A 68,195-nucleotide genomic window follows, 5' to 3' on the forward strand; every position below is an offset into this window, starting at 1 on the left:
CACTTGATAAACTACTGAGTAGCTATCATTATGGAACTAAAAGACCAAAGTCTTAACTGCAAGGACCTCCGATTCCAGTGAAGGTAAAAGATGCCGCAGACCTACGATGGAGCTCAATGGGAGATGCACGCACAGGGCAGGGGAAACACGGGCGGGCAGCTAGCATGGTTTAGGATTACATAAGGGCACTTACCCTAACAGCTGACACTCAGACTGAATCCCAAAAGTTCTAACTCTGAAGCAAACAAACTCAGTGGAAAATGTGTTCAAAGTCTGGTCAGAGGACCCATTCACTTCTCTAGTCTTGAGCCTGCTGCCATCTGATAATTGATGCATTTAATAAGTCTATCCATTTTCTCTTGTATATCCTTGGCTTCTTTCGCACTAGCTCTTTCTTCTAAGCATAGAAAATTCTCATCTCTTCCATCTCTGCATCATCTTTCTTTCCCATGATCCCTTCTAATTATTGTCCTCCTCCTTTGCTTTCCTTTGTAACCGTTTTCTAAAACATGCTACATTTACTATCTCTCTTCCTCAGCTCTCATTCATTCTTGTCACCTCACCAGTAATTGCTCTTGCCTAGGTAGCCAATAATTTCTCGCCTGCCAAATTCAGTCAATATCTTACCGTATCTCTTTTCCTCCTTCCTTGGTTTCTCAAATCTTTGAATGAATGTCCATTGACTTTATTATCAGAATTCATGCTAACCACGTGATATGTGAGAACTTACCTAGTTTGAGAAGCCCATTTTTATTTCAAAAACAAATGCCTACAGAAAAATAGATTAGGATACATAATAGAGAAGTCCCTCTCCCCCGAAAAAGTCCGTCCTGTTTAATCAGACAATCAGCTAACTGACAAGTACAACTTAAAAAGCCTGTGGCAGGAGTGTTGGCCTCACTAGAGCCTTCACTCCCAAACTACAGTCATGGCAAAGAGCAGACCAAAGTTTCTGATCTCAGTAGGCAGAGTCTCATGGGGGAAAAAGCAACAACAAACAATGTCATCTGAACGAACCATTTCACTAAAGAAAACTTCGTTAAAACTTTCTTAAGCTGGACCCCCAAACAGCTCACAGAATAACAGGTCTTACTAGGCAAGATAAGTGGACAAGAACCAGGGAAGGTAAGCCTGGCTACGGCGAGGCTGCGTTTTTTCCAAAGGCATTCGCCTCTGATGGAAAAGAAACCATAAACTCATCCTCATGGTGAGTCCTCTTGAGGCTGAGGCACCAGAACTCAAAGCCGGGACACTGCCAGGGGATGCAGCTCTGAGAAATTAATTCCCACATTCCACTGGAGTTATGACAGCATGCCCTCAGGGTAGCGGCGAACAGAAACTAAATCAGCACTCCAGGGGTTTGTAATCTAGCCTTCCGTCATCTGGATGCCCAGGAATCTTAAGTTTGAACCAAGATTAAGGAGGTCCCAGAATGGTAGCACTGCCAAACACCAAGTAGAACCAAACAAAAGTCCTCTCTGAGAGAAGATACCATTATCCTAGGCATCAAAATAGTTCCTAAATATCTTCTAAATGCAATGTTCAGCACAGACTTAAATATAACCAAGCACACAAGGAAACAGTAAGAGAAATGACCCCAAAACATGATGTACTGAAATTTTTAGACATAGACTGCTAAAAAGAAAAAAGCAAAAACTGCATTTATGTTTGAAGAAATAAAAGCCACAATTAAAATTTTAGGTAGGAAACTAGAAACTATAAAGAAGACAAGTAAAAGTTTAGAACTGAACAATATAATGGCTAAAAATAAGAATGCAACAGATGATTTAAACAATATATTAGGCACAGATAGAGAAAACTGACCAACAGACCCCTGACTGATGTGGCTCAGTTGGTTGAGGGTCATCCCACAAAGCAAAAGGTCACTGGTTCAATTCCTTGTCAGGGCACATGCCTGGGAAACCAATGGATGTTTCTCTCTGATATCAATGTTTCTCTCCTTCATTTTTTCCATTCCTTTCCCTCTCTCTAAAAAAATAAAATAAAATATATTTTTTAAAATAGGCAGCTGAAAGACAAGTCAAAGAAACTATCCAGAAATAGCACAGAAATTCTAGAAACAAAGGCAAGTACTTGAGAAGGTATTTAATACCGTAAATTTTGCAGCATGCAGAAGCAGAAGAAAATGCATTATTTTTTTGATGGGGGTGGGAGCACAGGGAAGGCAACTGAGTCCCATAAGACACGAGAAATGTCTGGGTGTACCCACCCTGTTCCCAACTTTACCAGGCAAATAATTCACTTCTCCCCTGAAAGGAATGTGCAAGGGGCAGAGAGGGGACAAGGATATTACAATGACCAATGAAACCAGGGAAAATTCAGACCACTCTCATAGAAATGTTGTTCTAGTCTAGGGCATTGTGACATATTTGATTGTGGGACGCAAGAAGGAAAGGTTAGGGAAAGAGAAAGTGAGTGCATGTAAAAGGCAAATCTTAAGAAAGCTATAAAACCTGTAACTGGCTTAGAGAGTAGTAAAGAGGATGCCTCAGATATTTTCAGAAGTTATTAGGACAAAAATAAATAGTAGTAGCAGATAGAAAACATTGGGAGACATAGGAAAGAAGTATTGGTTAATACAAAACTCGAATGAAATATGATTCCTTCTACTATGTCTGTCTTTACCTACATCCCCTTGAAAAATATCAATTACACAAAAGCACTTTTTAAAAGGGTGCATTTGTCAGCTAAAGTTGAAGAGCAGTTTCAATCAAAGGCTCATATAAAGTTAGAAAAGATATCATCTCAATCCTTCCATCTTTAAAAATACCCTTAAACTAGCCACCTCACAAAGATAACGATATATCCTATATTTAAAGATTTCCAGAGAAAGATTTTACATGTCATCTCAGGAACTAATTTCAACACTAAGCACAAGCTCTTTTCATCAACAAAATTAACTATCATTCAGAACTTTAACCGCAATCTCTCTTAAAAAAAAAAAAGCTAAAATAATTTGACGTGCAGCTTAAATCTAATTTTTTCCTCCCAAAAGATAAATATTATATGAGCTCCATAAGACCGGTGTTAAGATACCCTGGTGCACTCTCAAGCAAACCTCCCCACGAAAAGCAGGAAGTTGCATGAGAATGAAAAGCACAGAATCGCTCTTTGTCATCAGGCTGGACAGACCCGGTGCGGGTGCAGGATTTACGATGCTGAAGTGAATTATTTGACTTTGTGGAAATCAATGAAAGTAAAATTCAATTTAAACTTTTTATTAAAATAACATAAATTTTCAAATGTGACTATCCTGTCACAGTAAATCATCACAACTGGTAAGGATTATTAGAGGTAGAACCAGAGAATAATCATTCAAGTGCATGAATTATGTCCTTGAAAGAAGTATTGGCCCTTTTGGGCCCATCAGGAAAAGAGAAGCTGGGTCCAGTCTATTTACTACAGGCACACCATTCTATCTTCTCATGTCAGCAGTCTCCAGAAACAGTGACTGGTACGGCCAGGTCAATTACACAGCAAGAGCCTGGGATTATTTCAATTACTAAAATTTGGGAGCCATGGTATACACTGTCCTTTCAAACACAGTGATACAGCTTAAGAATTGGCAATATTATAAAGAATGTAAACTTGTGTCATGACCCTGAACTAGTCCAGGCTGCTAGCTTCTTCACCTGAACCCAACACTGAAGAACCAAAACCAAAACAGAAAAAAAAAAAAAAGCAAAAAAACCCAAACAAACAATAACTAAGAGGGAACCACATGCATTTAAAAAGCTAACATAAAACCCACCAGAGACCCCTGAGGATCCAGAACGTGGTTATAACCTTGAGAGGAGAGAAAATAGCAGTCTCACAAAAGAGGTTTACAAACCAAGCTTTGAACTACTCTTTGTGGATGCTCATTACAAACCAAGATAGCAAATATCTCCAAGGGGATATAAGCTCAGAAGGAAAATGGCACTTAAAAAATGTAAGTGCTGTAAAGCAAAAGACAACACACCATGACAGATAGCAAGCACGGTGAATTAATGGAAGAAACACACTAAGAATTTAAGGTGCATATAAGGTCATGTATTGGTTATATGATGCAGAAATGCAGAAACAAGAATTTTATAAAAGAACCAATGAAGAACCATGAAAGGCAGTATGAATGCAGTGAAAACTAATTTAGTGTGCTGGAAGACCCAGTCAAAAAACCATCCCAGAGAAGGATTCAGGGGTCCATTAAAATGTGGAATATAAGTCGGATATTATGAATACACGTTAAAGATGTGAAACAGAATGATACCATCTGCATAATAGTATACTGGGAGAGTAAACAAAAGGAAGTAAATATTTGAAGAATTAATGACAGACAGTTTTGCACATTAAAGACGAATGACCTAGATTAAAAAGGTACATAAAGTGCCAAGGGCCAAAAAAAATGACATAGAAGGAAAAGTAAAATCCAAAATCTAGACATCAATGGGGGAAAACTCAAAAACTTTGAAATCTAAAAGAAAATTCTAAAAGATTCCAGAAAGAAAGATCAATTCAACCACAAAAAATAAAATTCAGATTTCTACTCTTCTCAACAGTTACACTAGAAACAATGGGAAAATATTTTGAAAGTGCTTCAAAAGTAAAGATGAAACTTAAATTTTGTTCCAGTAAAGCTATTGTTTGAATATGAGAAAATGATAAGAATGCTCTTTGTATGCGAAGCCTCAGAACATTGACATACAAACACCAGCTGTGAAAACTATTCTGACAATGTATTCTGACAATGTATTCTAAGAAGAATAAAAATAAAGCCAGCTATAAGGAGAGTTGGGGTGAGTAAATAATTCAGTAAAGTTTACCTTGTCTAAAAAATTAAGGGCAAAAAAATAAATAAATACAATAGTCCACGACTAAAACAGCATGATACTAAACGGTCTTTCTTTAGGGAAGAGGAAAGTAGAGGCTACAGTCAGAGAAAAGTAAGACTCTACTTTACAGATGAGGAAACTGAGGCACAGGTAGGTGAAGAAAATTGTACAGGGACACACAGCCAGTAATAAGCAATGCCAAGATTCAGACTCAGGCATTCTGACTCATAGTCCAGTCTTAAAAAAAAGAAGATATAATATTGGTAAAATCAAAACTACAAAACATAAAAATAGGTCTTAATAAGTCTTAAGTAACAATCAGATAAATAAAAACAAAATATGTGTAACTGTCTAAACAGCATAAGAATATTTGATTTATTCATTGGAAGAAGAGGAGAAATAAGTTAACCAAATGAGAGTATGATGAAGAGATATGAATTAGATGGTATCGATAGCAGTAACTGTAGCTATAACAACTAAAATGAATATGAATGATTAGATTAATTAACAAGAAGAAAGGGTATCTGATTGGCTTAAAAACAAAAAAAGATGCAAAAACAAGTTTTCAATAGAAACACAGAAGGGGGGACCCCAAAAAACCAGAATTATCTTCTGGAGGGTGGGCCCCTTGTAGTACAGGCTTCCCCCGCTAGGTGAGCATCCTAGGAACCCATCTGTGTCAGTGTATGAACCTGTGTTGTGTGAGAGGCTGCATTGGGCTTCAGTGAACTTTGTGAAGACTCAACATATTTGCCCATTTCATGATGGGTGATTTATGAGCACACCGGCCCACAATGTGCTGAGTGTTTAGCAGTTTTTGGCCAAAAATGTCATGATCCTCAGGTGCCACCCTCCCTACCACCCAATCTCCCCCTGAATGACTTTTTTGCTTCCCCAGATGAAAAAAGTGCTCAGAGGGAAATGTTTTGCCAATGTGGAAAAGGTGAAATAACAGCAGAAGCACTAAAAGGCATCAAAATCAACTAGTTCAAAAAACTGTTTTGAGCAGTGAAAAAAAATCTCAAATGTGTATTGCACCAAATGGAGAGTACTATGAAGGTGACTGAAGTGTAAACATGTAAGAATAAATACACAATTTTTTATAAATAAATTATGTTTTGTGGTCCCCCCTCATATATACAGAAAAGCTGAAAGTGAAAAGAAAGAAAAAGATATAATAAGAAAGTATAAAACGAAAGAAAGCCAGAGAAGGAATTTTAATGTCAGATGCAAGTGAATTCAAGACAAAAAGTACAAGGCAAGGCATAAATACTACATAAAGATTAAAAGAATATATAAAAGACATAATGGTTATATTCCCTAAATGTACTGAACAACATCTCAAATAATGCTTCGCCTTCATATAGTGCTTACCATAATCCAATCACCATTCTAAGAGCTTTCCTTCTCAGCAGCACTAAGGGGTAAATACTATCATTATCCCTATTCCTAGGGGAGGGAACTGAGACACAGAGGACTAAGAGACTTACACAAGGACACACTGACTGTCTAACCCAGAGTTCACCTTCTCAACCTCTATTTTCTGCTGCTATTCTAATTTTAAAGTAACAACTGGCAGGTTTTCAAGGATATCAATCAAAACTAAATCATGGATTTATTTGGAAATTTTAACACACCCTACATAGAGAATCCGATAGATCAGGTAGATAACAACATAATAGAACATGACTGAGAAAATTATGGCTTGCAGGCTGGCTGCCTATTTTTGTAAATAAAATTTTATAGGAACACAACTAGACTCATTCATTTACATACTGTCTATGGCTGGTTTTGCATTACAACAGCAGAGCTGAGTGGTTACAACACAGACTGCTTATCTGCTAAGCCTAAAATATTTACTATTTGTCCTTTAAGGAAAGCATCCTAGCAATTGCTACAGAAGATTTAAACCACAAAATTCACCAGCTCAATCCTTGATATATAGAGCATTTTATACCCACAGAAGAGAGTCTACACATCTCCCAAACAGGACATCAAATTCGTTACTGTAGAGCTCTAATTCTACTCTCTTTGCACAATAACACGGTTGTCCAAAATATATCCCCGATGACAATATTAGAGAGTAAAACACACAAAAGAACCAGGTAAGTAAGAAGAAAATTAATGCCTTAAGAATGGGCATTTGAATGTGACGGTCAAATGCATGAATCTTTAGTGCTAATTTAAATGAGTGCAGACATACAGATTAGTAGAAGGTCTCAGTGCAACTGTGACTACCAGTGAACACATTTTAAATAAGCATTGACTGCACAGTTACTGGAAGCATCTGCTGCATATCCTCTGAAGCAGAAAGCATGAAGTACAGCAGATAAGAACCTGGGCTCTGAGGTTATGCAACAAGAGTCCCATTCTCAGCTCTGCCCCTTAGCCAGGTGTGTCTTTGGGGAAGTCGCTTAACCACTCTGTGCCTCGATTTTCTGATCTGTAAGGTGAGGTTAATGACAGCACCCAGCTGAGCATGGAGTTATTGGGAGTTAACGGGTGAGATAATGTAAAGGAAAATGGCTAAGCATAGCTCCTAGCACGCCGGAAATTTCCAATAGATGCTATTGGATAATATCTGTTGGTAAATGGAATACCATTCTATTGAACATCGGGAAACCACCACAACTTCAGAAACAATGTTCTAGGAGATTACTTTCTTTTAAACTTGAAAAAATCTTCCTGTTTTAGCAGCTGAACTATCTGTACTTTGAGAGTCCAGGCTGCTGCTATCCAGGATTCTCTCACTTACTAAGAACACCCAAGTTTAGAAGCAAAAGCATTGTGGGGAGGAGGGCGAGGAATGGGCAGGGTGTCTGTTCTAAAGGGAGAATAGACTCAAAATATAAGGAAATCCAAGTTTAGGAGGCTTTTATTCAGGCCTTTGAATGTCTCCTAACAATAACTGTCATAATGATAGGGCAGAGATGTTCTTGTGACCACTGCCATAGAAAGCATAGAGGTGCAAAGGGCGTGTTCGGTCACTCTAACCCTAACCATCATGCTGTTACTGGGAAAGCAGTATCTCATTATGATCAGGACTGAAGAGATACATAAACAGGGTTATCAGATTTCAAGAGAAACAAAGCTTCACCAAAATTTAGGGGGTCCAATTTATACAGGTAGTGGAATTAGAGCAACAAAAATGATGCTGGTGGTGGAGGAAGTTTAACTTGACACATCTCTGGATAAATGTGTTACTTTGAATATTCACTCAAAGAGTACCCATCTCTTGTGAAAAAGGAAGTCTAAAGAGAAAGATTATAGTACAGTCATCATTTTAGGTAAAGTTTCTTACAAGATTGTGAATCTTTTGTTTAACATCTCTAATTGGGAATATTATTATATAAATAGTACCATTTTACTTATGGCTGACATAGTACCACGGACTTCATGTGGTCTGAGACCCTTTATATAAAATGTAGGAACCTCCTAAGTAATCATTGGAACACTTCAAAAACCCATCTTTTTTTCTAAAGCCTTTTTTTCCTCTTATGCCTGTAAGTCTTCATAATGCAGCTTGCCTAAATATCTCATCAAGACTCAGCAATAATGATCACAATTGGTCATTTGCATTTAGACCACTATTAAGAAATATCCCCAAAACAAACTCTTGAGTTGTTTCATTGCTCTTATCAAACGCTGAACTGACTGAATTAAAATTGTATTTAAGTAAAACCACCAACTCCAACAGAAAAATAGTTAGAACAAGTTCATTAAAGCTCCATCTACTGATCCACCTTTTCCTAGGGTATACAGGGAAAAGATTTTCTTTGGCTTCTAAATGTTTTTATTGAATTAGGCCTACCCATGCCCAAAATATATAGCTGTGTTGGTTTTTAAAATCACAGAAGCAACACCAAAGCAACTTGGAATTAGTTACAGATTTCCTTCTGACATTTATTTACTGAAATATGTGTTGAACAGTAAAAAGAAAAAGGAAGGAAAGAATAATGTCACATCACGAAATCTCATTTCTGTAGGCAGTGCTAGTGTTAATGGAATAAACAGGAAAAAGCCTATTAAAACCGTTCCCAGTGATGATTACTATTTATTAAATTTGTTCCTCAGGTTGTATTTTATCATACACTTAATCCAGGCTGTGAGACTGGACGCTTTGCCTCTGTCAGATGTTGAAGCCCGGGGAAAATAAAGAGTTTCCAGCTGGTGCCATAAAACTTCAGTCCAGAAGGCGGTCACAATAACTCAGGGAGGAAGGCACAGCACAGAGCGGTCCAAACAGGACATTTTTTTTCTCTTCTCACTTCGAAAACCAAACCGGGCTGAAACCACGCAGCCATAAAACACCAACCAACTTAGAACACGTCTCTGGAAGGCCCTGACCCCCAGAAACTTGTTTGTTCTGCATAATTATTTGATGAGCAAAAAACTTAGATGTACCAGTTCCCCTAAGGAGAACAGGATTCCCAGATGTTGCTGCAGTTTGGTAAAGGTGAACTGCCTCCTTTTTCATGGATATTTTTCCGAAAGAGAGGCCTTCCCCTTGGTTTTCTGTGTTTGCTCTATTCCCTACCCCACAAGTACATTAAAATGGTTTTTAATCTTTATTTATTGTAACAATGAGAAAAACCACAGACTGGATTCTTTTTTAAAAAAATTTTCAAATGTGTATGTGTTAAGTTTCTGGTCACCCTGCCTTTGAATTTTCCACTGAATAAAACTGCGTGGTGTCCTAAATATCGTAGAATGGTAGACAAATCTTTTCACTTCATCCAGAAGTAATTCAGCAACAGTCTAAAATAGCACAACCGTGACTGTGATTATGACAAATTGAGAGAAAACCTTTAACAAAAGCAGGGACCATCTAACAAATTGGTACGATTATCAACAAGACCAGCCAAGGGGAAAACTACATTTGAATAATGGTAAATTTTGTTAAACCTACAGTCTAAGAGAGAGAATTTTTTCATGTTTTTCTTTGGACCTGACATGTATATGTAATTTACTTACTGCAGACACACGTCTAAAAAAGACCTGTCTTAAAAAAAAAAAATAAGCCAAGGTGTAGCCAGTGAAGAATTGTTCCCATTGGACTCCCTACAAGAACCTTTATGTTTAACTGATGATAATTACTCTTCAATTATTCAAGCCCCTGTCTATGGAGATGGTGACATTTCTATAAATAACTAGCTCTTTACCACTATCTCAAAAGTAATTTTTAAACACCCTTCTAAATGCTTTACACAAAAAATAATTTATGTACATGATTTTTATAATATCTCAACCAATTAATTGAGGTAAAATCTGAGGAAGACTCTTAGGAGGAAACAATTCCTATATCTTTCTCTTCCCCTTCACTTTGCATTTATGATGGGTGGGTGGGGTTTCCTTGGAAATTCACAAAATTCTTATAAATTGACCAAAGCAGGCAGGAGAGCCAAGAGTCACAAGAGGTGTCACCTGCCACAAGTCAGAAAGAAATGCCCACTATTGGTGGTATCCCCTCCCTACTCCAAATGGGGCACCCAGTTGCCATCACAGGGTCCTGCTATGTCAAATTGTGCTAAATACACTCAGACCCCAAGGGAGCAGGGGACTCTCGCGTGCTCATTAACCTGCAGAGCACTTCCCCCCTTTGTCAGGAAGTGAGCTCCAGGAGCACCGGCCTCTTCAGGCTTTTCACTGTCCTATTCCCAGCACCTAAAACAGACATAGTCATGATTTCTGAAAACTATTGTTTTTAATTCTGCTAATTCAAACTGCAGAAAATAATGCCAAGTTTTGGGATATCATCCATAAATGATATCTCATTTCAGAGATGATATGCCATAAGATATCTGATGAGAATAAAGACAAAAGGACACACAATCTCAACAAAACCGAGGTTCAACCGTTCTTAGCCTATCTCTGACTAACAGGTGTAAACGTCACTGGCGCTCTGTAGAGCACCTAGGGGCTGCTGTACAGATCCAGAAAACGGATCTTGTATTTCAGGATAGATGTTGTTCTCAATAATGATGCTTTTATCTAAGTATTTAAAGATGCATCAAGTGTTGAAAGTAAAATCGGTGGAGCCTGCCTTCTCCACCTGACTTAGAACTGTGTATCTTGTTCTTTCCTGCATGCCTGACCTGCTTGAGCCTCTTCTAGTTTTTTATAGCACTTTTCACCACCTAAACACTATGTACCTTCTGTACTATGATGGTTTCTTTGCTTGCTTCCCTAAACTAGAATATAAGTGCTACAGGTAAATTTTTAAGTTTGGCTCACTGATGTCTCCCATATGCTTAGTCAAAATCATGGGTTGCACAGAGTTGTTCAATGAATTAATGTTTTTTTTTTAATTAGATATAACATGCTACCATTGTATATTAGTGGCTGGAAATATCAAAACAGAAATGCAAATCTGAGTTATAATTATGGCATCAATATAACCACCCTTGGTCTGTTTCTGAGAGCTGTATCAGGGTGCTTTATGGAAAACATCATGGGCTTTTGGGATAGCAATTATGCATTTAAGCAAGTGTGTAATTGGGGGTTTATCTGCATTCAGTCTGAGCTTGGTCTAGGATAACCTTTGTTTCAGTTCAGAGTGCTTTTGTAAGGCAGGTGATAACAGAGGAGCCACTGTTAGGGGACTAAACCATAAAGACCCTTATTATTTACTTAACAAGAAAAAGTAGGTAATCCCAGGGTTCAGAGTTGTTAAGGATCCAGGTTCTTTCCTATGTTCTGCTTCCCCATTCTTAACTTGTTGTGTTTGTGTTCTTAATGCTTGTGCCTCATGATTGCAAGACAGCTACCATAGCATAAGGCAACACGTCTGCATTCCAGACAGAAAAAAAAAGATTCTACACCGGAGTTTCCTTTTATCAGGAAAGTGAAAAGTTCTCTAGAAAGTCCAGCATGGTTTCACTAGCCAGAACTAGGTCAAATGACCATCCCCAGGGATTAAAAAGCCTGGAAAAGCAAATGTAAAGCAGAGAAGAACGGGATTGCCTGACAATGGTTCTCTACTCCTAGAGAACCCTCCCTCCTGGGAGACTTTTAAAATCCCAATGCCTAGGCCCCACATCAGGCCAATTACAGCAGAGTTATGGAGAGGGAGCACATTTACATGGGGGGCTGAGAACCACTGACTGAACCATTCAAGACCATTGCTAGGAGTAGGCATGTTGTCGTTGTGAATGAAATTTGGGTCTTGTTTCAGAAGGGAAGAAAAAAAGGAGATGGGAGGAAAGCAAATGACAGGGCCAGCCACGTGCTTCCACTTACTATAATCACCACAGCTCTGCTTGAAAAGATGCATTCGGCTATTGTCTTTGCCTTCATTCAGCACCTTCTAAGTGACAGGCCCAGGGGACAAAGGAAGAGTGAGTTCTCCAGCCTAGAGAACAGTAAGGGAGGCAAACATGTGAAAAAATAAAAATCCATCAAAATCCAGATGCCAAGGGCTAGGGGACAAGGAAGAAATGGGGAGCTGCCATTTACTTTTACAAGGTGAAAGAGTTCTAGACATCTGTGGCACTAAAATGTGGATACAGTTAACATTACTGAATTTTACACTTAAGAATGGTTAAAATGGCCCTGACTGGTGTGGTTGAGTTGGTTGGGCATCATCCCACAAAAGCTTAATGTAGCTGGTTCAATTCCTGGTCAGGGCACATGGGAAAGGCAACCCATTGATGTTTCTCTCACACATCGATGTTTTGTTCCCTGTCTTTTTCCCTCCCTCCCCCTCTAATTAATTAATTAATCTTTTTTAAAATGAATGGTTAAAATGGTAAATTTTACATTTTGTGGGGGTTTTTTTACCACAATTAAAAACCAATGTGACGCAACCACCGACCAGCAGTGACCGCAAACACAGCAGATGGCTCATCAACATGCAAGAAAAACATACACAGAGATAGCCAAGTCCTGTGGGGAAGTAGGAATGGAATGGCCACTCTCTCTAGTGGGGAGCACGCCCCGTTCCTCCATAGGGAGAGGCTTTTTATTGGTTTTGTTTGCATAAGAATTCAGGTAAAGCTCATTACTCATTGCTAGGAAGGAAGGATCAAACAATAGGTAACAAGGAAGTCTGAGGGCCTATTTTGAGTCAGGGTCAAAGGGCTGTAAAAAACTTTAAGGAACAAACTTACTTCTTCCCTGGACTGAGAGCATTCTAAACAAAGCAGGTTTCACAGGATTTTATATATTCTTTCTTAGGCCTGATCACCCGGGAAACCGCTCTTTTCAGCACAGAGCTGCACCACCCTATCATTGTTTCAGGCTTAGGTGGAGCAAGGGAAGTAAGGCAGCCAAGAGATTAGGAGATTTTCTCCCAAACAATGAGGACTCAGGCTATGTCAAAGCTGAGGGGCAAGGGTCCATCACCCCCTTTTGCTGTAGCCCCCAAAGGGGGCTGATTAGGTTCTATTTACAGGTGGGATCATGTGGTATTTGTTGGAACTCACATGACTCCACTCCAGGAAGACAAACAACACAATTAAAAAATGAACAAAGGATCTGAACAGACACTTAGCTCTAAGGAGGACCCACAGAGGACCTCTCACGTGCTCATGACTGTCTTAGATCGTTCCCCCCTTAGGGAATCTTACCCGTCATTGGCTAACCCCCTAGGCTTTGGGGGCCAGTTATGAATGAAGCAGCAGAAGCAGCGCTCCTGCCAGGGAGATAAGCTTTTGTCTTCTTGCTGGCTTACAGTCCAAGGTCATTCCCTCAGCCTTAGCCTAGGCAGGGGTTACAGCTTCTGATACCAGGCAGGGCGATTCCCAACACCAGTGATGTAAATCCTAATAAAGGAGTAAGACTAAAGAGTTTATGCTAGAACAAAGGATTTTTTTTTTTCATTTATCAAAACCTATGGAAGTGGATAATGGTCCAACTACTCTTTTTTATTTATTTATTTATTTTTTATTGTTGTCCAAGTACATTTGTCTCCATTTGCACCCCACCACATCCCCCCACCTCCCACCCTCAAACCTACCCTCTTTGGCTTTGTCTCTGTGTCCTTTATACATGTTCCTTGATGGCCCCTGCCCTATTTCCCCCCTCCCCCCATCCCCCCTCCTCTCTGATTACTGTCAGTTTGTTCTTTATTTCAATGTCTCTGGTTGTATTTTGCTTTCTTATTTGTTTTGTTGATTAGGTTCTATTTACAGGTGAGATCATGTGGTATTTGTTGGAACTCACATGACTCCACTCCAGGAAGACAAACAACACAATTAAAAAATGAACAAAGGATCTGAACAGACACTTAGCTCTAAGGAGGACCCACAGAGGACCCAGAGACTATGAAAGGATACTCAACATCACTAGCCACCAGACAGATGCAAATTAAAACCACAATGGGATACCACTTCACACCAGTGAGAATGGCCATCATTAACAAATCAACAAACAACAAGTACTGATGAGAATGTGGAGAAAAGGGAACCAACTACCCTTTTCAGTAACCATCTACCTCTGCCCTATAATTCACCCTTTGTGACCTGATCTTGGGACACCTACCTTGCTTAGAAAGTGGCCAACAGCAGTTGCTGCCCCGGAAGTACCCAGAAGGTACCTTAATGGGAGAGGAATCAGAGGCCCAGCAGTGGGGACGTCAGACCATGGGACTGGGAAGTCTCAAAAGGCTTTCAAGGGCTGAGCTGGTGCCTTTTTTCAGTTCTATTTATTTATTTTATTTTTTTAAGATTTTATTTATTTATTTTTAGAGAGGGAAGGGAGAGAGAAAGAGAGAGAGAGAGAAACATCAATGTGCGGTTGCTGGGGCCATAGCCTGCAACCTAGGCATGTGCCTTGACTGGGAATCGAACCTGTGATGCCTGATTTGCAGCCCGTGCACAATCCACTGAGCTACGCCAGCCAGGGCTCAGATCCATTTATAAACAGGCCAGCATTCCACCAACAATCTCACTTACCTCTTGGAAGGTAGTTAAGGCTTTTAACCTTATCTCATTTCAGCAGGCTAAGCAATTTCATCTCCTTTTAATCCTTCATATGTGAATTATTTTCCTTAGGTCCTTACTATTTTCCCTGAGCTTCTCTACTTTCATATCCATGTCAAAAATGAAATTATTGTAATGAATGTCATAAAATACTACATTAAATAACAGTTAATAAATATGTAATTTGGGGTCAGTTTGCAGTTCACTTTTAGCAGTTAGGTTTTTAACAACTAAATTTGGATTAAATTTCTGCCTAGCCGTTCTTCCCCATTTTTCTTTGCATTTGTTCCTACCACTTTTATCATATTATTGAGATTGTTAAAGCTTTGAATATTGTTTTGACAGCATCTGCATAAAAAGCTAACTATGATTTCAAGATGAAACAACAATTTCCAAATGAAGCTATCACCTAACACCGTTTTCAACCAAATGATGTATACAAATGTTTTTAATTCTATGTATACCCATTGAAGTACAAATACTTACCAATGCATTTAAAACAGAGGGGTGTCAAATTTATCTGGAACTGTTTGGATTAACAGTGGTTTCCATATTTGTTACGCTGCTCTGTGTTTTCCAGTTCCCTTCCCTGGACGCTCAAGGTCACACCTGCCTTTGAGGAACTCCAACTCACCAAAACCAGCACTGCTATTCTCACCCTGTAGACAAAGAGCCTCGAGGCTTATAACAGCGTTTCTCCCTGGCCAACACACATGCTCTTTCACCACTTTAGGAACTCGTTATTGAAAGAAGCCCAGCTTGCTGCCACAGTTAAAGACACATACTGCGGCTTCAAAGACTGTGTATGCCCAGCCTAAAAAGTCCGGGAAATCTACACTACAATCTGCATCCAACGTAAACAATCAATACAACGTCCAGCACAAACTACATACAATGTCTTGATACCAGATCTAAGCCATTCTGATTAATGACTAATCCATGTGCTAGCACTGTTTTAAAGTAATTTTTAAAAAACTAGAAGAAAATGACCATCCAAAAATATAAGATTGAGAATGTTGGGCCCAACCCCTGATTAGAACCCCCACTAGTCAGCCTGCCCTGGATTGCCCCAAGATTGTAATGTCTACCTCTGTCGACAGTAAGTAATAAGCATGTGAGTATTAGACACTTGGTCTGTATAAAATCTGTTGTTCCAGGTGAGCGATGAATGCAGCTCACCCCAGCTGCCAACTGGATCACCTTCACCCAAAACTGGCCCACATCCCGGTCCGGTGCCGGTGACAGCACCCCTCCCTGTGCATTCCCTGGGAATAGACCCACACACTTGGATGTCCCTTACCAACTCTGCTCTGAGTACCTGCTTTGGCTGAATTCCTCAGATCAGCATCTCCACGACCCAAATGCAGGGTGTGGCCCCTTTTCAACATCACAATACCCGATTCTTAGAACTCTAAAATACCCGAGTCACAAAGCTATGTTTCGTCTATTGGTTTTACTAAAAGTTTGGGTCCCTGGAGGGGTTTAACTTGTCAGCACCAGAAACAAATTTATACTAAGTATTGAACATCCCTCTCAGAAGCTTTTTACCCCACCACAGGCAATTTCACCCCCACCTCAACTTCCTACAATCCGGTCCCACGTAGCTCCTTTCCTTGCCTGATATTTCCTCCACAGTATTCCTTATGTCCTGCTAACATCTTATGCAGAACAGTTCGTTTATCCCTGTGTTTCTCGGGTCAGTGACTTGAAGCCTCACTGAACTCCACTGAGGAATTGTCACAAACAAAGTATATTTTGTACCTACGGTGAATTCTGAGGGCAGCTTTTAAGATTATTTTTCCTCCGACCTGGCTAATTTCAATTTTGAAGTTTATGAGGCAGCAGACCTGTGTCATCTAAGCTGATTTGAGTGACAGGCAATAAAGCAAAACAGTGATAAAAGATACAAATATTATCTGTGATCTAGAAGCTCAACTCTCAGACCAAGTAATTTCCGGCACTGTGTTTTATTCCATAGCTATTTTATGAAAGAACCAAATGGTTGCCTAAGCTGGCACTGCAGGCTGCATGCTTTTGTTTTGTAGCTATCCTGTTTTTTGCTTAGACAATTCATACACTTATACAAATTTATAGCATTTATTGTAAATAGTATATTGTTAATTGTTAAATTTCAAACTTTTATAAGCAAAGTGTGGGACAGCAAGCCTGATTACGTGTGGATATATAACAGAAATAGCTTCAGAAATGCTAAGATCTATTTTTCAAAACAACAAAGAGTGGCCGTGGACAGCAAAGAATGATCACCCTTCAACAAACACAATAATAGAGATGAATACATAACGCGGTGAGTTTGTCTGTCCCACAGGGCACTCTCAGCTCTTCGTGCCAACGACGGGAGAAGAATTGACTGAACTAAGCCTACCTTCTAATAAAATCTTCAGATTCTGCTCTGCCAAGTACCATTGACGATAAAACACAGTACTCTATGTTTCTGAGAAAATAAAATCCGTCCCTTGGTGGGGTTTGTTTATCTGCAAATCGCATCTGTTTGAGTTTTAGGGTCATATTTTTCAATTAACACTGAAATTTAAAAAAACAGGTAAAATAACTATCAACCAGAAAGCAGTAAGGCTTACAGAAAAATAAAAGAGAAAAATAACAAAATATGGAGATTCTAGCTAGTTTGGGACATTTTGGGGAGGTTTCTTTAGACTAAGAAATAGAAGATAGGTAATAGCAAACCTCTAAAGGAAAATAATTCATGGTAAATGTACACACAAAATGGAACAAGAGAAAAGGAATATTAAAACAGTAGTCTGACTGAGGTGAACATAACTGTGAGGAGAAAATTACTTTACTTTATGTAGGCAATATAGTTCATTCAAGTAAATTGAAGAAAATTGTAGATTCAGTCATTCGTTCAGTCAGCAAATGTATCGAAGAAATAATTCCCAGACTCCCCTCCAACTGGAACATTATAAGGGTCTATCAGATATAAATATGGTTTTATGGGCTCAAAATATATTTAAACAAATAAAATCACATCAAATAACCTAGTGTTTCAAAATATGCATTAAATACATGGCACATTTTTTTTCCAAAAGCACTGGAAATAGTAGGCTCTATTTGTACATCAAAATAATTTCATGCACTGTATAACTAAAGCAATTGAATTGTCTCTCTAGATTAAAGCATGAAGATTGAATCTTTCGAATTTTGATGCTACATTAAAACTACAGTGATATAAACACTAATGAATAAATAACATTTAAAGACAGTATTTACACACACACTGCAATAATTTTTTGCTAAATTTTCTTTTTCTTGATTGCATGTTCAAAGAAGCACCATTCAAGGTGATTACTGTGTGCACGTAAGTGGTTTAATCAGTGTGTGACCAACAGCTTTTTCCCAAATTGCTTTTGCAGTTGCAGCCATAAAAAATATGTTCATTCTTTCTTTTGCAATCTGCAGTGATTTGGTTGGATTCTACATGTCTGACAGACTTCTGGGCCTGCATCTATTCACAACGCCACAGCTCAACTGAATTCTGAAACTGTACAAAACCCTACTCTTTACAAGGGACTCTGCTGGGCTGTATGAGCAAGAGTTCAACAGACTTCCATGGTGCTTACTAACTATCTACCTACCGCAGGGAGGGGGCCTCCGAAGGCAGGGAATACCTCTACTTGGCAAAGATGCTCCAAGGAAGCTGAGAAGACAAAAAATGGAAAATGCTCACTCGACTTCAGAATAAGTTCATGTATTCAACCTTGTGTATTAAGTGCCTACTATATGCCAGCCCCACGCGTCACATTGCTTTCCTTTCCTTCCCACATGTCACATTGAATTGTCATCCTTTACATCAGCAGTCCCCAACCTTTTTGGCACCGGGGACCTGTTTCATGGAAGTCAATTTTTCCACGGACCAGGTAGGAGGGAAGACAGGAGGCGGAGCTTAGGCGGTAAAGCCAGTGGCATCCATGGCCCCCTGATTTATAGGTCTCTCTGAGCAATCCAGCACCCATCACCATTACCTCCCATTGAACTGAATGTTTCTCAAAGGCTGGGACTTCGTCACATTAACTGACACATTGCCATGGCCTGAACATATATGAATGAATGAATAAATGACAAAGGTATAAAATATTAGGTGAGTAAAAGGGTGTAAGAAAGGCAGGAGAGAGCATCACAGAAGATGTGGCACTGAACTAGCCTTGAAGAAAAGAAACAGAAGAGAAAAGGGTTCCAAACAAAGGGAACAGTATAAGCACAGGTCTGGCTTGGGAGGAGGGAAAGAGTGGACATTTTGGAGAAAGTGGCAATTGAATGGGTTGGTATGTAGCAATGGCTGCTGCTCTCCTGGGGAGAAAGAACCCTGGCTCACCACCAAACCCACTCAGCTGCAAAGCCATGAAGAATTTTATCTCTGGGGTCCTCCTATACCCTTGAATGCTGACCTTAGTACCCTACCCTTATCCCCACATCTGGATCACAAAAGCCCCCACTGGTTTGGTGGTTATAGCAATTCCTCCCAGCGGAGTGACCTTCTTTCGTGAGTGACCTTCTGCTTGGTCACATTCCATTCAATTCAGCATACATTTATTTACTGACAGCCTTCCGTAGGCAAGCAGGCCGTGTGCTCTCCAGAGATGCCCAGATGAATGAGGTCATCCGCTCCTCAAGGATCTCACAATTGAAATCATTTGCATTTTAATATCTAAGTATATACATCAAACACTTTTAAGAACTAAAGGAATTGCCAATCACACCAAAATAGGAAGAGATCTCGAAGCAAATGATACTGCCCTAAATTCCTAAAACACCTCACTTAAAAATGTATCTGTTCTAAAAATGCTCCTGCCTACTTCCAACTTCCTGCATGTTGAATATGCAATATCCAAACAGCAAAACTCAGCTGGGTGTGCTAAGCATCTATAGGGATCAATGGCTCTTTTTCAGTACAGACATTTTTTTTAATAAGAAGTAGAAATAGTAGAGGACAGAGTATTTGAGTAATGGGGAGAGCATTCCAGGTGACTCTCCCCTCGGAAACCCAATTGTTTTCTCCCTAAAGAGGTGGAACTGCACCTGTTCCATCTCATCTCAAACACTGTGTGAAAGGCATTGTGGGACGAGTTGTGCTGAAGCAGAGTCCAAAGGGGAGAAAATGCACTTGGCCCCCCACCTGGAGGAAGGATAGTCCCTGACCTTGCTGTCCAAAGGCCCCTGAAGGGGGAAAGACAACAGAAGAAGGGAAACTGGAGTGGGGTGTAAGGGGAAGACTGGCTGGGCCATGGTTCTGTCCGGAAGCACATGTTGCTGCCCAGCCACCTTGGGCAGCACTGTGATAACCTGGTCCCTACCCACCTCTCTATCTTTATCTCCAACCATTTCTCAGCTCATAATTTATGCTCTAATAACACCTAGCTGCTGTTGTAGCCTTCCTGTCCCACTCCCTCCACCACGCACACACACACACACACACACACACACACACACACATGCTCACATTCACATCTGCTGCTCTTTCTACACTATACCACCACGACAACCCCTCCACCACCACTCCCATCCCCAGGAGTCTTTCTACTCTTACACACCTTTCAGCACTTGGCACTGGAGTGATTTACTCCAGAAAGCTCTCCCTGCCCCCTTTTTATGCTGCTACAGCATCCTGAATACATCCTTAATAAATCAATTTCATCATCCTCTAAGCCCCTTGAGGTCTAGAACCTTGCTAACTAGTATTTGTGTCCTCAAGACCTCAGGTGGTGTCTGGCAAGGAGTGGGTGTCCAGTAGTCGTTAAATTGATGGGGTATGTTATGTCGGTGTGCTTACCATCTTGGGTACAGAATGTAGAAAGTGCTAAGGAAGTTTCACAGGTCTCCCCAGATAGGCTTGAGAGTCAGGAACCCCAAAGTCTAGAGAACTTGTAATGAGCTATGGCAACTGCTGAGAGGAGAACGTAAGTCTGGAAGCAAAAAAAGAAAAGAAAGGATTTCACCAAAATGGAAGGATCTGAGAAGTCTTAGGGCTGAACCTTTGAAAAACCCTTGTTACATGACTCCTTAAAAATCTTCATGATACTGTCCCAGTAGGCCATGGAGCTGCAGAGAGTGGGGAGCAGGGAAGTACTTGCCAGAGAGATAGTAATTCATTTAAAAGTTTCTGTTTATTCATATCACTACAGAGCTTTAATGCTGTTTTTTTTTTACTTTGTTTTGGAGGGAACAAAGTTACACTTAGAGACTGTATATTAACCAACAATATTTAGTTGTGGGAATTAGAATAATTTCACAAGTGAATAGCATAGCATAATATCTCTTAACAAGCCAATAAAGAAATAACATACTCTAAACAAATGACAGATTAATTACACTATTGATACAGGCAAGGGGAGATGAAGACATGATGCTCAAATTTAATAAGAGGTATACCTTTTCACACCAGAAGGCACGATGGAAGAGAAGGGTACCAAGCAAAAGCTGATCTCCAGCTGCCAGCACAAGAAGAATGTTTCTTGTTGCTAGAGCCCGTTGCTAGGGAATGAATACATGAAGACACAATGTTACCATTCTAGAACGCAGTCATCTCACCAAGACAGGAGCACATGCCCCAAGGGTCTTCCCAGAGTTTTTAGGTTAGTGAAGAGTCACTTTGCTCAAACCAAAACTCACAGTCCTCACAAATTCTCCTTGTGACCTTGAAAATACTGTTCTGGTTCACTTAAACACGGATTTTTTTTTTCCAATGAATACAGTTGACCCTTTGTATCTTCAGATTTCCCATCTGTGGATTCAACCAACCTCAAATGGAAACAGTATTTTTGCATTCCCAAATGCATTTTTCCATTTGTGGATTCCCTATCTCAGATAGAAACTGCTGTTTGAAACCTTGGATGCAAAGGGCCAACTGCAGTTAAGTTTTGGGGGAGTCAAAAGTTACACACAAATTTTTGACTGCACAAGGGTCAGTGTCCCTAACCCCATGCTATCCAAGAGTCAACTACATTTATAGTCTCATAGTTGCACTTCCACATGTTCTTGATAGTCTCATAGTTGCATTTCCACATGTTCTTATGGATAAGTGCCCACTAGGACCCCTCAACAGCTAAGCTGAGTCCTTACCAAGGACAACAGATGAGATGACATCCTGACACAACTTCATCCTTAGAGCAAAACTAAAACCTTTTTTGTCTTGTTTATGAATGAGTGGATTAAAACAATTTACTTGTCATAAACAAATAGATTCAAAATCATATTAAACCAATGCACAACAAATGGTGTTCATTTTGTAATACGGGTTCTATTCTTCCCAAGAAATATTTTCACTGCCATTTTGTAATTCAGAGTTAAACAACGTTCCCTCCAAGTACTGCTAAGAGACCCAATCAAATCGGGTGGCCTACATTAGACTGTGCATTCACTGCCTTGGTGGTTAAATACGTTAAGAACTGCGAGCTGTTTCATGACCATCAGGGCATTTAGTTGGAGAGAGGAGGGTGCTCTTGGTCCTGGGGATTCCCAGCTTCGGCCCAGTTCTTGATGAAAATAGAGCAAGGCTCCTTCTGAGAGGAGAGTAGCGAGTAGGGATGAAGGAGAGAAGAGGGAGTTGGGAGGAATGGAGAAGGTTCATTATACTAGATATTAAGACGTCTAGGTTCCTGCCTCACCCAGGCCAGTAACTCGCTGTCCCTTGGCCTCTCTTGACATCAACTTCCTCAATTTGAAAAATAAATCAGATAGATTAGATGATCAATTATGTTCTTTCCACCTATGACTCTAAATCGTTTCAGATGTCCCTAGGAGGACGTTGTAAGCAGTTTAACCAAGGTGACTCACTTGGGGCCACGCCCAGATGACCTGACCTTCGCCAGCACTCTCTGCAGGGGGTGTTAGGGGCTTTAGCTCCACCCACCCACCACCGACCCAGGAGCACCGGCCTCTGAGAGCACTGGAACGCGCGGCGCGCGCGCTCCAGGCCACGTGACCCCTGAGCCGCGAGGGCGCGCCCCGAACTATTATGGCGGCGGGGCCCGGAGATCGCAATTCCGGGCCTGCAGCGGGCGCCCGCTTCTTCTGCACAGCGGGCCGCGGCTTGGAGCCCTTCCTGATGCGGGAGGTGCGGGTGCGGCTGCAGGCCGTGCAGGTGAGTCGGCCTCGCTGCGCCCCGGAGGGGAGGAGGGAGGCCCTTCCACTGCCCCCCTCCCCGCTGGGTCGTCTTGGACCCGGGAAGGGCACGCGACCCACGCTGTCAGCCGCGGACCGACCGTGGCGACAACCCCCGTCCTCGCAGTTCTACTGGCAGGTCTTTCCGTTGCTGCAGGAGAGAACCGCCACTTGTCTCTCCCTGCACGTCTGTAACCGCACGTCAGTCACGGCTGAAATCGTTTAAAAAGGGGGTGGAAGCAAGTTGTTTCCTGGGTTCTTTAAAAGAAAGTGTTTGGTAGTGCCTATAATTAGAGTTAGACCTGTCAAAATTAGAATCCTTTCCCCATCTTTTAAGCACAAATATAACCTTCAGGTTCTGTTACTTGACACTTGCCCGTTTCCTGGAGGTGACGGTAAGTCTATATTTTGTTGGGCAGCTAAAATGGTAAAGGGTATGTAAAGTACACCTTAAACACACAGTAAATGGTAGCTAGAGAAATGATGCTCTTGGAGGCCTCAGTCCAACTTTCAGAGAAAGTGACTAGTTTCTGGTATTCATAAGTTGTTAATTTCAGTAAAATGAACAAGGTTTTAAGCATCAGTTTTGTTTCATTTAGGATATGCGGGTCTGGTTTCTTGGAAGCCGAGGAAAAAGATGTAACAAAAAGCCTTTAGTATCTTGATGGGTAATATGACAGTGCAAATGATGTGGTATTGAGGCTTGCTAGATGAAATTGAGGCCTCTAGCAGCTCCCTTGTTGTTGGAAGCCCACAGAAGTCGTTTCTGCAGTGAGAGGGTGGCATCAGAGCAGGCGAGAAGAGGTCATGAAAATGGCATCTTGTTAGACTACCTGCCATTGGTGGTTTGGGTGGCAGACTTGAATAGAGTGTTGGGTGTAGCCAATATAATAACAACTGCTAACATCAAGCATTTAATATATGTCAGGCACATGTTCTTGAGCGGTTACTCTGTATTCACCTCCTTAATTTTCACAACAACCCTATGAGGTAGGCTTCACATTTAACAGAAAAGGAAAATAAAGCATAGGTAAATCCAAAAAATTACTCAAGTCATGTAGCAGAAATGGTAGAGCTGGGGTTTGAACCCAGGCTGTCAGGCAGGCTGTCTCCTGGGTCCAGTCCTTGACCATTTTGTGGCCATAACAATGCCATACTAATTTTTTTTTATGTTAACTTGGAGTTCTTGGTATGAGAAATAGAAAGCTTGACCCCATCTGGGTATATGTCACATTATTGGGAAAAAGAAGACCCCATCTGCTTCTTCTCCATCTTCTCTACAGACAAAATCAGATTGGGCAGGGGGCAGGGGAGCTATGTATTTTAGTCACAGCAACAAAATTCAGTTAATTGTAGGGAAAAACTTCTTGTCCATGAGAACAATTAAATGCCAAGAGACTTGGGGATTTCCATATTCTGACATTGTGTGTTTTAAGGATAGATATGCCTGGAAATGGTCTCTGAACAGATAACCTCTGAAATTCCATCCCAGCTTCTCTAATATGAAACAGACTCTCAAAGTGAAGGCACGTCTGAAATAATAATGATAGCATCTAACATTTATGAAGCACTTAAAATGTGTCAGACATTTTATGTACATGTTATAATTTAATTCTCAAAAGAACCCTAGGCAATAGTTCATTTTCACCTCCGTGCTACAAGATAGTTCATTTTCACCTCCGTGCTACAAGGAAATAAAGAGAAAACCCATGCTGGATGGTGGAACTGGTACTTGTATCTGAATCTCTTTAGCTTCGAAGCCCATGTGCTTTATTTACCGCTGCGCCAAAGTTTACCATGGGAAACTGTCCTGGAATCCTGCGTGTAGGTTGTTCCGTAACAGCATCATTGTAAGAAGTGTACGTAGGCTTTAGAACCCAAAGATGGGTTCAAATCTTATATTGTCCTTTAATAGATGTGTAAGTTGGAGCAAATTACTCAAATTTCTGAGCCTCACTTTCCTTGGATATAAAATAGAGATGATAATACGTACTTTAAAGGATTACTGCATTCCTTGAGACAGATCCATAGTACACGTAGTATGGTGTATGGCAAACAGTAGGTGCTCAGTTAAACATTCCTATAGAATTAGTTTCACGGGAATATTTAAAATCATGCCTGCAATGACAAGAGACACTGTTAGAAACTTTGGTTTGCTTTAAGAAAATTAATAGTGTAGAATCTTAATACAAAACAGATTAATTCAGAAGTGTTTGTGTAATTTTACAAAGTAATCACTCTGTTCTGATCAGTGTTTTTCCGATTTTTGTGAACATGAGAATCACCTAGGGAGCTTGTTGAAAATGCATATCCCTAGTTGCCAGCCCCACAAGGTAAGCCCAAGGTGTTTGCATTTTAACTTGTAAATTCTCTCCCCTGTCAGATGCTTCTTCTGACTAGGTATTCATTTTAGCTTTTTATTATGGAGAATTTATTATGGAGAATTTCAAACACACATAAAGGTAGACAGAACAGGATCATGAATCTTACTCATCAGCCAGCTGCAACAACCATCAACCCACGGTGGATTTTGCTCCGTCACACTTACTCTACTCCTCAGTCCATGTTATTTTGAAGCAAATCCCAGACATCATTTCCTCTGTCAATATTTCCCTGTGTATCTATAATATCAGGGCTCTTTTTGTAGCATAATATATGTAGTATAATATTAAAAAGATAATATAGCTCTTCTTAAAATATATAGGCCACAATATCATTATCACATCTAAAAATTAGTAATTTCTTTTCATCAAATATCTTGTCACTCTTCAGATTTCAACTTCTTCATAAATGTAAATTTTGTTTTAAAGTGTGTGTATTTAAATCAGGATTCACATAAGTCCCACATGTTGTGATTGGCTGGTAAAAGTCTCTTAATCTATGCTTTCCCCTCCCATCTCTCTGTTTTCCCAGGGCGTTTTGCTTGTTAAAAAGTTAGGTTGTTTGTCCCATAGTCTAGAGCAGGGGTCAGCAAAATTTTTCTATAAAGGGCCAGAAAAGAAATATTTTAGGTTTTGTGGATCAAAAATGTGGGGTGTTTTTAAGGCCTTGTGGATAACGTTGTGGTTTCTGCTGTGTTTTATTATTGCTTGCATATCCCTTTAAAAATGTCAAAACCATTCATAACCCAACAGGCTTGGCTTTCTGACCTCAGGTACACAGCTGTGTTTCTACTAGGGTCCTCTCTAGCTGCAGTGGTTATTTAAATTAAAATTCATTAATATCAGATAAAATTTTTAAAAATTACTTTCTTAGGTGCACTAGTCCCACGTCAAGTGCTCAGAAGCAACATGCGCTAGTGGCAACTATATTAGCACAGGTTATGGAACATTTTCCTTGCCACAGAAAGCTGTTAGCATTAAAAAGACAACACTGCTGGAATCCGCCTGGTCTAGATGTTGCCACTTGCTTCTCCATGGTGTAGTTTACCTCGGTCCTCTGTGCTCTGTGTTTCCTGTCGATTACAATCCTGTAAGTTGTATCTAGAGCTTGGTCAGATTCAGGTTTGAGATTTTACCTCCTGGTGGTATCTTTTTAGGCTCCTGGGTCTTTTTAAATATTTATATTATATAAATATATGTGTTTTAAATATAATATATAATGTCTTTTATATCGGGACATAATACATTTTTCACTCGTTCCCTTTTTAAGAAATGTATTGGGAACAATTAAACTTTACTTTGTAACAATGTTAAATGTATTAAATCTATTAAATCTATTTATTATAAGAATAATAGTAGGAACAGTGATTTTTAACATCAAATTCAATAGAGTAGATGTGTTCCGAATGCTAGCTAGCCAGAAAGTCCTTGTCAAGTGATTCCTCAACCTGTAGAAACCCACAGAGCAAAGACTATTGACCCAAGTGAACAAGCCAATGGATTTTTTTTTTAATGAGGTCACGGTAGTAGAAGGTACTGGGCCAGAACTAAGCAGGTGGTCTGCTTATTTCATTTAGTGGGATGATTGCACAAAGTTGCTGTTTTGAAGATTCTAGGTGTTCCTTTTAGATTGGATGGCTTTTTACAAATTAAGTAAAATATATATTCTTAATTCTCTCTTCTAAAATGAACCAAAAAAAATCTAACACATCACCTCAACTCTTCCCTTAGCACTTTTAAATTAATTCCAAAACTAACTGGCATCTATAGAATTAGGAAAACTTTGGTATCTCCCTATATTACTGTACATTTTACCTATACTTAAATTTCATCTTTATGTTAGACTTGAAACCATGAATTTTAAAAGAAAGGGAAGAATGCTAACTGCTTTGATATGCTAGCCCATAACAGCTGTTTTTATTTTAATAAAGGCTGTTATTTTATCTTTGGAAGTGTTAGACATGAAACCAGCTGGTTTTAGACACTTAGTTATGATTTAATTCCAAGTGCAATAAACAGATGGTATATATATGTAAATTTTGAAGTTACAAATATTAGGATGAAATATTCTAAAATGCTACATTTCTCCCTAACTGTTGTAATTGAGTACCATCAGTTACAAGCAGTAAACTAAGGAAAAAGAGTACCACTAGCTTCAGCCATTTTTGAAATCATAAGTACTAAAATTCATTCTCCCTACTGCTTTAAGCTATAATACTTTATCTTCATAAAGGGCAAGACTTTAAAGTACTTTCATATTTATAATTATGTCATTTTCACAGTGACTATTTTACAATTTAGTAAACTACTTCTAATTATATGCTTATTAGTTATAAAAGAGTAGACCTTATGTTGATTTTTAAATAAAGAGAATAATGTTGATTTTGATTTTGTGAATATATTTAGCACATTAAAGCATCAGCACATATTATTCTTATGATTTGACCCTAAAAAAATTAAATCATATAGGTCTTCTTAATTAACTTGATATTCAGTTATGTTCTTTTTGAAAATCTTTCCCCTCCTCCCCCAAAAGAGACATTTTTAGAAAAACTCATTGTATATAATGTTTCCCTAGGTGTTCAAATAAGTGGACAAAACATAAGATCTCTGTACAATTAAGTAACTATAAATATATAGTTCACTGACTACTTAGATTAAAATCACTAGTCTAGATGTTGTATCAGTTTATTTGTTTATAGGACCTGAACCTTAAAACTGTACATTTTCAGTGAAGTATTTATTTCACTCCCTGCAGAATCTTGTCAAGGTATTTTATGTGCATTACTTGTTTTATGGTGGCTTTAATGTCAGAATATAAAAATGTAAACTTTTAAACATGTACTTTTTAAAACTTTGTTTTCAAGTTCTAAGCACTTTGAGGTATGTATTGAGTTTGGACTTTAGTGGAAAAATGTCATCTTTGTAATGACAAAGAAGTAAATTCTAGAAGCTAGAAACTCTTGTTTTAGCTGCTTCATTATCCCCTTAAATATTGATTCCTAAATTTCCTTTTTATTCCCCACTTCATCTCTCTTAGTCAGCTACATTGCTGGTATCTAAGGTATTTGGGCTTTCTTTTTATTTACTTTTCAAGCTTTATTGAGCTATAATTGACATAACATTGTGGAAATTGAAGGTATACAGTGTGTTAATTTGATAGATTTATATATTGCACACTGATTACTACCATAGCATTAGTTAATACCTCCACCTGTCACATAATAACCATGTATTTTTTTGGTGAGAACATTTAAGACCTACTGTCTTAGGAACTTTCAAGTATATAATTCAGTATTATTAGCTATAATCACCATACTGTCCATTAGATCCTCAAAACTTGTTAAACTTACAACCAGAAGTTTTGGGGCTCGAATCAGCGACAACCTGGGGCTTCCTCAGCAGATATTCTTTCTCATCAACGTAGAACGGTAACCCCAGAAATTACCATCCAAAAAGCTTACTCAAACCACGTCAGATTAAAAAAAAAAACACAGTTCAAGTTCCCATTGAATGGGAGCTGCCCCAACATGTGGGACACCCCGAATTCCCTGACGCTTCCATTCTAGAAACGTGTTAGAACCATGATGGTCAGCCCTCAGCCACCGCTGAAAGGAGAATTTCAAGACAGTCCACACCCATCCTGAATTTCAGGGGGCTGGGCGGACCCAAACAAGGTGCAGGATTCCATGGGTAGTGAACACTTTTTGCCGCACTGCTGAACCCAGTCAGAGTCCCCACGAGTCGACGCTCTTTTCACTTGCCTGTCTTCCTTGTCTTTTTCCTCACAGCTACCCTGTCTCCAAAGCCCGTTGCTGTTTGGTGCATATTTCTTGCTCCTATCCATTTTTCAGTTCCCACAGCCAAGTGTCTCATTATTTCTACCTCAGTAATCTACTTCTCCCTCCAGCATCACGTTCTACACTCAGCTCTTTACGCCTCTTCCAAAGTAATTTTTTTCTGCCAGCTAATTTGGTGCTGTCACTTTTCATCAAAAGTCTATGATGGTTGACCATTACCATCGCTGGCACGCCATGTCACGGCCATTTATTAAGCTGGCCGAGCTACACCATCCATCCGCCTGACATTCCCGGTCAGCAGAACGCAGCAAGTGTTGCCGTGCTAACCTGCGGGGTACCGCAGCCCCCTGTCACTCGCACCTCTGCCGCTTGCCCTGTGTTCCTTCATTAGAGTCCCTCCTCCCAGGTCTCGTAGGATTCTCCTCCAAGACTCTTACTAATGATGCCTGCTTTCCAACAGTGTGTGAGGTTTAGCAATATAATCACTGAGTATTTTGTGTTCTATTTTTCTAGTGTGTGTGCACACAAATGCACAGTCACACTTTACAGATGGTGGCATGACATAGTAAGATTATGGTCTTGGTCACTGACTTGGTGGCTTTTTACAATTTTTTAAATGTATCTAAGCCTCAGTTTTCTAACCTGTAAAATGAGGGTGATAAAATCTACCTGAGAGAGTTGTTATAAAGATGGGGGAAAAGAATGTATTCAGAATGCCTAGTATAGTGTCTGAGAAATACTAGATCCTTCAGAAATGGTCATTTTTATCATTAATCTAGATCATATGTTTTAATTCATTAAGGGGGAAAGGGAAATGGTTCTTATTCTACACTACGTTAAACTACATATCTATTTTTCTATCCCTAGGTTGAATATGTTTCAGGAAAAGTTTTTTTTACCACCTGCTCTGACTTGAATATGCTGAAAAAATTAAAATCCGCAGAAAGATTATTTTTACTGATTAAAAAGCAGTTTCCGTTTAATGTTTCTTCTGTAAATAAAGGTACAGTATATTATACCTATTGCTTTTATCCACACCATATATCGTACCCCAGAGTTTCCTGCCTGACAATAAGTAGCCATTTGACATCTGTAAGATTCATTCCTACCTGTGGGACCATTGGTTATGTATTTCTCTGTATTTTCTGAATGTTATCACCTGTGTCTCCTCTCTTTGCAATTCACTGCCTGTCCTACTGAGGTCTCCGTGCCCTGAGTCACACTTCATTTTGAGAAATCTGATCGCACACCTTCTCTACGCATGTGTATGGTCAGTTGCATTTATTTAGATGGAGGACATCTAATAACCCAAAATGTATTGTCTGGATAAATTGGTCAAAACTGTCACCTTGTAAATTTAACTAATGGGTGATATAAGTAGAAAAATATTGTAGAGTAAAATTGCCTGTATTGGGGACCTAAAATGTTTGAATAAACTTTTAGCCTTTTTTAAAGCATTAGTTACAGGGGGCTTAAGAGATTTTCTGTTTTTGTAATATGTGGCTAAAATAATTTAAGAATCTTGATAAAAGCAACAAAGTCCAGACACTGCTGGATTAAACATTGCCTTAAGATTCATTTTGATTGCTGATTCTGCCCAAGAGATCATGTAGTGTGCAGACTGTAATAAATTGTATCAAGAAAGGTACAAAAGGCAGGAAATTAAGATGAGGCAGAAAAAATTATTTTAAAACAAATACTAAGACATTATACTGTGGGGTCAATATAATGTCATTCCAATATTCCACACACATTATTAGAGAAGTACAAAGTAATTACTCTTGGGTCTTCTTGATAACGCTTGTCCATCCAGAAGAGATGACATCCTGTTAAGTCCCTAAGGACAGTCCCTAAGTTGTGAACGGGTTCTGCACCTGACGCGTTACTTTATGGAAACTCCCTTCATGGTGTGCACTGGTACCGTATGGTCTAAAATAGCTCAAAATTCAGTTGCTGTGTTTCTGAGACCTGTGTTTTGTAATTTATGTTTTTTCCGACTGAATATTATAGGCAAGATCAGCATCATTCCAAAGATTGATACACACTCTAGGTCTAGGCATATATTGAAGAGATGTACATATTACTGAGGACAAATGATCTTGCTAAAGTATATGATAATCCTATAAGAATTTTAAAATAGTTTTGATATTTAGTATGAAATATAAGAATGAACCTTATTTTGCACATTATTCTTATATTAAATGATACAAATTTCAGATGAAAGTGATTAGTTAAAAACACTTATTTTATAAAAATAAAGATAATGGAATTTGGGGGTCATGAATATAATAGACTGTCTTTAAAGTTTCAACATAAGATAAACTGAGATTTTATTTCTTTAGGAAAAATATATAATGAAATGCAAAGACTTATAAATGATGATCCTGAAAGTTGGTTGAATACCATTTCAATTTGGAAAAATCTTCTTGAACTTGATGCAAAAAAGAAAAGACTTTCTCAAAGAGATGCTAACCTACTAAAAAGAAAAATGGGAGAAAATGACACCATTATCACTAAGAAATTAAAAGCAGAACAAATGCAAAAGACACAAGAGAACAGGGAATGCCAGCTGGAAAAACAAGTAGAAGAGGAAACGCTGGCACAAGGAGATTTTCTCACTAGCAGAGAAAAATTTCAACTAGAAGAACATCAGAATGAAGCAGCGGAAGCCGCTGGCACCCCCAGCCAGAATGACTTGACTTTCAGAGTGTCTTGTCGCTGCAGTGGAGCCGTGGCAAAGACCTTTTCTGCACAGGTACACTCACCTCCAAAGTGGGCTTTCACTCCCTCAAAACAATTAGCTACTCTTTAGATTTAAAATGAGATCAGAACCTTTCACAGAATAAATAATAAGGTTCAGGCAGATAACCAGGCCTAATATCATATAATTAAATCTCTTTAAAAATGCATTTTCCATTTTAACTTTACCTCAGATGCTTAATAGGAATAGTATGCCATTCCGAGCACTTATCTCCTTTTACTCTCTCCCCAAAAGTTTTCTTAAACTTATAGGTATCTTTTGCATGTAGAGAACCCTGACATTTGGGTTTTCCTTAGTTCAGTTCTGTGTGTATTGAGTGATTGCTTTGCACCAGGCCCTACGTGTGTGGTTGCCACTAGGACCCAGACTGCAAATACATAAGTGCACTCAAGGTCTCAGCCATCTAAGGGAGGGTGAACACTGCAAGCAGGTTCCTTCAAGAAGCGGTTGTCAGTTGACCCCTACAAAGGTCAGTGATAGAAAAAGCATAGGTGTGAGTTCTTTGGCCAACCTTAAAATCAGACCCTAAAATTTGAGGCTAATGCTAATGATCTGGTCATTTTAAAGCATATAGACCTAGAGCAGGTAAAACAGTTCATCTTTTTCAGCTTACATCCATTTCCTGAAACCCAGAATGGCTCTATTTACCAGGTCACAATTTGCTTATTTTGTTTCTCTACAAATTACAAAAATAGAGACTATACATGAGTAGATGTTAATGTCATAGAATGTTTTGGAGGGAAGGGGTGAGGGGGTGAAAAAGGTAAAATGCAGCCTTATTGCCTTGAATAGAAAGTTTTGTAGTATAATATTTTAATACTGTGATTTTAAATCCCCATCACATAGTCAGACTTGGTTTTCCTACTAACTCTTTTAGTTTCCACTTATATTTAAACTTAAATTTTTATTTATAATATTCTTATCTTTTCTATAACTTGCTGCTTTTCCAGGAGGTAGGAAGAATAATTGGAATTGCTCTTATGAAACAATTTGGATGGAAAGCAGATTTGAGGGATCCAGATGTAGAGGTAATGTATGTTCATCTTATTTTCAATAAATGCTTATAACCTAATTCTTCAAAGACACTGTCAACTAATCTACTGTACTTTTCAATTTTGCTGTAGAGTTTCAAAAAGCCTGTCTACATGGATACAGCAATCTGTTCTTCTGTAGCAGTAGAACGGTGCAGATAATTTTGCTAGTAGTTTTCAGTGTGAAAATGTCTCATCCAAATAAAATGTTTTGGGATGGAATTGTTTTGTCACAGTTGAGCTAAAAAGCAGTTATTATAAGGTTGCGGAGATGCTCTCTACAATCATTGCAGTACACAACAAATCTCTATAATAAAGATTCTAGCAAATGTTTTAGAAACATGGAAAACAGAAAGGCTGCACAAAATTCAGTAATGTGTTAACAGTGGTTTTGTTAGGGTTATAGGATGTGTTTTCTTTTTCTCTACTTTTTAAAGTTAATGAGGTTACACTGTTTTTAATTGGAACAAAACATAACATACGGGAAAATAAGTGCTGGCTACCAAAAATATTATTCACTGTTTAAGAACCATCTCATAAATTTGAATAGGTAGTTTAGTCATTTTCATAATTCATTAATTTATTGTTGTATAGCTTTAAGTACATTAATTGCTGGCCAAATCAGAACATCTAGTGTTAGTTTATTTTTTAATTCTTTATGTGATATTTTTCACTTTTAAAAAGTAATGCCTGGCGTCTATCTTTTATTCCTGTCATGCAAATTACTTTGACCTCCAGAATGTTCTGACATAGGATGTCTGCCTTTCATCTCCCCTCCTGCTCCCTGGTTTCCTCCTCTTCATCACCCTTTGATTATCTCCCCATCTCAGAATCACTCTTTTCCATAGTTTAGCTCAGAAATAAGTATAGCTAATTTAATTCCTATCAGCCATTTGATGCAATTAATGGTAGCTATTATTGATAGAAATGACCAATATAACACAAAACTGGCAACACTAAAATCAGAGGACTTCAAACCAAAATGGAGGCATAGATAGACACACTGTGCCTCCTTGCACAACCAAAAGAAGGACAACAACGAATTTAAAAACAAAACCAGAACTGCCAGAAAATCACACTGTATGGAAGTCCAACAACCAAGAAGTTAAGGAAGAAACATCCAGACCAGTAGGAGAGGCGGATATGGGCAGCCGGGGTGGAGAGGACATACAGCCATATACAGCCATAATTGATCAATGTTGACCCATTCTAGTGAATACCTAAGGTTCTGCCTCTTACTACTTAACAGGTGCACCAACACACACACACACACACACAAAATGGCCCAAATGAAAGAATAGATCAAAGCTCCAGAAAAAAAATACAACTAAGTGATGAAGAAATAGCACCTATCAGTTGCACAGCTCAAAGCACTGGTAACCAGGATGCTCACAGAATTGGTTGAGTATGCTCGAAAAATGGAAAAAGTGAAGGCTAAGAAAAGTGAAATAAAGGAAAATGCACAGGGAGCCAACAGTGAGGGGGAGGAAACCAGGACTCAAATCAATGGCTTGAAGCAGAAGGAAGAAATAAACATTCGACCTAAACAGAACAAAGAAACAAGAATTCAAAAAAATGAGAGGCTTAGGAACTTCCAAGAAAACTTTAAACTTTCCAACATCCAAATCATAGGAGTGCCAGAAGGAGAAGAGGAAGACCAAGAAATTGAAAACTTACTTGAAAAATAATGAAGGAGAACTTTCCCAATCTGGCAAAGAAAATAGATTTTCAGGAAATCCAGGAAGCTCAGAGTCCCAAAAAAGTTGGACCCAAGGAAACACACACCAAGACACATCATAATTACATCATTCAAGATCAAAGATAAGGAGAGAATCTTAAAAACAGCAAGAGAAAAGGAGACACTTACCTACAAAGGAGTTTCCATAAGACTATCAACTGATTTCTCAAAAGAAACCTTGCAGGCAAGAAGGGATTGGCAAGTATTTGAAGGTATGAAAGGCAAGGACCTACATCCAAGATGGCTCTATCCAGCAAAGCTTTCATTTAGAATGGAAGGGCAGATAAGTGCTTCCCAGATTAGGTCAAGTAAAAGGAGTTCATCATCACCAAGCCATTATATGAAATGTTCAAGGAACTTATCTAAGAAAAAGAAGATAAAAAATATGAACAGTAAAATGACAACAAACTCACAACAATCAACAACCGAACCTAAAAAAACAAAAACCCTCTAAGCAAACAATTAGAACAGGAACAGAATCACAGAAATGGAGATCACACAGAAGGTTATCAGTGATGTGGGGGGAGGAGAATGGGGGAAAAGGTACAGGGAATAAGAAGCATAAATGGTAGGTACAAAATAGGTAGGGGGAGGTTAAGAATAGTGTAGGAAATGGAGAAGCCAAAGAACTTATATGTACGACCCATGGTCATGAACTAAGGGGTGGGGGGGATGCTGGTGGGAGGGGGTGTGCAGGGCAGAGAGAAATAAGGAGGGGAATGGGACAACTGTAATAGCATAATCAATAAAATATACTTTAAAAATATTAAACTCACCATTAAAATATAATAATAAAATCACACACAGTAAAATTTGTGACCAAAATTGACAGAAAAATAAAATCTTAACAAATTTTGTTCTGCAAAGTAACAGAAAAATTCAGAGGGAGAAGCTGTTCTTAATAACATCTGATATATAAAAATGTCAATATATCATATCTTTAGTACAAATTTGAAATAGAAGAGAATCGCAGTAAATAATTTTGCTGAAGTTGAATAATAAAAAATTGGAAGCTTTAGCTCTGATGATCAAGGAATTAAATTGACTAAAGGGAGTTCATCCCAGATCACTTTTCTTGATGAAAATTTATCAATACTGGAATAGTCCTGATTAAACTACATATATGAAAAGAAACCTTGGGGTGAAAGTGTTGGGGTTCATATGCTCCTGAGGTCACACAACAGAATTAGAATATTCCATAAACTTTATCAGACTACAAAAGTAAGATTCTGACTTTGATAATTTTGGGCTACTATTTATAACAGACATTCAAGTCCATTTTATGGTAATAAAAATAATAGAGAGGAGGAAGCTCACCTAAGATAGGCACCCTTGTTACAATATATTTGACCTGAAGAGAGTTTTCTGTTACACTAAAAGTATGTAGCCTTTGGTAGGCCTGTGTGGCCTCAACTCTTATTTGAGGTTAAATTAGGGGGGATTTAGGAAGTGTTCCCTAATCCCAATGCCGAAAACTCGGATCCAGTTATAAGTCAGAGAATCTTTGGGAAGAAAATTAATCTTGAGGTCTTCATAACATGAGTCTCCATATAATTTGTATTCCAAATTAACCTCAAATTTTTCTATGAAATGTACTTAAAACTTACTGCACTTCATCTCAAGAAAAATATTATGGAACATTTTTCCATATATCACATAAGGCCTTCTTTGGTTCAAAATGGAAGTTTTCAAATTATCAGTAATTTGGCAATGCATTTCCTGTTCCATTTTAACGTATGTATTTGTTCTTTCAGATCTTTATACATCTAAATGACATTTACTCTGTCGTGGGAATTCCTGTGTTCAGGTATATATTATATTCCAAGCTTCAGGTTTGTCCCTCAGGAGAGTTTGTAAAAGTAAGAACCTTATGCACTGCATTTCCATTGTGAAACATTGATATAACAGAGGGGGCTGAAGGCAAAGCATTCGAGTTCTTTACTTTAGCCAGTAAAGCGTTTTCATGAAGCTTAGTGGGTATGATTTGATCTGACCAGTTAAAGCTATGAAAGATTTTATCATAGTAATCCACTGATTATATAATTCATACTTAAAATTATATCTAATTATTTCTCTTATTAAGTGATTTTCACCAGCCTATATTTAAGCTGAAATTATTAGTCTGTTGGCATCTTAGAATTTTAATTAAAATAGAAAAACAACACAATTCTTAAAAATTCATCTCGAACATTAACTGTGTACAGCGATGCCACAGTGTACACATATAGCATAGTGGATAAGAACTATGGACTTTAGTTCTGCCTTCTGAACAGATTAACTGCAAATTTCGGCAGATTGTCATATTTCTCCACTATACAATGAGGAGAATAATACTGTCTTCTTCACTGCTTTGTGGGTGGGCTTAAATGAGATAACCTACGTGAAAATGCTTGGTACTATTTCTAGGACACAGTAAGTGTTGAATAAATTTCAACTGCTTTATTTCTGAAATAGATCAGCAACTAGGGAAGAAAAAGAGAAACATTTATTAGACTAGGATTAATTTATTCAATTAATTTCTGTTGAAACACCTAATGAATACTTAGTATATGCTAAACATTATGCTAGACATTCAAGGGGAGGAAGATGGATATTAAACTCAAGGAATTCAGTTTGGTGTGGAACAGATAAGTGATAAATGCTTGACTAGGGTCAGAAGAGGGGACCTGTCTCTGGTGGAGGATGGTAAGCAAAAGACATGGAGGAGAATCCCTTAATAAATCACTTCAATGGAGAATGGAGGAGTATCACTTACACTGAGAACACTAGGAAGGGCTCCTCAAATGGACAAGAGAAGGAAGGGACCTCACAAGCAAGGATTTGCATGTGCAAAGGCATGGAGGAATGAGGAAGCTTGATTTATGTGGGCACAGCAAGCAGTTTCAGTAGAGATGGGACACGGAATACACAGAGTGGCAGAAAATGAGACCCAACAATTAGAAACAAGTCATGAAGTGTCTTTGTAAGCTGTGCTGAACAACTTGGATCTTATTTAAAAAGCAGTAAATATTTGAAGCAACAGAGTGATATAATCAGATTTGTGATTTTTGTGATATTGCCAAGGAAATTACATCCCTGGTGTCATTCACTAAGGAGGAAATGTAGGGAAGGCAGTGTATTCAGTGAGCAGTGTCTGAGTAGATATTTCAAGTTATAGCTCAGGAGTGCAGGTGACAAGTCTAGGCTGGACGTGTAGATTAGGGCACCCAGTATATAGATGGAAAGTAGCCCAGGAAAATGAAGAAAAGTATTGAGATATGAAATACAGTGAAAGGGGTATGCTCAGTTTATACCTGTTGAATTTGCAGTAGTCTAGGTAGGTAAAAAGTGTGCAAACACACACTTAAAAATAAAGATCTTGCCCTGACTGGTGAGGCTCAATAATTGAGCACTGCACTGCAAACCAAAGGGTTACCAGTTCGATTCCCAGTCAGGACACGTGCCTGGGTCGTGGGCCAAGTCCCCAGTAGCAGGCACATGAGAGGCAACCACACATTGATGTTTCTCTCCCTCTCTTTCTCCCTCCCTTTCCCTCTGTCTAAAAATAAATAAAATCTTTAAAAATAAATAAACAAAAATAAACATCTCAGATTCAGATGACAAGTCTCAGCTAGAAATGTCGATGAGTGTCTTTGTCTTGATAGCAGATGGTGTGTAAGAGAATAAAGAAGAAATGCATATATGTGGAGAAGGGGATCAAAACCACAATTATTTTCATATTATGTAAAAGTCAACTCAAAATCAGATTAAACACATTAGCCAGATTCTAGGAAAGTAGAGAAATATTTTTATTTTCAAGGAGTTTATTTCTTTTTTTTAATATTTTATGTATTTATTTTTACAGACAGAGAAGGGAAGAAGAAAGAGAGGGAGAGAAACATCCATGTGTGGTTGCCTCTTATATTTCCCATACTGGGGACCTGGCCTGCAACCCAGGCATGGACCCTGACTGGCAATCGAACCAGTGACTCTTTGGTTCATAGTCCTGCGCTCAGTCCACTGAGCCACACCAGCCAGGGCTCAAGGAGTTTATTTCTGAAAAATTTCTTCTCCTAACTAATTTTATTAGATTGATATAATGGACCCTTTTGTTGAAGTAAAAGCAGGCCATTTGTCCAGGTTTATGAAAAATAACACATTCACTTTAGTCATGTGTTGATAGGTCTGGCTTCCATAAATAAAACCTCTATTGGTCAAAATATACACATAACTGTCAAAATTTTCAAAGGTTATCTATATAAATCCCTGATACTCAAAAAGGCACTTAGCAGTATATGGACAAAGACAGTTTTCCATACCAAGTCTCTGATTTTGGTGCCTAGAATGAAAAATAATCTCTAAATTCTGGTTTTAACTAATGTGTTTTATAGCAAGACAGTTGCCAAGACTAGCCTGTAGTATCAAAACTCACTGATCAAAATATTTCTAGTCATTCCACCTGCAAAGTTTATATACTAGATTCTAAATCTATGAATATAGTACTATCTGAATATGAATTATTATTATTTTTTAATGTTCACCCAAGGATATGTTTTTTTCTTATTGATTTAGATAGAGAGGAAGGGAGAGTAACATCGATGTGTGAAACATTGATCAGTTGCCTCCCATATGCTACCCAGCTGGGGATCAAACCCGCAAGCTAGGTATGTGCCCTGACCTGGAGTGGAACCCGTAACTTTTTGGTGTACGGGACATCGCTCCAACTAGCCAAGCCACCTGGCCAGGGCTGCAATGTGAGTTATTTTTTGAAAAACCTTTAAAAAATATCAAACTCCCATGGGTTTACCATGCAGAGCTTCCTCATTGTAACAGTAAATATACAATTATACTGTTTTATTTGAAAGGGACTAATTATAAGATTTTAAGAGGTTTAAAATAAATACACAAAAAACAAGGTAACAAAATCAAAGATGAGAAACAATGAGGAAAGAGACAGGCTTTGGAGAACACTGTGACTTCGAATAATGTTCAGAGAGGAGCCCTCTTAGTGTGGGTTGGAAACAAGCCTAACCCCAAAACAAAGAGTAATTTTTGAAATCATGTCTTCATATCTTAGGAACAAATTATGTAAATGAAATAGAAAAGTACATTGAAATTTCTAAGGGAATGCTCGTCCATTGCATTAGACACGTAGAAATAATATTTTAAACTTTTCTGCCAAATCCGGAAACACCGACAGCGGCACCGATGAGGTGGGGGTGAAGTGCAAAGGCATACGTATGTGATGGAGACCAGAGGACGCATCTGGGAGCCGGCGGCTTCGGTGCGAACAATGCAATGTCATGCTTCATTTCGTCTGTGCAGAAAGATGCAAATGAGGGAACAGCATACTTACACAAGGGACTTTTCATAGAAAACATATTTCACGGGTTAGCATCCATCCAGTCCTTCCTCCTATACTACACCTGACACAAAACAGCATATTCTTCTTGATAACTCCAGATCAGCAAACGAAGCGTCTTTTTGATATGGGAAAACGGAAGTATTTAAACACTTGTTTAAAATTTCCCTCATGTGTGATTAAATTTTATAAGTTAAACACAGACGGGTTTAAATTTTCATCATTTAAAAATTTTACCTTTCTAAAGTATCTCACTACCTGATTAAACAAGATGCCAGGTACAGAAGTTATTTTGATAAGGTCAAGTACGCCCAGCTTAGGGAATATTCAGTGTGTGTTATATGAACATGATAAGGCGATTCACAGGTATGGGCAGGCTACTCGTTTCTGTCTACATCAGGTTCTTCTTTAACATACAGTGTTAGTGGCTGTGTCATCAGGTCCCCCTTTCTCTGCAGGGCTCCCTTGGCCAGCCGGGCTTACATCAGGACCGCAGGGCTGCGGTCTACCGTTGCGTGGGCAATGGCCTCCGTCGCTGAAATTAAGGCAAGGAAACGTTCCCATTACGATGATAGCGAGGTCCTTTCCATAATTAACTTACACAGTCTCTTACTTATGGACATCTTGGTTGCTTGCTTTGTTTTTTCTCTCTTCTTTTCTTTTATCATTTTCTCTTGCTGTTCTTTGTTGCTGCTGTTGTTGCCATTACCCTTATGAAGTTCTGTGGTGATGTTTTTATATATTGTTAGACTTCTGAGAATATTTTGCCTATGAAAAGGTAAAAGGGTAGCCACATTTTATTCTTTCTAATGTTTTGTGTCGCGGTCACACAGCCTGTAAAGCCCCTACTTCTTAAAATTTAACCTTTTTTCTATGACCAAGATCTTGATTATTTTTTGGAAATGTTCCATGGGCATAAGAAAAAAAATTGTATTTTGTTAGTCAGTGTCTTCTGTATTCTTTACTTACTATTTTACAATCTGCTTAGTTTTGAAAGGCATTTGAAATATCACTGACATTTTTTAAGCTTTTGCATTTTTATCAGCTGCCTTATTCAGCCGCTCTGTAGTTTGCTACATACACATGTCTGTACTGCTTTGTCCTGAGTGGCTCCTTTAATTACTACATGCGTTCTCTTTGCCTGGAATAGTGAGTTAAAACCTAAATTTCACCATGTGTTATTAATATTTTCACTCCTTTCTTTTTCTTTGCATTTGCCTAATATTTCTGGACCCTCCGTTATTGTCAGCTTTGTTTTCAGCTCGCTTTCTGACAAGCACACGGCTCTGCTTGTGTCCCGGGCTTCCGGAGAAAGAGTTCAGGACTCGGACACACACCTGGCTGTGTTTCCCCTGTTTTACTCTGTTTCCCACTTCTTACAGTTCACTCTTTTCCTTTCTGCTAGGCTGACCAAGTTACTTCGTAATCATTTTCTTTTTATCCCTGAGGTTGGAGATTGTACCTTATCGTCCCAGCCCATGAATGGTTCCCTTTCCCAGCTCTCTCAATAGAACACACAGGACCCTACTGTTACTTTACAACCAGTGATCTACTTCGTCCTCTGATGGGACAGTTTTTACTACCAAGACACTCATCTTCCCCTTCTTCCCTGTCAGAAGATGAGACCTCTAGGCACTTTCCTCTCCTCCTGACCCACCGTTACTCCTTCTGCAGTGAGACCTTGGAAACACTTTATCTTCTTTCACTCCCAACCCCCGACTACTACATTGACCTAAATCATTGATCATGTATCAGATTCCCTTAAGGTATGTCTTGTCTGTTTCCACAGTTCTTATTTAGCACTTGTATTACCAGCCTGCCCTTAATCATCGGTAGAGTCGTGTACGACGAACACGTTTCTGTGCAAGCACACGAAGGTGTGCTGTGCTGCAGAGGGTGTCAGTCCTCACGGTGGGTCTCACGTTGTTTTTCCCCAGGAAGGGCCCCCGCTCTGGTCTGCTTGTTGCTGGCTTACGGTCCTCCCGTGAGTATTTCCCTCGCATGTGGTATTTTAGTAGCACACTATCGGAATTTCTGCCATCCTCCCGTCTCCTCCTTTCATCCCGGACGTGTCCCTCTCGGCTGGAGTTGCACTTCTTTCCTCTCAGCTGTCGGTGTGTGCTGTCCCGCTGTCTGTTAGCTGCCGGTGTGAGAGCCGAGTTCTCTGCGCCAGAGTGATTTTCTTTTCCTTTACCGCCACCTCATTCTTTCTGCTCAGAAACTGGTAAGACTTTTGTCTTTAGTCCTGTAAGGGTCAGGATTGTTACCAGAATATGCATGTGTGTCTTTTCTGTCCTGCTCATAACACGGGGAGTCTGACTGCCTGGGTTCTAATTCTGCTCCACCACTTGCTGACTAGGAAACTTTGGTTAAGACACTTAACATCTTTGTGCCTCAGTTTCCCATTTGCAAGATGAAAAGAATAATTTCATAAGGTCATGTGAGAGTTGAATGAATTAGCATTTATCAAGTGATTAGAACAGTGCCTACCATTAGAAAGTGTATAATATTAATGACTGCTATAGTAATAATTACAGTTATAATAATTATAGTTATAATAATTATTTGGACTCTCTAATGATTGTAAAATTTTTATTATTATTTCTCTAGCTCAGCCACTTTTTCTCATTATTTAATTATTACCTCAACTGCTTTGCATTAGAGACTTGAACCTAAAACTACTTTTTTCTGCTTCTGAAATTCTCTCTCTCTCTCTCTCTCTCTCTCTCTCTCTCTCTCCTCTCTCTCTCTCTCTCTCTCTCTCCATTTTGATCCTTTCCATTAGGTACCCTCTGGCAGAGGGAAACCTGACTGTCTGTCCACTGAGCACCCTGCTTCCTCTGTAGACAAGTCAAAGGACCACTGGGCCTAGAGGTGGGGTAGGTGTACTGCTTGCTCCTCATTGTTCCTTCCGCCCCAAACCTCTCAGTGCCTTTGAAGCACATGCCATCGGATTATTGCAGTCGTATACAGATCTCTTCCTGTCATTCCTATAAGAATATAGGCCATTATTCCTGTTGTAATTCTTTATGGTCTCACTGTCCACCCCATAACGTGACCCCTCAAAGTTTCAGCTTCCTTACCTCTAATGACCTGCCCTAGGTACATCCTGGACTTTACCATACTCGGAAGGGAATGCCTCCCCAAAATCTCACTTTCACGAAGCCTGCTGTTAAGCACCTTCTCTTTCCTGTTCACATCCTCCAGCACCCTAAGACAGTTCGGTAGCCCCTTGGGACCTCCAGCCTTCGACCCTACCACTGCCCAGTACTCATCACCTGTCCTCATCCCTCCCTCATGGCGTGGATTTTATTTTCTGCCATTACAGTTGTTTCCTTGCCCACACTTTTAACTCTCTTGATTCTCATTTGACATAAATATTCACCATGTTCTCCTCACCAAATTTGCCAGCATACTGGAATCAGTGCCCACTCACGTTGCCTTATTGCCATTCCAACATGGTGAATTGCCCTTGCTGCAGTCCACTGCTTGTGGACTGGATTCCAGTCCCTCTTACCTACCCACTGACTTTCTCCTGGGCCATTCTTATCAGCAGGTACACTTACTTGCTGTAATATCTTGCAAGTTTAAGAAAATAACTTTCTCCTGAACCCACATGCTCATCCAGCTACCACCCCCATTCTTTGTTTCCTTTTGCAGAAAAGCTCTTGAAACTGGTGGCCCACACTTGCCGTCCCGACCTCTCTTCCTCCCCCTCTCACTTGCTCCCACTCCCTTCAGGTTTCCATCAGCAGTGCTCCACCGCAACCGCTCGTCTCACACTGAACCCGTCAGCACTTCGCCACCAGCAGCACCCTCCTTCTTGAAATGGTTCTGGCCACTTTGTTTTGGGAACATGACACTGGGTTCTCCTCCTACCTGAGCGTGTGCGACGCTCGGCATGCGTTGCTAAAAGGTCATCTACCAAACGTCTGTACTTACGAGATCATCCGGGTCCGACCCATAGACTGTCTTCTGTTTTAACTTCTCTCGCTTCTGTATGCCTCATCCGGTTCTGGTGCCTTAAATACCCTTCGTAGACTGACACTGACTGCTCCCACGTTTACCCTGTAGCCCGAACCTGTCCTCTGAACTCCAGACTCCCGTGGCTCACGTGGTCTCCATAGGTGGTCCAGGAGGTATCTCACAATTACCACGTCCAGAACTATACTCTTGTCTCCCTTGAAGCTTCTCCTCCTGAAGTCTGCCCATTTCACTAACGGGCACCTCTGCTCTTCCAGTTGCTCAGGTCAGAAGCTTTATGCCTCTCAGGATGCTGCCATTCTTTAGCACTCCATGTCCAGTCCACCGTGTTGGCTCTGCCTTTCAGATATATCCGGAATCCAACCACCTCTCACCACTCCCACCAGTGCCACTCTTAATGTAAGCTACTGTCATCTCCTGGATCCCCTAAGTAGCCTCCCTGTTAACACTCTTGCCCTTCTGTTCTCTTCTCACAGATCATCTGGATGATCCCTTTGAAATGTAATGTCTTGTTACTTCCCAGCTCAGAACTCTCCAAGGGTTTCCCATCTTTTGAAATAGAACCAGAATCCTCACAGTACCTACCAGATCTGACATGCGACCCCCAGAATGGGAATGACTAGTGTTTTTCTCCAGATTTCCTGTTCTCTTCCCAGGTGCAGGCAGGATTACACTTTCCTGGCCCCTTGTAATTGGGTATGTCATGTGACTGACATGCCTTAGCCAGTTAAATGTTGGTGAACATATGTGTCACTTGCAGATGGCACCTTTAAATCCTAATGCATAGCTTGTCATGCTATTTTTCCCTCTGCCATAATGATGGCTGTGCACCAAATGGTGACCCTTTGTTCAATTTGACTTGCAGAGTAAGGAGCAAAAGCCCCAGGAGCCCTACTGTGAGCATGCAACATGAGGTTACAGCTGTTTAAACCTCTGAGATTGGGAGACTGTTATTACGTGCAGCATAAACCAGCCCGCCTTGCCCGTCCACCTCTCTGACGCCACCATGCACGTTCCCGCTCGCTCGCTGTGCTTCAGCCCCGTCCTGCCTGATCCTTGCACAGGCCACGCATGTACTTGCCTTGGAGCATTAACTACCTGAAATTCCTGAAGTGCACACAGGAACCTGTACTCTTAAAATACTGATTCCTCAAGGTTTATGTTTCTTTTATAATACTTTATTACAGTAGACTCAAGTACCAACTCAGTGTTTCTGTCCACAGGCTGGTGCATTGGTTTTAGATCCAATGTGTGGACTCGGAACAATACTTCTGGAAGCTGCTAAAGAATGGCCGGTAAGTTCTAAAGTCTGGTAAACTAAGAAATATATTTACTTTCATTGGTGTATGTATGTTTACTTATCAATTATTTACAAGTAGGTTGCCTTTTGGGGGCTATTATTTCAATTATCTGAGTCACTATTTTCTACTGTGAAATGGCTTATGAAGGGCTAATTAAATTGCTATGTTATTTTTTAATAGTATAATAAACACAATGTAATTCCAATGATTAGTCATGACAGATTATGCTAATCCCCAAATTCTGTAGTCATATCTTAATAGATTTTAAATTTTTAACAAAAATTTTTGCTATTGAAACCGTTTTAAAGAAATCCTATGAATTCGCTTCAGCCTGGATTAACACATCTATTGACTCCACTTCCATCATCTGAGAAAATGGCAGTAGGTTTTCTCAACTACAGAAAATATCTGATAGTTTTATTCATACCTAAAACACGAACTTCGTTCCTCGTAGGACGCGCACTATGTGGGTGCTGACGTCAGCGACGCACAGCTGCAAGGTGCGCGTGACAACCTGAAAGCCGCGGGCCTGGAGGATAAAATCGCGCTGCTTAAAGTCTCCGTCGTAGGTAAGACGTGAAAAGTGCAGACATTTGGGAAAATGAACTTACGCAAATATCTTTAGAATTATAATATAAAAGAAGACTCACTTTACATAAATAGTGAATTGTTTATACCTTGTAATCTATTGGTGAGGCTAATACTCAGTTTACTTCCGATATTATAATTGTAACTTTTCTATTTTTTGAAAGATTCATGACTGGAAACAACATTTATATAGTTTCCCTAAGCATTTAAGTCAAACCATGCTTTCTTAAGATCACTTCACACAGTGTTTATTTTCTTCACTGGTTTGGTTTTACCTTTGTTGATACCATGAATCCCTTGTTCAACAGTGACAGGTGTGCGGATGGCACACCTTTTTTCTATACTAAGTGCAGGCATGGACTTTAGATTCAAAGAGACTGAGTATAGATTCTGGCTCCACTATCGTTTCTAAACTGCTTGTCCTTCAGCGAAGTACTGGACCTCTCTGCACTTTCTCATCTACAGTGTGAAGTAGCACCTTCCCCCTAGAGCTGTGCTGAGGGTTTATCACAGGAGCACACACTGTGTGGCACCAAACACACCGCCTGAGGTACGGGCCTGCGGGCATGGGGGTGTTCAGGACGCTAGCACACTTCATTCTCTTTGTGCACTTTTGTGACTTTAGTCTTTCTAATTTCAGTAACATTTACTTTATTTCATGATCCTTAACTCATGCAAAAGGAGGTGGTTCTTTACCATACAGAAATTACATGTGTTTTTTTATAAAGTATATGATTGTCAAACCACTATGCTGTATACCCTAAACCAATACAAAATAATATTGAAAGGAAACTATAACTGAAAAATCAATTGGAAAGAGAGATTGGCCATGAGTTGAACGTTGCTGGGGCTGGGTAATGGAGGTTAATGGTACTGTTCTCTTTACTTTTGTATATGTTTGAATTTTTTCTAAAATTAAAAATTTTAAATATAAAATCTAAAGAAATTGGTGTATTTATTCCTAAACTTTAAACATCATGAAAGTTTGGAACCAAATGGTATTATATTACAGGCTGTCTTAAGAAATGAATAGACATTGGTTAGGCTTTTTTCTTTTAATCTACTGATGTAGGCTTTTTTCTTTAAATCTACTGATGTAGTTTTTTAGTATCAGATGGGGTGCTATAATATTTACAGATTTGAGCAAAAGAAACAAATGTATAGTTAATTAAAATCACAAAACTATACACAGATTAAAAAGGGAGAACATTTTCACTCCTTCCAATTAGACATTCTATAGCCTGTCATACATTTCTTCAGTGAAAGAGTTATAACAAGATTATTGGTAACAATTGCTTTGTTCTCAGGTGTCATTCATTTCTACCCTTGTAGGAGTAAGGCTACATTGGTTTCAGTATCCCCATGCTGGGCTAGTTACATTTTCTTTTGTATTAGTGTGAGTTTTCCTCTAATACCCTTCCTGGCCCCAGTGTTTCAGCCAGGTGTCCTGTGGCCCATGCCGTATTTGCAAGGTGCATCAGGCTGTCAGGCTGCCTATGGGCGGGGGTGGTGGAGGAATAGGAAGCAAATGTGGGACACAGTGAGTTAGGTGTCAGTGATATATGTGTAGGAAGTAGAGGATAAGAAGTTTACCATAGGGAGTTGATTGTTTTTGCTACAATGCTTTGTCATTTATTGTATAGTATGAATACTTTCCCATTGTTTAGTAACACTGCTATTCTGTAACATTTAGCAGCAATATTTTTGAGTGCCTATTTAATGAAAAAGTGAATACAGTGATCCCTCACCTATCACAGGAGTTATATTCCTGAGACCCCCGAAATAGGTGAAAATCTATGAAGTAGTGGCGTTATATTTATTTTATTATTTATATATATTTTTAAGGCTTTATAAACTCTTCCCACACTCCTATACACCTTTCCCACACTCATAAACACTTCATATGCTCTTAAACACTTTCTACACTCTTAAACCTACGTGATTTTAACAACATATAAATTCTGTATGGGTACTCACCAGTGAAGTACAGTCGTCCCTTGCTTTATCACGGTTCACTTTTAAAAAGCCTGTGATACAGTGAACCACAATAAGTGAACCTCGATACAACGAGGGACAACTGTACAGCAAGTGTTCACTTAATGTTGATAGGCTCTTGGAACTATAGCAGAACGGTGTATAGTAAAACCAATTTTACCACAGGTTAATTGATATAAGCAAGAGTCCGGTTTCTACAGCATCTCATCTACTTTATAACAAAATGATACTACATGAAATAACCTCATTCGAGGATCTGCAGTGCTGAGTTTTCATTTGTCAAGAAAGCTGATGATGAACACATCTTGAATAGAATTTCTATTGACATTTACCATCCACTGTGAGGGCCATGGTGATATCACTGACCAGACAAAGCAGATCTCTTTGTAGACACATCTAGCATTTACTTTAAAGCAGACTGGTTGTTTTAAGGACACTGCGCCCAAAGCCAGCTACTTCTCATGCGCAGCTGAGGAAAATGCACTTAAACGGTGCCCTGGGAAGCATGACTTTTGTTTGAGTCAAATGACTACTCTTCAGTGAATTTTGCTCTTTTTTTTTTTTTGAGTTTCTGAGAAAGCCATTTATAGACATCTACAACTAAATGCAGGCTTGAGAAGGATAAAGAGATTCTTAGGAAAGCACTCCCTGTTCAACCTTTGTGTACCTTCTTAAATTCTGAAGTTCATGTTTCACAGAAGTTCTATGATAGCTATAAAAGAAAACATTAAGCAAAAGCTCAAAAACAGCCCTGGCTGGTGTAGCTCAGTGGATTGATTTCGGGCTGCAAACCAAGGGGTCGCCAGTTCGATTCCCAGTCAGGGCACATGCCTGGGTTGTGGGCCAGGTCCCTGGTACAGGGCACGTGAGAGGCAACCACACAATGATAATCCTCTCCCTCTGATTCTCCTTCTCTTCACCTGTCTCTAAAAATGAATAAATAAAATCTTTAAAAAACTCAAAAATACATTCAAATCTTATAAAGCCTTAAGTATTTGTTACCTATTAGTATCACCTTTATAGATTTAGTAAAAGATAGTTTTCCTGTGACTGCTGATCACTTACATACCATTGCCTGTGGTAGCTGTGTGAACTCAAGGGGCCTTGAAGAAGCATACTTGTGTCACATGCGAAACACATAAGAATTTGGTACTTACTCTTGGCACCCTTGGGCAGTGGCTGTCTGCAGGAAGACGCTGTCCCTTCCTGTGGGGGCAGCCGTGGGGATGAGGACGAGGCGCTGTGTGTGACAGTCGATGCAGGTCACAATGGACAGCAAAAACTTGAAGGCGGCCCTTGGGGGGCTGCAGTTCAGACCAGGCAGAGGTTCTGGAGAGGACATGCAGCGGCCCTGATGAGAAGCATGGGTGGCGACAGGACACTATGTCAGGGCAGCGCCCAGAGCAGCCGTGTGCCACCCACATCCTTCAGATCCACGGGGAAGCTGCAGCGGCAGCTGTGCAAGGACAGGTTTACCACGTTCAAGCGCATACCCACGTTTGGAGTAACTTCATCCAGACCAGCAAAAGAGGACAAGTAATCAACATGCACAAGGCGTGTAAGTGGTCACTGTGGCATCACATACACCAGCCCTGACCTCATAATAGCTGATGTCCTGCTGTCGGCCTGGAGGCTGTCAGCTATGCAGTCTGTGCCTGACCAACACACCCAGGCACGGTGACCTAAGTCAGCCAAGAGCTTGGTGCTGACCAGGCTGCTTCCTTTGAAGTTCGTGCAGTTATCCATCAACAGTTGTGAGAAAAAAACGGCTCCACCTAAAGCTTGCCACAGGCTGTGCTTTTTGCCTACCATTATGCCCCACTTCAGGTGCAAAAGGGATCTGTTTGCACACATGGAAGACCTAGTGTTCTTCCGGAGACCACCAGTGGAGGCTTACAGCAGTACCGGAGCAGCACCAGCTTGTGACAGGATGGACATCCCTGCGTTGGGGACAGAGGATGGGGAGAGCTCAGCAGTTAGTTTTTGCAGACTCTCGGAGAGGGGGCCCAAGTTAGTCAGGAGAGCAACCTCCGGCAGCTGTCAGGCTGCTCTCCTAGGCTGACCGGGGAAACACTGCATGTGGGAGGGCTCAGGCCAGATGAGCCACTATGCAGAGGCCTGGACACTGGGGAAGTCCTGAGTGCTTCTGAATACCCGAGGTCCCTTAGACGTCAGCACCTTTGACCCATACCCGATGTCGTAATGCTGTCAAGGGCATGCTGACCATCCATTCTGTTCTGGAACACATATGTGCTACTGTGGACCCAGGCAGTCTGATCTGTTGCGGAACATTTTTACCTATGAGAAAGCCCTTTGTTTGAGCCAGGAACTGATTTTTGTATAAATCTGTGGCATTGCAGCATGCTTTTCACACAGGTGCACAATTTGTTGGTAGCTATTAGAATGTAAAAGGGGCATAGTTTTTTTAAATTCTCACCCAAGGATATGTTTATTGCTTTTAGAGAGAGAGGAAGTGGGGGAGAGGAGAAACATCAATGTGAGAAACATCAATCAGTTGCTTCCCGTTCATGCCCCAACCTGGATTGAACCCACAACCTAGGTGTGTGCTCTGACCTGGAAATAAACCCACAACCTTTGGTTTACAGGGTGAGGCTCCAACCAACTGAGCTGCCCAGCCAGGGCAAAACGGACATAGCTCTGACCAGCAGTCCCCCTTTAGGAATCTTGTGTAGATAAGCTAAGATGTGTATAAAATCAAAGCGTGGGGATGCTCACTGGTAAATCACAGCAGCACTCTCCCTGGCACTGCAACTGCCCAAGCAAAGCTGCAGTGACCCTTTGGGGCATGTGGTAGGGGGATCCCTGCATCCACTGGGAGACTGGACTTGGTGACCTCAAAAGTTCATCTATTTATAAGCTCTTAAAGACAGGTGACAGCCTTCCTAGTGTTATTTTCTTCTCTAACTCCCTCTGTCTCTCCTCTCCGCACAAGCCATGGAGCTCCATGGAGAAGGTGACCAACACCAGGGGTCGGTGTCGAAGCCTTCCCATGGTCGCTGAGGTGTCTGGGGCCACCTCTCTTGCTTATGCTGGTGGGGAAGGAGTCCAACAGCATACCTTATACAAAAAAAAGAAGCAGCATAATTAGTAGGCATAAAATAGATGGGGAGAGATAAAAATGGTATAGGAAACAGAGGACTCAAAGAACTTATATATACAACCCATGGACATGAATTAAGGGGGGAATGCTGGAGGGTTGGGGCGGCATGGTGGAGGGGGGATAAAGGAAAAACTATAATAGCATAGTCAATAAAAAATACTTAAAAATAGATCTATATGTGCAAAATTTTAAAAATAGCTGTGAAAAGAAAAATGAAAGCTACAGAATATAATTTTTGTAAAAGGTTCTTCTAGACAACATAATGTATTTCTTCTTGGTACTGGCAATTTTCTAGTCATGTAATATGTTTAAAGAATTGAATTTTCTGGTTAATTTAAAATTCTGCTTACTTATGTCATATTTTATCATACCTGAAAAACCAATTTTCAAAGAATGGAATATAATTACTGTACCATTTATCTTCAGTAATTCTAAAAGCCTTTCAGAAACTTGTAATTTCTTAGAAATAATATTAGCCACCCTAAATTTTATTTAATATGCAAACATAATCCCATGTACTTTAATTTTCTCACATTTAGATTACAAATACTTGAACTCACTGAATAGGATTCTCTAATTTCTGTATTTCAGAATTGCCATTGCCTTCAGAAAGTGTCGATGTTATTATTTCTGACATTCCATTTGGGAAAAAGTTTAAGTTAGGAAAAGACATCAAAAGCATTCTCCGAGAAATGGAAAGGTAAGGTGTTGAATTTATTTCCGTAATTTTGAGCTATTGGACATTTAGACAAAATGTATCACAGCTCTTCAGTTTAGATTTTACTGCATTTTAGTAATTTCCTAGAGTTTGTGTAGCTTAATTTTCTAAGGTTTTAAATCAGAAATTTATCATTGAAATAAATAATTATTCCATATCATCTTACACTATGTTTCATTCAGAAAAAAAGTTATTATTTTTTTTACTGCCTGAAATTTGTGTATCTGAAGTGGTGACCGACATGTCAGTCACTGAGCTAGGTAATTTACTTCTAATCAGCACAAAACCCAGCAGTCGGTGTGTTAATCCTCCCCCCACCGCCCCCCCTCCCCCCGCACCTCACAGACGGGAGTCTGGTGCCCAGAAAGATGAACTTTCTCAGGATCATGCAGCTACTACACAACAGAGCAGTCACAGAAGGACACAGTGACACAGGAAAGACAATGCCTTTATTGTTGACGGTGCAGTGAAAGTGCAGAAGTGTTCTTCATGTTGTGGTTGCTAAAGTTGACCTCGGGGAATGCAATTCAGAGAAAGTGCTTCTTTGAGAGGTTCAAACAGTAGGTCCCGAATCTGTATTTTTAAGATCATTTAATGTATTAGAGTGAGGAGAGAACCTAGAATGCATAGAGGAATGAAAGGACGTGAATAAGCGGTCAATTCTTATTAAATTGTTTCAGCTGAGCATTAGATAGAGCAGGGCAACATAAATGTTCAACAGCCTGTATATAAATCACATCACCAATTGAAAAAGCGAATCACGTGGGCCTGGGGTGGAGAAATTCAATGTCAAGCCTGATGTTCTGTAAGGAGAAGTAAAGCTTGATGGGAAGTCTTAGTTCAACTGAGAGTCATCTCACCTCATTCTTACCACCTGGGTGCTCCTAACTTCTTTTTGGAGTATCTTACTTCTAAGCAGCTTGCTCTGTTAATACAGTTACCTAACTCTTGAAATGTTGCCTGAGATCTTTTTTGGGCAGCAGCTATAATGCGGACACTTCCTGAGCCCCTGTACTCCCTTCTGCCTGGTGCCACACCCCCCACAGCAGCTATTGCAACCCCGACTTCCTAGGAAAATTATTTCAGGAGCTTTTGAAAAACACTGGTGCCCACTCTCCATCTCTCCTCTCCGAGGCTCTGAGGTCATTGTCAGTGTTCCCTACCGCTCCCCAGCTGATTCTTTTGTGCAACCAGAGTTAATAACCACAGGCTTTGCATCTGACTAGGTATTAATAATTCACCAGCTGTACTCTTAAGCCAACTCACTATTATGTGAGTAGTGACTTACATTTAACCTTGATAGAACTTTCCAGAAACAACGGCTTAACCTAACAATCAAATGCTGCGTATTTTAGGCATCTCCACAAAGCAGTGGAGGGCAGGGTTTTGAGTAGTCAGTCCTTATCAGCCTGACTTTCTCTCGGCTGGTTTTGGTTTTTCTAAGTAATTGAAAATGAGACAGTGATAGATATGACTGCCCTCACATTGTGGCAGTAAATTTAAATATTTATCTAAGAATCAGGAAGATATTCAAAATTTTCCACATCATTCAAGCGCCTCAGCAGGATGAGTTTAAAGTGTATGCAGTTGGACATAAGAACCTTCTCCTGCGATCAGGCATCCTTGCCTCCTGCCCACAGCCGTTACGGTTTGACTTGACTGTGGTTTGAGGTTTTACGTGCCTTGAGAGAGCGGTGAAGGGTACAGGCCTCGAAGCCAGGTGCCTGGGTTCTAGTCTTAGCTCCGTTGCTAGTAGTTCTTCAATCACAGGCCCATTGCTTGGCCACTTTGTGCCACTTTTTAAAATAATAGTACCGACCTTATAGTGTAGTTCTGAGGATTCGGTGGATTTAAACCTCTAAGAGCAGTGCTGGGACCTACAAAGTGCTGTCAGCTAACTGTAACTGTTAGCTCGTACCTGACTTTTTAGTGCAAACCACTTCAGGCCCTTTTCGGAAGTGGGTGGAAATATATAGAAATGTACTTACACACATGTAACTTTTCTCCCAGTGGTTTATGAATAGTTTAAGGCTACAGATAGAAAACGGAAGGGAAAGGGAATTGTGTGAGTAAAAATAAGAAAAAATACAAGAGGCCAGTAAAGCTGTTTATAAGAGGCAAGAAGTAGTTGGTCCTGTGTGTAAAACAGCACTGGACTCTTCGAGAAAGAACACGCAATCAGAATTAACGACTGTCGGACCAACGATTGCTCTGGCAGCGTGAGCTCGCACTCTCGGCTCGATTATTTCCTGCTCTAATTTATTTCATTAGCAACCATTTCATGAGGACAGAGCATTGTGAGTAATTCAGAGAAGCATGATATTGTAACTTTCCTCTCAAATATAATCTTGGAAAACATACGAGCAAAATTAGAAATTGAACTTGCTCACCTAGAAGAAGTCACTGTGTGCCCAAGAAGCTTGAGATGGATTCATTGGAGAAGCAAGATTTCAGTGAAATTTAGAAATTTGGAAAGAACGAGAAAGGAAGCCATGCAATGTTTTATACATAAAGATGTTCAAGAAGTATTTCTTGAGTAAACGCTTCGGAAGGCGGGTGCTCAGAACAACAAATACACCAGGTTGCTGCGAACGGAGAGTGGGGTGGAAGGTTAAAGCTTAATGCGTTCCAAGGTCAAATAATTCACAGCCATTTGTACCCTCTACACCTGCTCTTGCAGGTTCACAGGCAAAAGGGAAATCTCTTTTCTGTTGTTTGACACAGTTTCCCCAACTTATTGGCTATGGAATTCATTTTCTACAGGAAGCCATATATCATACCATCGCTAGTATTCAGAGGAATACAATTCGGGAAGTGTTGCTTTATAAACTCTAAATAGTTTTCTTAGTAAAAAATAATGTGTATATGAACATGAAAAGATGTCTAGAAGGATATTTATCAATAATGTTCATCTCTCAGTAGCAAGATTTCAGGTGATTTTCACTTTCTTATCATTTCCATTATTTGAAAAAAAAAATCTACAATGACAACTTAATGAAAGTTCCACTAGTCCTCTCTCATATTCATGTGTATATACACACACACATATATAATATATATAATACACCATTAGGTACATGTTTTCAATTTTAAATAAATAGGAGCATCCTTAAGTTTCTGTACTGTAACTTGCTTTTTTTCACTTAGGAACATGTCATGAATCTCCTTTCTGATAAGTTGTTATAGTGTATATCATAATTTTTCGTGATTACCATAGACAGTATCACATACACACACACACACACCATTGTATAACCCATACCTATGGATGTGCATTTAGGTAATTCCCAATTTTTCATCTTCATAAAGAACAACACTCGGAACATCCTTGTACAGTTTTCAAAGTTAATGTGACCAAGTTACTTAAAACCAGAGTGCCTTGGTTTCTACATCTGCACAATGGTAATGCTAAGAGGACACACTTGAAAGGACACGTGTCAGGATTAAGTGATATATAACAATGTATCCAAAACAGCCTGGAATCACTGTATGGTCACTGTTACTCTACTACTTCTACTGTTACATCCTCTTAGAATAATTTCCCAGAAGTGAGACTGCTGGGTCAAAGGTTATACATGTTATATTTTTAATACATTATTGTTAAACTGCTGTTTAAAAAAAGTTATACCAGTTTCTATCTAAGCAGTACTCATTTTCTCATAACCTTGCCATACTCAGGGTGGCAGGGTTTTTATTTCTGTTAATATGTTCTATCGTGTTTATTATTTTAATTCTGTGTTCTTTGATGTGTGTAGAGGTAGTTGAGTGTTTTCCTGTTTCTGCCCCGTGGTACACAGCCTCATCTGCCCCCACCCCCCACCCCCTCAGTGGAGCGCCCCAGCAGGAGAGGCTCCTCTCTTCCAGCCAGGATTCACCCTCTCGGTTCCTGCCTCCTCACGGACCACACTCCGCCCACTTCATCTCCTCTCTCCGCAGATTCAGTCATCCCTCCCTGGACACTGTTGGAGGCCCTGCGTGCCCCACACACTTCTTGCTAGGCCCTAGGGATAGAGCTGCGGATAGGATAGAGTCCCTGCCCATGTGGGGCTTGCATTCCAGTGTGGGCAGGCAGATTGTTCATAAATGAACAGGATAATTTCCAGTGGTGATAGATCATGTGAAGGAAATAAAACAGAATGTTTTGTGGGAGAGTGACTAAGAGAGAAGCAGTGGCTACCTCTCCCAAGGCCTCTCCCAGGAGACGGTATTTGAACTCTGGGGCCTGAATGATGAGAAGGGGAATGAGTGATAAGTGCAGAGTGGACAGCAAGGCCAGATGTTCTAAGACAAGAAGCAGCTTGTTGAGTTCGAGCCTCTGAAGGAAGGTCAGCCGCTCAGACCATGTGAGCGAAGGGAAGCAAGCAGGCAGTGGAGTGGGAAAGTAGGGGTGAGGGTCAGCTCACGTAGGAGTTCAGAAGGTGTTTGAAGTAGAGTGGAAGTGAGAGTTAGCTGGGGTTTACATGTGTTTTCTGAGTGGAAACTGGGAAGGGGGAGTGGGGAGAGTGACAAGCGTGGAGAGGACCTGTCGGGAGATTGTGCAGTGGTGCAGGTGGGATCTGAGGATGGAAGTGAAGTAGAGGCAGTGGCGTTTGGAGACAGATGTATCTAGCTTTGCTGATCGGCCTGTGAGGGGAAGCTCCTGACATCTTTGCTGGCCCTGAGGAGATTCCAGTTTCCTTATCAAGCTTCTTGGGAGTAGTCTGCACTTGACATCTGCTTCCTCACCTTCCAGCGCCCCTTGATTCCCACAGACCAGCCTTTGCTCCAGGTTCACTAGTGACTTCTTGTAACCCTACTCACCTGTTAGTCCTGTGGCGTTTGACCCTGCTGAGACCCTTCCCTTCTGTGACTGTACTCCTGGGACACCGTGACATCACTTCGTCTAGACTTTCCCTGAGGCTCGTGTTTCATGAGCCCTTCCTCCTCTGAGTCTCTGTTCCTTGGCCCCTTTTCTCCTCTCACTGTGCACTGCCACCCCAGGTGGTCTTACCCGCAGTATGGCTTTACCTGCAGTTCACTGCTGAGAACTCCGGGATCTCCACCTCCAGCCATCTCCTGGAATCCACGCTGACTGCTGATGCCCAAACAGAATTCCTCTCCTCCCTCCTCCTCCCACCACCCTGCCATTCAGCCTCGTGTGAAGCCACTCTCACTGCCTCCTCCTCGTCCCTTCTCCCTGCCTCTGATGCTTTCTCTGCCTCCATCACCTCCCCCGCTCCAGCCCCCGGACATCCCTTGGCCTGGCTCACTCCTGCTCGACTCGCCAACTTGCCGTGTGGGTTTGAGACCCTCTCTTTGCTGGCCTCTCTCCCACTGTTCAGTAATCTCAACAGCAACTCAGAGGATTGGATCCATTCATTACTTTTTCCACTTAAGTACTATACAGACCTTGGTCAAGTGATTGAAATGAATTCTCCTCAACAAGCTCAAGGTCTTCCCATTTGCCAGTCCTTTGTTCATGTTCTCATTCTTTCCTGGTGCCTTTCTTCTGCCATCAGCCAGTTGACTTTAATATGTGCTGATTCTTTAGGATTTCTCATTTGCCTTTTCTTTTATACAAGCATTTATTAAAATATTATTATAAATTATTTTGAGGCTGCCTTTTAAGTAGAGTAAAAATAGATAATTAAAGCAGATTTGTACTGGCAATTCCATAATACTATAATGAATATGCATTATGGAAGATACTGCCTAATGATCAAAATCCCTATATTTATATAGATAAAGTTAAATTTCACATTAAAACCACCAAACACTTTAAATAGGATTGTCTGTTACGTACAAAGAAGGGGACACTCACGCCAGCTATCACTTTCTGTCACAGAGTGCTTCATGCTGGCGGCACTGCCGTACTGTTGCTCAGCGAAGCTCACTGCAGGGGCCTCACAGATGGCGAGGAGAGCAGCGTCCCTTCGAATTCCGACGGCCGCCGCACAGACGAGCCTGGAGCCCAAAAGTGCTTGACTCCCGAAGGAAAAACTGGCACGTCAGAGACAGTGCCACCTTCCTTGGAAGCCAGTAACCAGGAACGTTTACCCAAAATGCCACCGTTTGGCTCTTTGGTGCCCGTGGAATGCTACAAAGTTAGCCTTGGGAAAACAGATGCATTCATACACAAATACAAGAAGTCGTACTCTTCCGGACTATAGCAGTGTACACACTGAGAGCCACGTTCAGGTCCTTGAATGTCAGCCCTCCAGCAGAAGCGTTTGCCCCTAGGATCTGGAGAGAGCCACAGAGTTGCAGGTGGACAAATGCCCCCGAAGACAGGAGGCGTGGCTGCTGGACACAGGTTTTTAGTACGTGTTTCTGCTTTAGGCTCTGGAGGGCTTCGTGTTTCTGACAAAGAACAATTAATAGATATTAAACTCAAGTGCTCCTAAACTTTGTGTTCTTTGAGAACAGGAAAAGTTCTGCTCTGCCTGCAGTGTTTCTGAGCACCAACCAAACAAAAATTTTCAGAGGTTCACAGAGTGTATCAAAGTCGTCACAGGTCGGTAATAGTTTATCAGATTTTTTTGAATATAGAAACTTTTACGCTAACTCTTTTGATATTAAACCTGATTTTTGAACCTATAATTTTATGTACAATACATTTTATATGTTATACATCTTGTATTATGTAAAATATCAATGGGAATGCTGACAATATGAACTAAGCCGATATCCTCCAACATGGTAGAAAATGGGTAGTTTCTACCAGGGTAGTTTCTTCCTAAAAGCATTAATAAATTGTCACCTCATCTTCTTTAAATTAAATGCATTCCTTGTGTGTACTGCTTGAGAAGAAACAGGAAATTAATGAAAATATGATTTTTTCCAATAACATAACGTAGTAGCTTCGCTTCTCGTCTGCTTTAGAAACGTTTCTCTATTCGGGCAGTCCCGCCTCTCCAAAGCAGAAACAGGAAACTGTTCTCCAGCTCTGCTGGGGCGTGTGACGTGGGCCCAGTGTCAGGGCCCACTGGTCAGAGTGAGGCCGTTGGGCCACAGGTGGGAAGCGGAATTTTCCCCTGAGAGCATCTCACAGGAGGCTCCGTGGGACCCGCGCCTGTCTTATATTCATACCTGCTCTCTGCTCTCTGCCGAGGCACTGTTCTAGGCCTGGGATCACGTCAGTGAACCGAACAAATATCCCTGCCCTAAACATTCTAGTGGGAGACACAGATAAGAAACAACAGACAGAATAAGTAATTTATTTGAAAAGTTAGAAGCTGAAAAAGTTAGCAGTTCCAACTGATGGAGTTGGAAAGGAAAGCAGAGTAAAGTGATTAGGGAAGACAGGATGATGAGCAGAAGTGTTCTACATTTTTAAATAGATCACGAGAATATGAGATTTGAGCAAATATTTAAAGACCTTGAAAGAGCAGACGGAACAGCCAGGCACAAAGACCTGGAGGCAGGAAAGGATGTGCTGTGTTGAAGGAACAGCAGCGTAGGCAGAGGTGGCAGGAGCAGCATGAGCAAGCAGGGGAGTGAGAGCACAAAGACTGAGTGAGTGGCAGGTGGGGACGGCGGGTGAGGTTGCTAAGACCTGGAAGACTGTTATTTTGACTTTGACTCAAAGCCACTGGAGAGTTTTGAACAGGCTGCAATCGAACATAGATTTTACAGGATCACTATGACTGCTGTATTATGAATTGATTGTGCAAGGGGAGAGGCCAGTTGGAGAGCTTTTTGGCAATAATCCAGGCAAGAGAATATGGCAGCTTGCCGCAGGGTGGTAGCAATAAAGGTATAAGAGGTAGCTAGATTCTGGGTGTATTTTCAAGGTAGAACCTGCAGGATCTGCTGATGTGTTTGATGTGTGTATGGTGTGATCGATGGAAAAGAGACAGGAATGACTGCAAATTTTGGTCAAACACCCAGAGCAATGGAGTTTCCACCAAATGGGAGGGGAAAGGCCACAAGAAGGGCAGGTTGGGTGGGAAATATCAGAAGTTCAACTTTACACCTGAGACATATATGACACCAAGCAGGGATGTGAGTAGGCAACTGAATATATGAGAAGGCAGTTTAAGGAAAAGGTCTGCTCTGGAGATACAGATTTGGGGATTTTCAACATATAGGGGCCATAAGACTGGATGGGATCGCCAAAGGACTATGTGGGGTTGGTGGGGGTGGAGAGGAACAGGACTGAACCCCTGGTTCCTCCAACACTCAGACGGCGGGAGAAGAGGAGGAACCTGCAAGGGGCACTGAGAAGGAACAAGTGTGGCAGGAGGAAGGGAGAGTGGCTGTCTGGAAGGCAAGTGGGCGAAGGCTGTGGGAGCGAGCGATGAGCCATTACATGCTGCTCACTGGCCCAGTCGGGTGAGGACTGAGAACTGACCACTGACTTTAGCGGTGCGGGTCATTTGCGAACCTAACAATGGGGTTTTGATGGAGTGAAGAAGCAAAACCAGACTGCATTGGGCACATGAGAAAATAGGAAAAGGGCTGGAGGTGGTATAGACGACACGTTTGACTAGTTTTGCTAAAAAAGGGAGTGAAGAATGGAGGTAATATGTCGGTAGGGCATGTGGAATCCAGAGAACGATTTTTTTTAAGTGGGACAAGTAGCAGCATTTTTTTTATGTTGATGAGAGTGTAGCAGGAAAGGCAAAAACTGATGAAGCAGAAAAAAGAGGATAAACGCAGGAGCAGCGCCCTTGGATAAGGGGATGAAGGCAGTGTGCACGTGGAAGAATTAGCTTCCGATAAGAGCGTGAATAATGTCTCCATGGTTACACGTGGGCAGGCAGCATGCAGACATTTCTGCAATAACATGATAAATGTGCTTCTGAAAAAATTTTTTATTCTCAAATGCATACACTGAAAATAACCATTTATGGGAAAAAAAATAAGGTTGGGGCCAACCATTCCAAACCCATCAAACTTTGTAGCCTGCACACTAACAAAAACACCAATTAACATAGTTTTTTTTGAACATAGAGATAATAAATGAATACATCAGAAAAGAATTTCACCTTTCCAAGAAAAGGGCAAAGCCAGCTCAACAGACTCTGAAAGAAGGACGGGTAGAAGCTGCTGAGCTACACTGTAAGGCCTTCCAAGACAGACTCTGTGGCCACCCTGAACCAAGAAGAGGCCGGTGTGGTGAACGGGCAGCCTGTAAAGGACCTTGTTCTCCTGCAAGTGCTCGTTTAGATTATTCCGCTGCTGCCCTTCGCATTCAGCTGCTCTTGTCTGCCGGCATACAATATTAACGTGCTAGGGGAAAATTGCTTATGAACCCACCCAATTCCCACATGGCAGTGACATCATCCGCCGACTGAGCCTTAATGTTGGAGCTAATGCCCATTACAAAAACACGCACTGTAGGAGAACAGACCCTCGGTGGGAGCAGATGCGGGAAGCGGGGCAGATGTGGCGGAGGTAGACTGTGGAAGTCCTCTGCTGATGGCCTCCATTCTCTATGAGAAGGTATGTGGTAACTTCTCCAGTTCTGAGGCTGGAGACGCAGACTACCTGTGTCCCACTGGAACAGTCACGAGTCCCTGCTGTGGAGGAGGCCCGTGCCTTCCCGGTGTCTTTCCCTTTCCCCAGCCCCCCTTGCTCAGCGGCCTCACGGACCAAGTGGCCCTGGTTTCGGGCATAGAGATAATGCACTGGCCCCATAAGGACTCCTTCTCACCAGTGCTGGTTAACTTTCAGCAGCAGAAACTAACTCTGAGATTTGTCGTAGTACCACGCCCAGGAGGGGATTACAGTGAAGGCCCTTCCCTTGTGGAGAGGGCAACAATTTGTCCTCAGTGGAAAAACTACTTTTTCTGGATTTGGATTCTCCAGGCCAGCAGCACCTTTCATGAGCTTACCAAATTGCATTATCCACTGTCATTTATTTCCATGCAACAATGCTTCCCACCAGAGTTGACTTACAGTGATGTAAGGCAATAGATAGGCCTGTAGGATTTCTAGTCCTGGCATGTACGCCATCACTGGAAACAGAAGGCCTTATGGGATGGTGGGACAGCCCATTGAACACTCCATTGTGCCGGCATACAGAGAATTCCTTGAGAGGGTGAGATGCCCCCCTACAGGATGCTGGGTGTACTATGAACCAGTGACCAATAGATGGCGTGCTTTCTCCCAAAGTCAGAATAAAGTGCCAACGGTGAGAGTGGGAGGGGTACCTGTTCCCAGGTCCTGTCACCAGATCACCTCTAATGAAGTGGGCACCATAATGGAATCCACTTTCTAGAAGGGTGGCAGCTCAAGCACCTGACTTTAGGGGTCAGCAGGGACAGAGGGCAGTACTCAGGGCCCCACATCAATGGTGCAAGCTGTGGTGTGGGTGCCCAGCAGAGGCTGCAGTGGGTCCTTGGGGGACCCATAGCCCTGGGGCAATAGCCGTGTCATAGGGTTTGGATGGTGCTCCTGGTTGGATAGCCACCCAGACTAATTTTCTGGCCCTCTTGAACATCATACTATATTTGTAAATAAACCCCTTTATCGCTGAACTACCTGGCGGCGATTCTGTTGGTTGTACCTGGGCACCCTGTCCCACACAGCGGGGGCGCTGAAGCGCACTCCTTTCTCGCAGGCCTGCCTGTCTCATCCTTGGCGGAGCGCCCCGTGCACTTTACACTTTCCCTGCGGCCTTATTTCCCAGGTTTCAATTTTATGTTCTTTGCTCCCCCCGCCCCAAAGTACTTTTAATATTTTTGGCCTCTCGAAGACTTTGAACAATATAGTTTTTTTCCCCCATCAAGTGTCTAAGCCTTACTTACATTTTTAGGAGGAAAATATATATGTGGGGGTGGACATCTTCATGTATGTAACCAAGAGGCAGCGAACAGCAGGTAGGAAAAGATGTTTCTTCTTTGACTTCGATGACAGTGGAGGTTGTAAGAGGCAGTGGTGAGAATTATCTTAGACACCTCACAGTATCCAGTCATGGTTTCAGTTTCTGCCGGAATAGCTTTATTATCAAAGGCATAAGACAAAAAAAAAAAAGCTTTTGGAGAATTTTCCAAAATTTGAGGATGTCTTATAGTTGGAGTACTTCATAATAGTATGACCCTTTGTCACAGGGTGTGGCATATAAAAACAATGAACATTTCTCAAACTAAACTAAACGGGCTCTGTCAGAAGGGAACGAATGCCTGCAGACAGACCTGAGGACGGGGAGTCAAAGGGACACTTAGAAGAAAGCCGTGCAAGAGATGGCCGTCGGGGAGACACCTCCTTTCCACAGAACCTGGAAAGCTAAGTCCCATCAGGGATTCAAAATACATTGATTTTAAAGAGGAACCCCTCCCTCGGATTCTAGATAAATGGGATTGTTCAAGGAGCTATGCAGAAAGCCTTTGGGCTGAAATCATAAAATCAGGTGAAGTGTAAGGTCTTTCAGAAAGCTATCCTGGTAGCTGAGAAATCTCAGGTTAGTAATTGTTAAAAAAATTTTTAAAGATTTTATTCACTTATTGAGAAAGGGGAAGGGAGGGGGAAAGAGGGAGAGAAACATCAGTGTGAGAGAGACACATCAATCGTTGCTCTCACACACACCCCAACCCATGACCAAACCCGCAACCCAGGCATATGCCTGGACCAGGAATTGAACCAGTGACATTTCTTCACTGTGTGGGATGATCGATGCCCAGCCCACCGAATCACACAGGGTCAGGGCTCAGGTGAGTATTCTTATGCGTACTATACAAACACTATTTTACCCTGGTGTTTGTAGCCTTTTCAATTCTCTCATTCTTTCACTCATTCATTTACTCCTTCACTCACTCAGCTATCAAGCATTTACTGAGTGCTTGCTATGCATCAGGCTCTGGGGTTGCTCCTTGGTGAACTGGCCTCATGGGAAATGCTGCAGTGACAGCTTTCTAGAAAGAGGAAGGCAGGGGTGGGAGGGCGCCAGCCAGAAGTCCACGTTTCTGAGAGATAGGATTATTTCTGCCCTTGGAAATCGGGAGATGAGACCACTCTCTGAGAGAGCTTGGCTGAGGAAGGGGGACAGAACCCAGGAAAATATTTGAGAGTAAAAAATAAGGGACTTGTTGGGAGTTTAAAGAAAAACTGAAAACTTACCCAGGTACATGAAGACCTCAACTTTAAATCAGACAAGCTCATTTAAGAGAATCAGAAGATTGGAAGTATAATTTTGCCATCATAATGCCACAGTCATTTAATATTGTCAGGTTTCATCAAGTTCCTTCAGCAAGAACTGCTTTCCCAAGAGCGTGACAAATGAGAGCAATTACTGTGGGTCCCCTCCTGTCTGGCCCCCTGTCTCTTACACATTATTTCCACCATTTAGTGGTCATCCCTCTAGCTGCCCTTTTGTGGCTCCCGCCCTTGAGATGTCTGCACTGTGTGAGATTGAGTTCACCTTGGAATAGTGTCCATATGAACCATGTATTCTGTCAACGGGGCCCTTGGGCCCCAAATGCCCAGTACCAGCCTCGATATTAGCATGGGAACCAAGGGGAATGAATTCACTGGCCCAGAGGTTTTTGATTACTGTTGTTCTGTAAGTCATATTGTATCACTTTTTTGATTATTGTTTTTCTGTATGTCATTTCACTGTCCTGCTCAAAACCCTCCAATAACTTTCCATTTTATTCAGAATAAAACTCAAAGTCTTGATCTGGCCCTTGATCACCCTCCAGGTTCATCTCTGACACCCTCCCTTTCACTCCACCCCCTCGCTGGCCCTGGACTATGCAGAGCTCAGTCCCATCTCAGGCCTCCGTCCTCCCCGCTCGACATTTTTCCGCCTCTGCATTGCTCAGGCTCTCTGCTCCAGGTACCTGCGTTGGCCAGGCCTCCCTGGCCCCCCTTTCTAGATGAGCCACGCCCTCGCCCTTCCCACCCTTCCCTCCTAGTGTTCTCCATTTCTCTTTACAGCACCTGTCACCACCCAGTTCTTTGCTTATTGTCTATCTCTTTGCATTACAATGACAGCTCTTGAGGGGACTGGCTTTATTGGTTTGCTCACTGATTACCCCTGCACAGAAGTCTCGTGCTAGCTGCTCAGTGTCGATCAGATAAATAAATGACCAAGTGCAGGTTACTTCTCAGGTCACCTGCCAACCAAGTGAACAGGGTGAGAGCAGGCTCAGGATGCTAGAGCGAGTCCCCTCTCACTTTGACCAAATCCATGGATTCCAGTGTCACAAAGGGAAAAGGAAAACATTTTCAACTATTACTCCCTGAAGGAAGACTTTCTTTTCCTTTTTTTTGTGGTGACATTGGAACGCCCGGAATCACGCGGCACAGAACCAGTTGCTCAGTCGTTACTAGGTAAAAGCGTGACATTTCCTGTGACCCCCTTCCTGATTATGTAGGCGTATCGCAGACCCACAGGCTGATTGCTTTAAAAAGTGAGGAGATTGCACTAAATTACATCTTAACCCCTTGCGTTCTTCACTTATCTGGCTTCCTGCAGTAATTGTGTGTGCTGTTTGTTTGTTTTTTTTTTTTTTGACAAGTTTGTGACGAGGGCGTCTATGAGTCCCACTGCACGGGGCTCTGTGTGGCTCTCCACCCGAGCCGCCTCTCTCCAGCTCATCCTCTTTCTTCCCTCACCTTCACTTCGATCTCTTGAAAACCCTTCCCCATTCCTGCGAACACCCTTTAAGTCGTTACTTTATTTGGAGAATGCTTTAAGAACTGGCTCGTTCTTTCAATCAATGCTGCACTAATCACCTGTTTTATCTCCCCCACTTTACCTTTCACAGTTGGTTTGGTTTCAATTCCCAAGTCTGTTTGATGTGAGAAACACATTGGCATGACAGTGATTTACAGCAGTCACAGCAGAGACATATAGAGCAGAGGCTGGTGCTCCATCGGCATGTTTGCAGGAATACAGATACCTAGTCAGGTCTGTCGACCTCAAACCCTAGTTAGCTCACTTGCTCGGGAGACATACCTTGCTAGAGACAGGCCGAGAGACCTTGGGTTAATGCTCAGCCTCAGCATCCCCCATTGTCCACAGGGATGACGATCAGAACCTTCATATACCTTCCTGTCCTGAGCTTTTGTTTCATTCTTAACTCACTGCATAGCAACTCACCTCTCGGAGAGAAAATATGAAATGAAGTACTCTCTCTGATGCATAATTAAAAAACCAGGAGGATGCCCTTGCATGGACTCAACATCAGATGGCTTTATTACATTGTTTGTGTAATTTACCTGCTATGTTTTACAACGAGTTCACATTCAATTTGGAGAAAGAAAACAGATAGTTTATAGAGATGTCCAAACTATCTGTGGGCTTCTTAAATGGAAGGTGGTTGCCCACGCCCCCAGAAAGCACATCAGCTTGTGGACAGCCCCAGAGGTCAAGAAGAGATAGATGATTTTCAGAGCCACACATCCAGACAGTCACAGAATGAGGACTAAAATTCATGAGTCCTGAGTCCTTGTCTTCTCTCTAACAACAAAGTTATCTAGTCTCTTTTTCTGAGTAATTGCTTTCATCTAATAATTTTTTAAAAAGCCACAGGGAATGCTCTTACAGGACAAAGGAGGACCTACCCACTTAAATATTAATCTCTGAGCCACCCTGGTGACATGGGAATTTGTTAAAATGCTCTGGCGGGAGAGTGCCAAGAAGTTAATTAAAATTGCTGTCATACCTTTAGGCTACTGCAGAGTTCAGGGTCTCCTGAAGGCCAGTCTCGTAAGGAGAGGTTCTGTGCTGATAAAAATAGGTCTGGCCTTCTTTACAGAATCACAAAGGGCAGTGTGTTCTCTGGTTAGAAATACAGCAGCTTGATTAAAAACTGCAGAGCAGTAACTTCCAAGGGGAAGAATGAAAAACAAAGAGGAATGTGAACCCATCCAGATGTATAAAATTCTGAAAAATAAGCTCAGATATTGTTTTAAAATGCACTATTGGCATTTCTACTGGGTGTCGAGTAAGGGGTCCATGTCTTTAACCCGAGAAAGTGGAGAGAGTGGAAAGAGGATCAACTTGGGGGTAAACAGACCAGAATCAAAACCTTGGCTCTGCCACTCAGTTCCTTAGAGAAGGCTACTTAACCTCTATGAGTGTCAGTTCTCCATCCATAAAGCAGGGGTACTTGTGAAGAGCATGGCTTGGGATAACCAAGTCAGTCCCTTTGATTTTCCCTCAGTGGAGAGGAGCTTTCTTTTCCACTTATTTATATCTAACCTTTACAAGAATGAAGGAGACCTGGGAATTGACAGGGAAGGGACTCTAGCATCACCCTCTTAGAATCAAGTGCTTTAAAAGAGGTGGTGTGTGTGTGTGTGTGTGTGTGTGTGTGTGTGTGTGTGTGTTGAGCACCCAGTAGAGTCTAGAACTAACAAACGGAAAACCAAGGCTTAGGGAGTGATGAAAAGCTTAACAATTATTGCAGGTCTCTGGATTTCTTTTGCATTCTTACGTTTAACAGCCTCAACAGGTGTGCTAAGATGTGCTGTGAATTACCTGCGAGGAATGAAGCCACAGCTGAGTGAAGTTTAGTTCAGGCCCAGTTTCCAGAGCAAGCATTTGTGTGCTCATCACAGTCAATCTGACAGGCAAAGCTTTGGGGATAAAAATGAAAACTGTTTTATGATTCAAGAACTACAGGTCACAAGCTTAACATCTGGCTGTGATTGTGAGGGCCATATTGTGATCTGGGAGCACAGTGAGTCCCAGCCTCTTTTTGCCAGGATCTAGCAAAGCCCCATGATCCCTTGCTATAGCATAGCTTCCATGGACTTGCCAGAACTCCCAGAGGATGTCAACCCACATCTGTGCAGATAGTGAAGGAATTTACCTCTAAGGTCCTAAGTAGATTTAGAACATTCCCTGATGAGCCTGAGGGTACAGTTCCTGCATCCTCAGAAGCCTCGCTCACCATGGTGACATCATCAGAGCCTTGGCCATCCAAGATCAGCAGATCATAACGGGAGTAGTCTGTGCATTTTGTGGATGCCGGCAATGCCAGCCCTAAAGCACGGCTGGGGCTTAAGGAAAGTAGGCCAGTAGTCCATCCAGTGGAATTTAATCTGGGGTGGCCAGTGTGTGACCTCTGCCCTTCCCATTCACTCACAATCACTGTGTTCTTTCCCTGTGGCTGGATTGAAGTCTTCCCAGGCTCCAGTAACTGACCAAGTTCACATTCAAACTGAATGCTATTTGCCATCCCCGGTAAAGGCAGCTTCTGGAGAATGACTACAAATCAAAGAGGGTGAGTCAGCAGTTGGAAAATTAGAAAGGAGCATTGGGGCCATTGGCCATATTCTCAGCGACAGCTTTTCAATCTTGGGCTCCACTCAGTAAAGCATAAATGCCATTCTATGTGACACTGGATTCACCACAAAACTTAGTTTTGGGGTTTTTTTTTTTTCATTTTTTCAGGTTATCTTATCCCCCCTTTTCTACAAGAACCATAATTGCCTTAGTAAACAACCTAACTCTAAAAATTGCTTAGTTGTCATCCTTAATAATACCCCTTCCCTTCCCCCTACCCCTCCATCTAATTTACCAGCAGGTCTTGTCAATTCCATCTCAAAAATAAGTCCTCTCCAGCTTCGTCTCCCCCTTCTTGATCCAGGCTGCAGTTGTGTTGCCTGGAGTCC

The 68,195-nt window shown here is 41.0% G+C and overlaps 1 protein-coding gene across 3 annotated transcripts; it reads left to right on the plus strand.

Moving 5' to 3' along the window:
- The first annotated feature begins 22,708 nt into the window (after window positions 1-22,708).
- On the plus strand, window positions 22,709-58,403 carry THUMPD2 (THUMP domain containing 2). Of its 3 annotated transcripts, XM_045828841.1 has the most exons (10): window positions 22,709-22,865; window positions 29,934-30,069; window positions 31,409-31,821; window positions 32,778-32,855; window positions 36,351-36,403; window positions 40,396-40,483; window positions 45,145-45,216; window positions 45,677-45,791; window positions 51,518-51,626; window positions 57,469-58,403. In XM_045828841.1, exons 1-10 carry the CDS (start codon window positions 22,740-22,742, stop codon window positions 57,791-57,793), a joined length of 1,515 nt encoding a protein of 504 aa, XP_045684797.1. In that variant the 5' UTR covers window positions 22,709-22,739; the 3' UTR covers window positions 57,794-58,403. The 3 variants fall into 3 exon arrangements, with proteins under 3 accessions (XP_045684797.1, XP_045684798.1, XP_045684799.1); XM_045828842.1 differs by lacking the exons at window positions 36,351-36,403; window positions 40,396-40,483; XM_045828843.1 differs by lacking the exons at window positions 45,677-45,791; window positions 57,469-58,403 and having other exon boundaries at window positions 51,518-51,620.
- Window positions 58,404-68,195: the final 9,792 nt, after the last annotated feature.

The sequence above is a fragment of the Phyllostomus hastatus genome, unplaced genomic scaffold (genome assembly GCF_019186645.2).
Source record: "Phyllostomus hastatus isolate PE091 unplaced genomic scaffold, TTU_PhHast_1.1 phas_scaffold_78, whole genome shotgun sequence".
Classification (NCBI taxonomy): Eukaryota; Metazoa; Chordata; class Mammalia; order Chiroptera; family Phyllostomidae; genus Phyllostomus; species Phyllostomus hastatus.

Bases quoted from the DNA above. Each gene is read 5' to 3' on its own strand.
- THUMPD2 (XM_045828841.1), top strand. From the start codon at position 22,740: ATGGCGGCGGGGCCCGGAGATCGCAATTCCGGGCCTGCAGCGGGCGCC. The intron at 40,484-45,144 runs GCAAGGAAACGT...TTCTGTCCACAG, and splicing joins CCTCCGTCGCTGAAATTAAG to GCTGGTGCATTGGTTTTAGA. The intron at 51,627-57,468 runs GTAAGGTGTTGA...TTTCTGTCACAG, and splicing joins ATTCTCCGAGAAATGGAAAG to AGTGCTTCATGCTGGCGGCA.